At 35.0% G+C, this 60,948-nt stretch overlaps 6 protein-coding genes and 1 pseudogene across 11 annotated transcripts; all 7 read right to left on the bottom strand.

Moving 5' to 3' along the window:
- Positions 1-3,832: 3,832 nt before the first annotated feature.
- Positions 3,833-8,993, bottom strand: LOC141723454 (protein DETOXIFICATION 14-like; annotated as a pseudogene).
- Positions 4,055-5,233, bottom strand: LOC141659839 (protein DETOXIFICATION 8-like). Its single transcript, XM_074466765.1, has 5 exons — positions 5,133-5,233; positions 4,983-5,032; positions 4,641-4,883; positions 4,282-4,487; positions 4,055-4,114 (listed from the first exon to the last, which is right to left on the bottom strand). Exons 1-5 carry the CDS (start codon positions 5,231-5,233, stop codon positions 4,055-4,057), a joined length of 660 nt encoding a protein of 219 aa, XP_074322866.1.
- Positions 8,994-9,808: 815 nt separating the features above from the next.
- Positions 9,809-12,660, bottom strand: LOC141661548 (protein DETOXIFICATION 14-like). Its single transcript, XM_074468559.1, has 7 exons — positions 12,362-12,660; positions 11,202-11,746; positions 11,017-11,103; positions 10,867-10,923; positions 10,533-10,771; positions 10,183-10,388; positions 9,809-10,045 (listed from the first exon to the last, which is right to left on the bottom strand). Exons 1-7 carry the CDS (start codon positions 12,617-12,619, stop codon positions 10,001-10,003), a joined length of 1,437 nt encoding a protein of 478 aa, XP_074324660.1. The 5' UTR covers positions 12,620-12,660; the 3' UTR covers positions 9,809-10,000.
- Positions 12,661-13,046: 386 nt separating this feature from the next.
- LOC141661358 (protein DETOXIFICATION 14-like) lies at positions 13,047-15,722 on the bottom strand. Its single transcript, XM_074468349.1, has 7 exons — positions 15,282-15,722; positions 14,584-15,128; positions 14,401-14,487; positions 14,247-14,303; positions 13,914-14,152; positions 13,539-13,744; positions 13,047-13,410 (listed from the first exon to the last, which is right to left on the bottom strand). Exons 1-7 carry the CDS (start codon positions 15,579-15,581, stop codon positions 13,354-13,356), a joined length of 1,491 nt encoding a protein of 496 aa, XP_074324450.1. The 5' UTR covers positions 15,582-15,722; the 3' UTR covers positions 13,047-13,353.
- A 1,108-nt stretch (positions 15,723-16,830) lies between these two features.
- On the bottom strand, positions 16,831-20,155 carry LOC141723781 (protein DETOXIFICATION 14-like). The gene is made up of 7 exons (XM_074525670.1): positions 19,571-20,155; positions 18,346-18,890; positions 18,159-18,245; positions 17,998-18,054; positions 17,664-17,902; positions 17,282-17,487; positions 16,831-17,030 (listed from the first exon to the last, which is right to left on the bottom strand). Exons 1-7 carry the CDS (start codon positions 19,796-19,798, stop codon positions 16,974-16,976), a joined length of 1,419 nt encoding a protein of 472 aa, XP_074381771.1. The 5' UTR covers positions 19,799-20,155; the 3' UTR covers positions 16,831-16,973.
- Positions 20,156-23,542: 3,387 nt separating this feature from the next.
- On the bottom strand, positions 23,543-26,656 carry LOC141661451 (protein DETOXIFICATION 3-like). The gene is made up of 7 exons (XM_074468463.1): positions 26,184-26,656; positions 25,014-25,558; positions 24,807-24,893; positions 24,659-24,715; positions 24,300-24,538; positions 23,972-24,177; positions 23,543-23,882 (listed from the first exon to the last, which is right to left on the bottom strand). The coding sequence occupies exons 1-7, from the start codon at positions 26,442-26,444 to the stop codon at positions 23,799-23,801; spliced, it is 1,479 nt and encodes a 492-aa protein (XP_074324564.1). The 5' UTR covers positions 26,445-26,656; the 3' UTR covers positions 23,543-23,798.
- Positions 26,657-30,348: 3,692 nt separating this feature from the next.
- Positions 30,349-35,271, bottom strand: LOC141723453 (2-hydroxyacyl-CoA lyase). 6 transcript variants are annotated; one of them, XR_012576284.1, is made up of 4 exons: positions 33,643-35,271; positions 31,052-31,367; positions 30,571-30,734; positions 30,349-30,466 (listed from the first exon to the last, which is right to left on the bottom strand). XR_012576284.1 is itself a non-coding variant. In XM_074525264.1 (3 exons), exons 1-2 carry the CDS (start codon positions 35,044-35,046, stop codon positions 31,053-31,055), a joined length of 1,719 nt encoding a protein of 572 aa, XP_074381365.1. In that variant the 5' UTR covers positions 35,047-35,271; the 3' UTR covers positions 30,349-30,734; position 31,052. The 6 variants fall into 6 exon arrangements, 4 of the variants coding, with proteins under 4 accessions (XP_074381365.1, XP_074381368.1, XP_074381366.1 ...); XR_012576285.1 differs by having other exon boundaries at positions 30,571-30,668; XM_074525264.1 differs by having other exon boundaries at positions 30,349-30,734.
- Positions 35,272-60,948: the final 25,677 nt, after the last annotated feature.

Raw genomic sequence — 60,948 nt, 5'->3', positions numbered from 1 at the left:
AGACCCAGAAGCCGAAGGCCCATGGAGAGTCTCAGGCCAAAGCCCATTCTTCTTCCAGACCGTTGGAAAGGAGAAGAGGCGTAACGCCCCATTTTCACTCCAAATTGGATATAAAACTCTCTGGAAAGTAAGACAACACACATAGATTCTCACAAACACTGTGTTTTTCTTGAATTATTTACCTCGCATTTACAACCAGATTATTATTCTCATGCCGGAGGTGAATCGGGGTACAAACTCTCGCATTCTCTTCGTTTTCAGGTATCAGCCGAAGGCACCTTCAAGACAGTCGAAGTCTGTTACATTTCTCGAAGGAATCTGGGCGTAATAGTATGTATACAATACTTTATTTAATCATAATAAGTTGCAATATATTATAATATTTATTTTAGTTGAATATTACAGTATGTGTTGATATACTAATCTCCCTCATACAAACTTCCGAATCAGATTACCTATGACATACGACTGAGAATAAGTCAAATAAATATGCATGCATCAGCCATTTAGCGGTCAGGTAATAACAAAAATCAATGTACACAGCAACTATTATTGTGAAAATGATTTAACAAAAAAGAAGAGGCAAAAATGGATAAACTTCGAGACGATTTTATAGAGATCAATTGCAGATAAATGGAATGTATTCAATATTAAATAAATTTAACTTATTAACTCTAGCTTATTATTTTACTAAAAATATGTAACAAATAATTAGATTTTATAAATTAAATCGATAGAGTATCTTTACAAGTATTAGTGTGTGCAAATATTTTTTTACCGAAAATAAATAATTATTCTTAAATATAAATATGAAGATGGAGGAATAAGACAACCCAGATTCAAAATTATGTAGGCATCAGCATCACTCATCTCAGCTATATTACTTAGTCCATGGCTCCTTCCATGCAGGTGAAGCGGTAAAACGGCTGACAAACATGTTTTGATATTTACAAAACTTCTAAAAGTCAATCATAATTTTATGAACAACGCCGCATTTGTAAATTATGCAAAATAGTATTAATTAACTTTACTTATGAATTTTTCCGTTTTTAAATATGTGTTCATTATTAAAAATTATTTTTTTATTCATTTAGGGGCGGATTCAAAAATAAAAATGAGTGGGTTCCATACATAAAAATATTTAAAAAGTCAAAATTCACACACACATATATTTGAACAAACAAAATAGAATGCATTCATTGAAACATGGTAAGACAGTCGGACCTCCAAACTAATAATACAACATGATTGGTAAACAAATAAATAAACTAAACAAATAATCGTCTTGTTTTCAGATTGCTTAACAAATATAATAAAATTCTTTAAAATAAAAAGGATTATAATAACTTTTCCAACCCTCAAGATAGCAACATCAAAATTGACCTTCACATTAATGTCATTTGTAGCCTAATTTTTAATCTTTTGTTGTGAAAAGTAAGCACTTGTGATATTCACCCTGTCTGTCTTAGTTTCGATGCAAGAAATTCAGATCTGCCAAAAAACCATATAAATCCTTTACAACGGAACCAACACCAAAAAACACATATACTTTAAAAAAAACATACCCGCGACCAAAAAGATTTGGGATAAAATTGATAACAAAATACAAGAAAAATCTCAGCCAAAAAGATTAGATCCCACCATAAAAGATGTTTATTCGAAATTTTGAAAAAACAGTAAAAAAAAAGATGAAAGAGTGAAAATGATTAAACGGTGAAAGATGACCGTAAATATGCAAAATGAAGAATAAAACTGACGATTAAAATCCTAGATGTGAAAATGGAGGTTAGAGAAGAGGTATTTTATTTTTTTAGGTCATATTAATCAGTTAATGCATTACATTTGAAAGCTCTGAATCTAAGTTATTGTTAATTTGGTTTTCCTTCCGGCTTCTTTTATTCAATATGAACACTTTTTTCAACCTCTCAATATCTCTTGGATTTTTTTTTTTTTTTATCGTAAATAACCCGCAGCCGCTACCCAAAAAAATCATTATATAAAGTGATTAATAGTAGATTTTAGCTAAACTTATACTACAATCCCCTCTTGAATACAAACTTGATTGGGTTTTTTATCAATTAAAATAAGATAAATTCATTAAAATTAGCGTGTATTCACTAGATTGGCGTGAATTTTACCGTTAAACTTCGATCAAGTAATAATTAAAAAATAATAATTTTTTAAAATAATATATTATCTAATCCCAACACAAAAAATCACATATTTTTATATTTGATAAAATAATAAACTCTAACCTTAGTTTAAATAAAATACTAAAAAAATAAATGGTTTTTCTGTGGTGTGTCCATGACACATGCTAAATATAAAATTATATGAATTTAACTTATTTTGATTGGCTTACATTTTTTTTATAATAGTAATATACCCTGCATTCACAACAAATATATCAATCAAAATAAACCAATTACAAATTTTAATATTTAGCGTACACATGACCACGTACCAAACAAAACAAAGCCAAAAATAAAATAAAACACTCATGTTAGTTACTCACATGAGGGAGCCGACCTATTTATTATTCTGTCTCTAGATCGAAAGGTACTGCACGCCGACCCAATTATGAGAAAGTTAAAAAATTTGTACTTCCTAGATCTGACTTTTCTTAGATATGCTATTTTTCATTCATTAGCCAAAACCGCTTCTTTTGACTTGATCGAATGGTCTCAAATTGACCATCGACATTGCATGCTTCCCTATATAATAAACACACCTACATAACAACCCTGAATGTCCTGTAACTCTGCAACTTCTCTAAACTGCAAGTACAAACAAAACTAGAGAGATTCTCATCAACTTCTGTAAGAGAAAACTTCATGGGATTGAGAAAGGCAAGGGGATATAATGGCAACTACTATGATACTAACGGTTCAAGCAGTGGCGGTTCAACACCGTCAAGAAAGAACATTAAGACCGTCAAGTTAGGAGAAGCAAACAAGTATGATTCTCCATTTGAAGCTTTTAAGAGGAGTCCATCGATGTCGGATCACTCATCGCCATTGAAGATATGGAGGAAGGTTAAAGATAGTTGCTATAACATGATGCATAGTGACAAAAGTGTTCCTAAAGCACGTAAACCTTCTGCTACTTCAGAGTTTGACAACAGAATTGTTGTGGAGATCTATAAGTCAATGTCTGTAACTTCCTCCTGAAAATCTTAATGTTGTATCTAAGTAATACTATTGTTTTTAGTTTCAACTTTGTATTTGTGTACCATTAATTTGTTTTATGAAGAAAATGATATCGGAAAATTGATCGGGGAATTCATTATTCTTTATCTCATTATAGTATAGTTTTTCCAAAGTTTTTTTTATAGCTAAACTCAGGCACACGCACACAGTAGTAGAAGTCGAACTCGTAGAGATACGGGGAGCTCGATCATGCGACACCATCCTTCTGTTGGTAAAACTTAGTATAACTTAGGGTGTCATGAACATGGGAGATGAGAAAAGGCGCCAGAGGTTGAGCAGCAACACCTAATTTGGTGCATGTATGTTGTACATGCTGCATTTTCTAAACGTGCACACATTCAATTTCTGGATGAAAGTTGATTAAATAATTGCATATAGGGCCAAATGGTTTTATTAAAAATGTGAACACATTGTAGAATAATACAAAAGTCTTGGCAATACATGTGACCATTCTCAGGGATTTTTAATGCACTTGGTAACCTGGTCAGCACTTTGCAACTGCACGCTACTAGAATCCAACTTGTTTGCATATGTATAATGTATGCTCTATTTGTCAAAGTAATTAAAGATGGTGGAAGGGAGGCAGACGTATATTATAGCAAAATTATATCGTACTTGAAAATATGAGCCCCGTGTATTCACATAAAAAATTCTAGTTTACACATATTGCACAATAATACCCTGATGTATGGTATACTCCATACGTTTGTAGTAGATCAGTCCCATACCCATTAAGCAACAAATGGAATAATAAATTGATAAAAACATAGATAAGAGCTACAATCAAGATTCTAACACATTATTCAGATAGATATTTCATTAGAAACCTTATTGTAAATCCCTGATCATTCAATTGTACTTAGCTGAGATCTCCCCTCAAATATCCTCTTCCTTGTGTTTCTTGCCTGCAATAACCATTTGTTAAAACATTCAGTTCATTAGTTAAAGATAGAAAATCTACTAAGACTCTGATATATATACCATGTACACCAACTATTGGTACGGTATGGTCATAATTTCTGTTGTTTTGCATTTTTTACTATCAAAGCTAGTTATATGTAAATAGACAGACCTGTTTCTCCCAGTCAGTGAAGAATGTTATCATTATAAGCATAGAACTCTGCAGCAAGGAAGCAGTAGCTAAACCTATCCAAAGGCCCTTTCCCCTCCATTGGAAAACAAAAGCCAAAACACATGCCATCGGAATTCCACACAGATAAAATGCTCCCAGGTTCACATATGCTGCTAGACGCTGCCGTCCCACTCCTCTGGCAACCCCTGAGATGTTGCCATAAAATTTAGTTACCCCGAGGAAAATAACGTATTTCTACCAAATTTGGCAAATGTTCTTTGATTATCATTAATACCTTCTTATTATATTTACAAGTTACGATATTTTATGTTTAGAGCAGAGGGAACACAGATGTTAACTAGAAAACATATTTGCTAAGCTGTCCGCCATGATGGTAAAACATAGAAAAGGAGTCATTTCTTTGACATAATCCACCAGTTCTTTCTCATCGCCAAAAGCATATCCCAGTATAGACCTGCAGCTAAAGAGAGTTGTGCTTGCAATGACCGTCTCTATGACTGCAAGAAATGTTGCAACCCAAGCAGCCAGTCTAGCTGCCTCTGCATGCCCAGCATCTAATTCATTCGAGACTGACTCGAGTGCTATATCATTTTTAACATACACATTCAAGAATCAAGTAATCAGAATATGATCCATAGACAAGCCAATGTACAAATATTTAGTTCAGACGTACCTTGCACCAGTACTGAAAGAGTATGGTATGTTGTAGTGAAGTGAAGCGACTATAAAACTATTGGACAAAAGTCAATTAATTAGCAGCTTATTAGTATGGATTCATTCTACCAATTCAAGCTCATAATAATATATAAATTAGTATGAAAGGGACAAACCATATTGTCATAACTGAAGTCTCAAGTTGAGGATTTGGCAGAATGCCAGAGAGTAATACAACGAGCTCATATGACCACCACTGAAGACTATTCATAGCCATTACAAACAATTAGACCATAATGGTTTATGGCAAAGAAGAAATTATAACAATATAGATTGGAAATATTGGTGATTGTTACTCCCATATCATGACAGCGGAAGGGATGCCATATTTAAAGAATTCTCGGATGCTTGGATAGACATCCTTAGAGAATGAAATTCTAGTGTTTTCACATGTTGATGAGCACTTCACATAAATCCCAAGTATGATAACATTAAGCCAGTATGACAAACTGATGCTTAATGCTGTTCCGGCACTTCCAAATTTAAACTTGAATATTAACATCCAACACATAGGTAAGTGGAAAATTAGAGCTGCAACAGAACTTATAAGCATTGGATATAACAAACTTTGTGTCAGCAAGTAGCGAACCAACAACTGAAGATTTGCGTATGGAAACAGTGTTGGAATGAGATAAATTGAGTAAATGCCAGCTTCGTGTGAGATTAAAGGGTCTTGACCGATAATTACAAGAAGTTTTTCAGTGAAGGTCCATAGAAGAGATATTGGCAAACAAACTAAAAGCAGAGATAGTTAGGCTCCACAGGTATAGATTCCTATCAGCTGGTATTGTTTTGCTCCATAAGCTTGACCACAGAGTGTTTCCAGTGCACTTGCCATCCCATGCTGATTGACATACAAAGCAAGTCTTTATAAATTTCTCGTTATTAAGTTAGTTTTCACAAGATAATAAGATCCAAGGTTTACATATGCTCCTAGATATCGACAAACACTCGTCGATAAGTACTTACGGGCTTATAAGTTAATAAGTCCCTTATTTCGTGTACCCAAACAGGCCCTTAGTTTCATCAAAGTGCATTTCTGTCATATAAAGTGAAGATTTCATTGGAATTTCTAAGAAGTGAGGAATTTATTCATGCATTGCCAAGTATTGATCAGGTTCAGTCATATTCTTTTAAATAAAAATGTTGTCAATTTGTTGATGATTGAATATGATCATCATAAGCTCAATTCCTGATACCTTAAGATTTCAGGAGAGCTGGTTATCGAATATGGTATCAAGGTTGGCAGAGGACACGAGCCGATTCCCTGCCACCCCTAATGTTTTCACAATCTATTATGAATACCAAGGCACAGACTACAGATTATGTTAATGGTGCCTACCAGAAGACTGAAGCGGGTGACGTTGGTAAGAGAAGGGGCGATGGCAGCGCGGGAGACCATCATTGGCATTGCTATGTAAACCACCTTCTTCATCTCTCCCACTACCACCTCCCATCTTAATAACGATAACGATGACGATGACGATGACAATGATATCTCACCTTGATCTTTCTGCCAGTCTTCTGCTATAACAAGCAGTGGCTCTTCCATTATTAATCCCTTTTTTGTAGAAAGTCCCTCACAGCTTCTCTATATTTTTAAGTTTTATAGTCAAGACTCAAGACAATCAAAGAGAATGTCATATAAACGATGTGATGCACATGCCTTCCTTAATACTCCACTAGCTCCTTAAATCTTAATCAAACAATCTTATTTTACTAGTAGTGTGTGGGACTGGACTGAGTTAGGAGTCTGAGCCTAGTCCTTGCAGGAGCTACATGTACTACCACCGGTATATTATAATATGCTTACTGTTCATTTTCTGTAATATATCAACCATCAAAGAAGCTCTGAGAAAATAAAACTCCTTTCTAGCCATACATCATTGGCATGACCCTGTATGGACTAAAAATTTTAAACTTAACATCTGTGTTTTAGGCTTTTAGCTTAGATAGATCCCAAAAATATTACCATCTCAGTGTAATATTAGTATAGGTTGAAATTTCTTGGACTTAATAGGATGCAAGATGTACTACAGTTTAGTTTAATATCGGTCTAAATCGGATAGAATGTCCTGAGATATGAATGGAATAAAAAAATGTGAATGATATCAGACGTAGGTGAAGCCTTAATTAGTTGACATGAAAAACAAAATGTTGGGGTGCACACTCAATATACGAATGGAATCAAGGAAATATATATCACTTCTCTCTCTATTCAGCAGGAAAATATATTCCTTAATGATGGAAATGTGGGATGCCACACTGATCGTAATGAGTATAATTAAAACGCTTTTTATCTTTGCTAATAAGTCATCAAGTATTATTCTTGTAACTATAATTAAATTTGTTTCTGCTAATTTGTGTTCCGCGCGGGCATTAAGCTAGCAATAGCAGCACATACCTTGACAGCAAAACTGATGCGACACAAGATCAAGAAACTAAAGGCTTTAAACAGAAAATCTTCATTCTAATAACTCCGGCTCCAGAATGCTTTACACACACTCATGAAAGGACATAATATTCATATATATAAATCTCAGTCTCTAGTCTCTACAAAATCAAGTAGACCATGTGTTTATTTTAGTTAATACCAAGCTTATTCTACCATTAGACGACTACTGCATTGGCATTTAGTATTAGTCAGCAACAGTTGTCCGGAGGGGGAGAGAACTTTCAACTTTCTTACTTTCAGAGTTCCTTTCGGCAACGATTTTTGACATTCCAAACATCTAAAAAAAGATTCCAAAGATCATTCAACAAGTTAAATGACAAATTTTAATTGTGAAACTGTGTAGTGTAGCGAATCCGTAACTATGAAAGTTGAAGAGAGAACCTAACCTTTTTGACAGTTTTCTTAAAGCAAGTTGCATGTTCCTCCATTGAAGCATGAATGAACTCGTCAATATGATCCTTCACGTCTTCTAAGAATGTTGCTTCTTCAGATTTCTTCTTTCTACATGATGTGCTGACTGGTGTAGAAGCAGCAGCAGATGGTTGCTCTTTTTTCGCCTCCATTCTATGGAAAAATGAAAATAGTGACTGGAATGAATACAGCAATAAACAGAATAATATGATATTCAAAAACTTGCCAGTGCCACCCATGACAGCAATCTGAGCTTCTATGAACGCCAAACAAACACAAACTATCCATGTAAGCACCACTCTCAAACATAACAGTGAAAGCCAATTTCTGGCTAAATCCATCTCCTGAACTCCATACATAAAACCCTTGTGCCTTACCAATCAATCCTGACCCAAGTTCATCATGTCCCTCGGTAAGTTCTGTTGGAATAATCTTAAATTAAGTTGTTATTAATTATTAAGTTTAGTTATTTATTTTGATGTAATTTGATTATCTGTGTCGAGTCAGACACGTTAATTTTAAATCAGCAGCAAGTGACTGTATCTGGAGAAAAATAAGATGAATATGCAGTTCTTTATGCAAATTGCTACTTGGTTACTGGACAACGGGTAATTCATACTAATATAATGCAAATTAATCTAAGTTCGTTTATATTAGCTCAAATTAAACTAGGTTCGTTTATTTTAGCTCGAATCCATTGCTAGACAAAATCATCTAAGATGATCAGAGTACCTGACTCATACCTTCACCTTGACATTTATTCAAACAATACAGAAGCGATACAAACAGTTTGAATAAATAAGATACAAACACTTTGAATAAATAAGATACAAAAAATTCGAACAAATTGAATTAAACTACCTGAGATGCTTCGATGGGGTGGGCCGTGGAAGCTTCGACAGGGAGGAAGTGGGTTGGGGTGCTTGATTCCTCTGGAGCAGAGAGTCTAACGTGGTAGAGTTGTGTTGTATTGTACTTCAGTCATGTATGTATTTTTGTTGTATTTCAGTGATGAATGTATATATGATGTGGCGTGGCGTGTGGTTTATTGTCACTAATTTATTTAATATTTAATTGAAGTAATGAAAAAAATAAAACACTTATGGGAGGAACCAAGTAACAATTAAACCCCATTAACGAAAAAACAAAATACTCATGCTATAGTTACCGAGCAACAACTAACAATTAAACTCAATTCTGCTTATAATAATATAGTATAGATATAGGTAGATATAGATATTTTTGTTAAAATTATTAAATTTAAATATAGAAAAGTATATTAATGATTTGTAAATTCAATCTAATTTGACTCATTTTTAAACGAGTTGAGTTTCGTATAAAACAGAAGAGCAACTCCAATATTTGACACCCCTCAAACGATGCCAATTTCGCCACATAATAAAAAATGTAATATTTTTAATTCTCCCACTTCCATATCATTTTTAACACCCTTTTTTCAAAAAACACTCCAATGGTTGGCACCCCAAGATTTCAAATTCATTAATTCAATAAAAAAACGTTTAATTGAAATATATTAGAAAAATGATATTTTATGCACCATTAGGACTACATTTGAACCCCAAATGAAGTTGCACCATAGTTTATGGGATGCCAATTTTTGGCAACTCAAATTGATACCCCATGCCAACTCATTTGGCACCTCAGTGACATCTTTCAACTTCAATGGAGTGCTAACAAGGATGTAAAGGCACATCATGCCACATGACGTTGACACCCTCTTGGCACCCATCATTGGAGTCTTCAATAGAGTGCTAACAAGGATGTAAAGGCACGCATGCCACATGACGTTGACACTCTCTTGCACCCTTTATTGGAGTTGCTCCAAAATCGTAGATGCAATTGTTTAGAGAGCATCGCCAAGGTGCTAAACCAAATTTGCCAAAATTGACAATTCGTTAATAATACTAATATAACATTGTTTATTTGTTCGATTGTACTTCTGACACATTTTTTTATCAAAATTTACTCCAACAATTGACAATGTTTATCATTCCCGATTGCTGCTAAACTACAAATTGTTGCAAAAATCTATGAAAGAATCATTATCAAAACTAGAACAATTGATTCAATCGAAAACTTTTATTGCTCATTCGATGGTTAGCAGGATCTCTCCTCAAATACTCTGTCTGTTGCCTTTCTTGCCTGCAATAACCATGTCATAAAACATGCAGTTCAATCAGCTTCTGCATATTTTACTATAAAGAACAGAACATATTTCATAGAAACAATAGATTGTAAAGCTAACTGTAGATGAAATAGTTTACAAGCTAGTAATAAACCTGCTTTCTCCAGTCTGTGAAGAATGTAATCAGCATAAGCATGCAACTCTGCAGCAATGAACCGGTAGCTAAACCTATCCAAAGGCCCTTCCCTCTCCAATTTAAAACAAAAGCCAACACGCTTGCCACTGGAATTCCACACAGATAATATGCTCCAAGGTTTACATATGCTCCTAGATGCTGCCACCCTACTCCTCTAGCAACCCCTGATTCAATGAAGATACATTTGCATAATTAGTAGTTTTCTCTAGCAAAGTAAAACACTTTTCCAGAATTTAGTCAAGGCAATCATGAACAGTTGCTACAAAATACAAAGACATTTATGAAGTAGAGGGAAGACAGATGCAAACCAGAAAACAAGGTTGCTAAGCAGTCCACCATAATCGAAAGACATAGAGTAGGAATCATTTGTTCAACATAATCGGCCACTTCTTTCTCTTCCCCGAAAGCATATCCCAGTATAGACCTGCAGCTAAAGAGAATTATGCTTGCAATGACCACCTCCACAACTGCAAGAAATGCTGCAACCCAAGCAGCCAATCTAGCTGCCTCTGGATGCCCTGCACCTAATTCATTCGAGACTCGGGTGCTGTATCATGTTCAGTATACATATAAAAGAGATTACATGATCAGTATGTTATCCATAGACAAGCTAATGTACAAACATTAAGGCTTGAGACGTACCTTGCACCAGCAGCGAAAGAATTTGGTATGTTGAAGTGAAGTGAAAAGACTACAAAACTATTGGTTAAAAGTCAGTAATACTGATACAGCAGTTTGGTATAGATTCATTCTACCAATTCAACGCATGCTATAGTTTTGAAGGAGACATACCATATTGACAGTACTGAAGTTTCAAGTTGAGGATTTGGCAAACGCCCAGAGAGCAATATAGCAAGCTCATATGACCACCACTCAAGACTATTTTCAGTGCCAATACAAAAAAAATAATTAGACCCTGCGGTTAGCAAAGTAGAAACTAAACAATATCCAAAGGAAATAATGGCGATAGTTACTACCATAACATGACAGCAGAAGGGATGCCAAACCAGAAAAATTCTCGGATGCATGAGAAGACATTTTTCGAGAATGAGATCCTAGTCTTTTCACATGAAGACGTGTACTTCACATAAATTCCAAGCATGATCACATTAAACCAACATGACAGACCAAGGCTTAATGCTGCTCCAGCACTTCCAAAATCGAACTTGAATATTAACATCCAACACATAGGTATGTGGAAAATTAGAGCAGCAACAGAACTTAAAAGCATGGGATACAACAAACTTTGTGTCAGCAAGAAGCGAACCAACAATTGAAGAATAGCATATGGGAATAGTGCGGGAATAAGCCATCTTGTGTAAATGCCAGCTTCGTGCGAGATTAAAGGGTCTTGACCAACTACTGTAAGAAGCTTTTCAGTGAAGCACCATAGAATTGATACCGGTATACAGACGAAAAGCAGAGATATAATGGCTGCATAGGTATAGGTTCCTATCATATGGTACTGTTGTGCTCCATAAGCTTGACCACATAGTGTTTCCAGTGCACTTGCCATCCCTACCTGATTGGCATACAAATCAAGTTTTCATAAATCTATCAGTATTTGAGTTTTTGTGTTCATTTGACTAACGCTGTGCTCCGAGATTTTTTGCGAGAGAAGAGAAGAGAAGAAATGGGAGGAGAAGAGAAGAGAAATAATAGAAGAAAATAAATTAGTCTTGTACTCCCGAGTTTGTGCAAAAAGTAGAGAAAGTGACAAAAAAAGAAGGTAATGTGAGAGGATCTTTCCAAATCTTCCCATTTTAAGAAATTTTCTCTCCCGATCATTTCTCTTCTCTCGCCAAAAAAATGAGGAGCACGCCTCGGTTTCCTTCATCTTCTCTTCTCTCCGCTTTCAAACTCTGGAGCACAGCTTAAGGGCACAAGCCATCTTCAAATTTATCAAATTGCATTTCTTAAAATGTTAATTTGTATTTTATCCCAAAATAAGAGTTGAAATTGAGATATAAATATTTCATTGCTCCGTTCATTGGTAAGTGATAGACAATCCTTACTTTTGTTGAGCAGAGATTTTTTATTATATAATCCATTTAAGGGGCCTTCCTTTAATACCATTTGTCCGTAAATTAGAAAGACGGAATAGTAAGAATATGTAGATGATAATAATGGTACGTACCATGAGACTGAAGCCAGTAACGTTGGCAAGAGAAGTGGCTATAGCAGCGCTGGAGAGAGCGAGCTCACCGAGGTGACCAATCATCATCATGGATATCACAGCCAACAAGTTCTGGGAAACAGCTGTGACCACCATAGGCATTGTTATGTAACTCACCTTCTTTATCTCTCTCACTACCCCCTCCCATCTTAAAATCGATAACGATGATGACGACGACGACAATGTTTCATTTGTAGCAAGCAGTGGTTCTCCTTCCATTGCAAGTCCCTTCTCTCAGTTGTCTCTCTCCCGGTTTTCTTCTTCTATGACCTTCTACTTTAACTAACAAAAACAAATCGATTGATTATTGTTAGCTTCTCTTTTATTTTATAAATACAGTTGGTTTATTTAGTTTGGATCCTAAATATTCAATAAAAGGTGATATATTATGGTCAGATTGTTGTCAAATTTAAAAATCCAGCTGGTTTGCTCGATTTGAATCTTAAAAACTCATTAAAATGTTGCATTCCATAGGATTTTTGAAAAAGTATCTGGTTTATTCAATTTGTTAGTATTTTTTACACCTTTTTAATCCGACTAGAATGTATGAAATTTAAAAATCCAGCTGGTTTGCTCGATTTGAATCTTAAAAACTCATTAAAATGTTGCATTCCATAGGATCTTTAAAAAAGTAGTTGGTTTATTCAATTTGTTAGTATTTTTTATACCTTTTGAATCCGACTAGAATATATGAAATTTAAAAGATCTTCTCTAACTTAATTTGCAAGATTCTAGCTAAATCGATGATAGTAAAACCACTAAACGTGACATACAAACTGCATAGAGCTAAAAGAGGTCATAGAGCTGAACTGATACAAATTGCATCTTCAGTTTGTTTCATCCCAACAACTTGCATCTTTTAACCCTGAAGAGTCATGATCCAACTTTTAACAAATTGTTCCATAAAAACTGAGTCCATGAACCTCTCAGAAACCTTATTATAAAGCCTATGCTCATTCTATTGTTATCTGTGATCTTCTTTCATATATCCTCTCCCTTGCCTTTCTTACCTGCAATAACCATGTTGTAAAACATTCAGTTTTCCACGTATTTTCCAATCGGTGAAGAATGTTATTGCACACGTATTGCATGAAAAGATTGCGCTGCTACAGGTAGATGTAATCTTATTATGACAAACCTGCATTTTCCAATCCGTGAAGAGTGTTATTGTCATAAGCATAAGGCCTTGCAGCAATGCAGCAGTAGTTAAACCTATCCAAAGGCCCTTCCCTCTCCAATGTAAAACGAAAGCCAACACACATGCCACTGGAATTCCACACAGATAATATGCTCCAAGGTTTACATATGCTCCTAGACGCTGCCATCCGACTCCTCTAGCAACCCCTGATTTAAAAAGATACAATATCAGAACTTTCAGTCACTCCAGTTTAATGAAATAATTGGTAGAAAAATTAGAGAAGTGTTCTGTGAAAATCATCAATAAATTTACGAGTTGTTAACAAATGCAAAACGACATTAAAATATTTATTTTAGAGGGAAGACAGATGTCTACCAGAAAACAGGGCTGCTAAGCAGTCCACCATTATTGAAATACTCAGAAGAGGAATCATCTCTTCAACATAATCGACCACTTCTTTCTCTTCCCCGAAAGCATATCCTAATATAGACCTGCAGCTGAGAATAATTACGCTTGCAATGACCACCTCCACAACTGCAAGAAATGTTGCAACCCAAGCAGCAAGTCTAGCTGCCTCTGGATGCCCTGCACCTAATTCATTCGAGACTCGAGTGCTATATCATGTACAATATACACATGAAAGAATAACGTAATCAGATTATCAGAAATAAACAAATCAATGTACAAACATTAAGTTCTGAGACATACCTTGCACCTGCACTGAAAGAATAGGGTATGTAGTAGTGAAGTGAAGAGACCACGAGACTGTTCGAAAAAAAAGCCAATTAATTGAAAGCTGAGTGTAGATTCATTCTAACGGTTCAAGCTCATGTTATATGCTATAGTATGGAAAGCGACGTACCATATTGACAGGACTGAAGTCTCAAGTTGAGGATTTGGCAGTAGCCCAGAGAGCAATATGACAAGCTCATATGACCACCATTCAAGACTATTCATTGGCAGTACATATAATTAGACCCTGCTGGTCAAATCAAAGTGAAAAGGCAAAATATGAACTACAGGATACAATGGTGATTATTATTACCATATCATGACAGCAGAAGGGATGCCAAATCGAAAAAATTGTTTGATGTTTGGGAAGACATCTTTTGAGAATGAGATCCTAGACTTTTCACAGGATGATGCGTACTTCACATAAATCCCAAGCAAGATAACATTAAGCCAATATGACAAACCAATGCCTAGTGCTGCTCCAGCACTTCCAAATTCAAACTTGAAAATCAGAAGCCAAGATATAGGTATGTGGAAAACTAAAGCTGCAACCGAACTTAAAAGCATTGGATATATCAAACTTTGAGTCAGCAAGAAGCGAATTAACAATTGAAGAATTGCGTAAGGAAATAGTGTGGGAACAAGCCAAATTGAGTATATTCCAGCTTCGTGTGATATTAAAGGGTCTTGACCGATCAATACAAGAAGTTTTTCAGTGAAGATCCATAGAATAGATATCGGTATACAAACTAGAAGGAGAGATATAATGGCTGCATAGGTATAGGTTCCTATAATCTGGTATTGTTCTGCTCCATATGCTTGGCCACATAGTGTTTCCAGTGCACTTGCCATCCCAAACTGATTGCCATACAAAGTGCACAAGTTATTGCAAATTTATAGTATAAAGTATGTGTTACTCATGATACCGAAAACGTTTTCTTAATTTTTGTCCAAAAATCAACTAGACAGATATTATGAGACTGGAGGGAGTAGAAAAATGCTGAAGTCTACCAGAAAACTGAAGCCGGTGACGTTTGTAAGAGAAGTGGCAATGGAAGCCCCGGAAAGAGAGAGCTCACCAAGATGGCCAATCATCATCATGGAAATAACCCTTAACAGGTTCTGAGAAACAGTGGTGACCACCATAGGCATTGCTATGTAACTCACCATCTTCATCTCACTCACAATCACCTCCCATCTCCTCGGTAGTGATGATGACAATGACAATGTTTCTAGCTCAACCACAACCGTGGACACCCCTCCCTGTTTTTCCTGGCAGTTACGTGTCGTCTCAAGCAGGGGCTCTTCCATTTCCAGTGTCTCTTCTAGATCAATTCTCTCTTTGCAGCTTTCTTCTTATGTAAGTAGCTACTAAGGTAACTAAACAGAGACAACCCAAGAGAACGCTTAAGAATAATGAGTCGACGTTTCTTAGGTAAGATATAGCCAAAGAAGCTAATACTCACACTCACTCACATGGCCTACTTTAAGACCAAACCTCCCCAGTTGCTACTACTTGCACACAACATTTAATGTGCAGAACAGTATGTCAATGATACCGACAGTGTGGTGATCCCGTCATCTCGCTGAAGTTGTATATATTTATGATTTGCTTTAAAATAAAGATTTTGGTCCTATTTAAGCTCGATCTTACCTGAAGTACTAATAAAATTTGTTAATGTTGCATCCTCGATCCAACTTAACAAAAGTGTGATCGTTGTCGTGCTATTATCGTATGATGATAACGAGATAGGGTCCTGATCCATCGAAGAAAAATATGAATAAACATACGAACAAATCAAGAAGTTATTTTACTACAACTTGAATATTTTAACCCTGAAGGGTCCTGATCCATCGTAGGAGACATTTTTCAGCAAGTTCTATATTCAAATTTCTAACCAAGTCAACTCAAGTACTGAACCTCACCTGCTTGTGTGGAAGTTCAGGTTTTTCGGATGTGGATGTTTTGTTTTCAGAATCCATCCTTTTCTTTTGCTGGGGCCTGAAAGATGTTTGGTGAATAATGTGTCAGGTTAACTAGAATCTTGGGAACTTAAACGTAAGTGATAGTATTTGTATTAGCAATTTAGTAGTATGGGTCGTATGGCTTAGGAAACTCATTCTCGATTCTCATTCTCATGATACATTCAAAATGCCCCTTTGCCCAGCTTATACAATAAATTTTGATCGAAAAATCTTCTAATATGATCATATAAACTCAGGATCATCCAGAATAGAGTTGAGCCCTGTCATCATTGACTTTAATTTTACTTGAAATTGGCGTGCCACGAGGCCACGTACGAAATGGACTTAACTTTCCCCCAGTCTTCTTGAATGTAATTAAGAAACCTAACTGCAGGATATTGTTTTCTACCTACTTCGTCATTCTAATCACTAAAACACAGGAGTTGAGATGTCTGTAAACACGAAAATCTGTATTCATTAATTATTAATAACGAATAAGGATGTGTCGCGTGCTTCTTGTTCAGGTTAGTTAACACACAACTAAGTGATACAGTACATAATGCATCTTCAAATCATAGAAAAATTTAGAAAAGGCTCCTTAATCTCAACAACTTCATTCTTTAAACCTTACTGATAATGGTTTCAACTGATACAAACGTCTATTACAGAATTATAATCCAACATTTAGCAATTTGTTCCGTCATTACTTTCACCCAAAAACTTATTATAATTCTCTGCTTATTCGATTGTTTGCTGAGATCTCCCCTCAAATATCCTCTCCCTGGCCTCTCTTGCCTGCAATACCAGTGTTTTAGAAAATTTCAGTTCATCGGCTTCTGCATATTTTCATATCAAAACTATAACATTCTAAATTTCTAATAGGAAGAAAAGATTGAAAGCTGTAGGAAGATTAAAACATTTATTAACCAACAAATGGTTGATGCAGTGGTCGAGGTCTTAGACTCTTTAAGAGAGGTCAAGGATTCGACTCCTGGTGTGTGCGTGAGCTTAACTATAAAAAAAGATCAAATTATTTAATAAAGAACCTGCTTCTTCCAATCGGTGAAGAATGTGACCATCATAAGCATGCAAGTTTGCAGTAATGAACCAATAGTTAAACCTATCCAAAGGCCTTGTCCTCTCCAATGAAAAACAAAAGCCAACATGCATGCAATTGGAATTCCACCCACATAATATGCTGCAAGGTTCACATATGCTCCTAGATGCTGCCACCCGGTACCTCTGGCCACTCCTGATTCAAGAAGACATATGTTGGTAATAATTTAGTTACTCTCGAAAAAGAATACAGTGTTAGGATTGCAACCACAAGCAATCGATGTTGATAAAACAAATGGCGACATGAAGGTAAACAGCATTTCAAATTGTTCAAGTAAATAAATAAGGTGTCGAGGGAAGATAAATGACAACCACAAAACATTGCTTGGAAGCAATCCACCATCATTGAAAGACTTAGCAGAGGAGTCATTTCTCTGACATAATCCACCACTTCTTTCTCTCCTCCGAAAGCATATCCCAGTATAGACCTGCAGCTAAAGAGAATTGTGCTTGCAATGGCCACCTCTATAGCTGCAAGAAATGTTGCAACCCAAGCAGCCAGTTTTGCTGCCTCCGGATGCCCTGCACCTAATTCATTCGAGACCCGTGTGCTATAAAACATTCAACACACACAACCAACAACTTGCTATAATCAGAATATTAGCCACATTAAAACCAATGTACATGCATTGTTTTTAAGACATACCTTGCACCAGCACCGAAAGAATATGGTATGTAGTAGTGCAATGCAGCGATTGTAAGACTATTTGTCAAAAAATAAGTAAACAGCAACTGATTATAGATTCATTCTAAATAACTAATAACAAGTTTTTAACAATAAACATCACAGAATGAAAATAGGCATACCATATTGACAGAACTGAAGTCTCAAGTTGAGGATTTGGCAAAAGCCCGGCCAGCAATATAACAAGCTCATATGACCACCACTCAAGACTGTTCATTGCCAATATATTATTAGATTCTACAGGATAAAACATACGTAGAAACTTATACAATAATGATAGGAAATTATGGTGATTATTACTCAATGTACCATATCATGACAGCAGAAGGAATGCCAAATCGGAAGAATTCTCTGATGCTTGGAAAGACATCTTTTGAGAATGTGATCCTAGTCTTTTTACATGATGGTGTGAACTTCACATAAATCCCGAGCAAGATTACATTAAGCCAGTATGACAAACCAATGGCGAGTCCTGCTCCACCACTTCCAAATTTGAACTTGTATATTACCACCCAAGACAGAGGTATGTGAAATACTAGAGCTGCAACAGAACTTAATAGCATTGGATATAACAAACTTTGTGTCAGCAAGTAGCGGACCAACAATTGGAGAATTGCGTATGGAAACAGTGCAGGAATAAGCCAGATTGAGAAAATGCCAGCTTCATGTGAGATTGCAGGGTCTTGACCGATTAATAATAGAAATTTTTCAGTGAAGATCCATAGAACAGATATCGGTATACAAACTAAAAGGAGAGATATGATGGCTCCATAAGTATAGGTTCCTATCATATGGTATTGCTGTGCTCCATAAGCTTGACCGCATAGTGTTTCCAGGGCACTTGCCATCCCAAACTGATTGCCATACAAAGCAAGTTATTATAAATTATCAGTGCATTTCTCTTACAAAGTGCTACATTAAGTAACATTTCATTTGCATACTTGCATTAGAAATGTGAGAAACGTATTCATGCATAGGCCGCTTGGGCTTGTGGGAGTAAGCTAGTTCTACAGGACACCCGAATCACAAGAGAGGCCCAGTAAAATTCAAAAATATGAACCGAAGTAGGTAAAATTCTAAACTTATTTGGATGCTTTCTCTTTTTTGTTCTTAGATTTACTTTTTCTCACGTGAGCTTGAGAAGGAAAATTGCTGAACACGTACGGCCAAATGCCAATAATACGATAATAGAGGATTAGTTACCATCACAGAATTGAAGTAGGTAGAATAATGGCATCTTGTTAATCATATTAAAATTGAATTTGTCGTATAAATTTTGTCCTGGAATATCATGACTTTGCATATAGAAGATGCATACACTGTTACAGCCTAGCTAGACACTGCAATCTAGTTGAGCAAGTATAGTAAGCAATTAATTCTAAGATTATATGAACAGAATACTACAAGAAAACTGAGCATTTACGGCTGATTTTTAGGTCGATTCACAGGTATTCGGTCATAAATGTCGAGATTTGTTGCAGTGTTAAAAAAGTGAATAATAAAATGAAGTAGCTAATGTTGTTAAGAATGATACCAGAAGACTGAAGCCAGTGACATTGGTGAGAGAAGTGGCAATGGAAGCGCCCGAAAGAGAGAGTTCGCCGAGGTGGCCAATCATCATCAAAGAAATAACCCTGACCATGTTTTGAGAAACAGTGGTGACCACCATAGGCATTGCTATGTAACTCACCTTCTTCATCTCACTCACAATCACCGATGCCACCCTTTGATTATTGGCCGTCTGAAGCAGTGGCTCTTCCATTTCTACTCCGCTGATCCTCTCAGTTCTCTCCTTTTTCTGTATATAACTTGTTAGAAAGATACAATCCTCAAAACCTACTCAAGTACTATCTTTTATAAAGCTGCTAATAAATTAAATGCCTGATCACTCTTTTTAAGATCTAAATTGACACTTCAGCTGCAACTCGGATTTATTGGTGTATATATAAAATTATTGCATTACGTCGAAGAGTACAAAATCTTATTAGAATTGTCCCTCTATCTTAAAATTTTGGAGAAGTCGCTTATACATTTTCTCAGCTTTCGTCATGAGTTAATAAATATACCAACTCATCAACATCAACATGTGTTAATGGATTTATATATGAAAATGTAACTACCAGCGCCCATCCACACTATGGGTTCACTATGACCGTCACCAGAGGTATCAAGCCAAATATTATTTTCACAATTGATCATCGTCTTATCTTTGGTTTGAATCACTAATTATTAGAAAATTTAATACGTGCACCACCTAAAATTTTGCACCTCCAATATTTATAAATGGAATAAAATATAATTAATCATTGATAATATTTATTGTATCGGGGTGATGTTTTCATGACACTTCTGTATATTTGATCATGGTTTTAACTGGTAGAATAGTTTTATATTGTTGTTGTAATGCTCCGTTCATCTCATTTTATACTGCTCTCTACTAAAAAGATAAGTACATTCTGGCAATAAAAAAAGAAAAAAAAAATTAAGTACACGAAGTTAATGATAAAATATGAAATTTGGAACCTCAATTCCCTGTAATGATATTTGGATGTAAATCATACTTACGTATCATTCCAATCTACATTCATTCTGCCTTCCAAGTAATAGTTATAACTTATAAGTTGTGCAAGGTGTACCTAATCTTTTCTCAAATGATGGGAAAATGTTAAGCTAATTTTTTTTGTTAATGTTAGTTAAATATTAAAGTGGTCACGGCCATATATCAGTCTAATTATTAAATTTAATATTATTTGAATCATTAAAGTTATAGTCTATAATATTATATTAAAGACGAAATATTAAAAATTTGGTTGTTGGTGGTTGTTGATTATTGATCACTCAATCCATAATCGTCAAATCAAATCAATAAGAACTGTTAGATTTATTCATAAAAATTAGTATTATTTAAGAGTTATAAGGTTCGAATCCTTCCAACAACATATTAAAATTAAAATTTACAATATATGATGATAAAAACAACCGTGCATCACACGAGTTATATACTAGTAAATATAAAACAGATAACTCAAAATATGTGTTCGAGAATTAAAAATTATTTTATAGAGTTTTATATATTTTTCTTGAATTCTATTACAACCAAATGCAGATGTATGAATTCTAGTATTTTATATAATATAGTAAGATTTTTAAAATTTTATTACTATTTATTTTTTATTTTTGTAGTCATTTTCTTTATTTAAATAAAAATAATTAGTTGATAAATTTCTAAAAATCTCACTATATCATCTAAAATACTATGAATTCATAACTTTTCATTTGGTTGTAATAAGATTTAAGAAAAATGTTTAAAATTCTATAAAATAATTTTTGATACTCGAGAACATATTTTGAGGTATCTGTTTGATATTTATTATAATTTTAGTGATCCAAATAATTCCCATTAACTTTGATGATTAAATTATAGATAAGTTTCAGTTAGGAGACCATTTTGATATTTAACCCAATAATATTTAATGTTGATGAAATAAGTTACCGGTTGATGAATTAAGTTACCAGTTAGTCACATATCACATGAGCAATTGAAAATTGATTTTTTGAAATATGTTTCAGAGGTCTAGCATTTTCCAACAATTTATAGGGTTAAAAATTAAACACAGAATACAGTTTAATCATCAAATTTATCGGGATATCATTTTAATCACTAAAATTATAATAAATATTAAACAGATATATCAAAATATGTGCTCGAGAATCAAAAATTATTTTTGTGGAATTCTATACATTTTTCTTAAATTCTATTACAATCAAATGATAAGTTATGAATTTCTAGTATTTTATATGATAAAATGATATTTTTAAAAATTAATCTACTAATTAATTTATATTTAAATCAAAAAGTTACTTCAAAATTAAAAATAATAGTGGATAAAATTTTTAAAAATAACACTATATTGTCTAAAATATTAGAATTCGTATATTTTCATTTTGTCGTAGTAGGATTTAAGAAAAGTGTACAGAACTTCATAAAAAAATATTTTTTTGTTCTTAAGCACATATTAGATGTATATGTTTATTTTAAAGAGAAAAGTTCTATGGAGAACTCATTTTTATCGGAGACCATATTCTACAATCAAAACACTATGAAATATATTATTTTGTGAATTATGTTCTATGAATATCACTAATTCATTAAAATTGTCGAAGATCGTTTAAGTTTAATAAGTATAATATGTATGTTATGCTTAACAAATGTTCTGCAAACTACAAACATGTTTAGTAATATAAATTTTTTTGTGATGTTCTACCTACCTACTGTACATATATCTTTTTGTGATGTTCTACCTACCTACGGTCAGTGTTCTAAAAATCCCCGATTAATCCCCAATTAATCCTTAAAAAATATTTAGCCGATCTATTTTTTGAAATTCGATTAATATTTATAAATTATTTTTGAATTACATAATTCATAATAAATAAGGTAAATATATTAAATATTATTAAAATATTTAAATATATCCGATTTTTGTTCCGATTAATCCCTCCGATTAATCCCCGACTTGCCGATTAATCCCTAATCGGTATCTAAATCGATTAGTACCGATTACCGATTTTTACAACCATGCCTACAATACATATATGATATTCAAGATTTTGAATAAAATAATGATTTTTGTAGAACATTATTAGCAAAATAATACGTTTTGCAATGTTTTTATGCAAGATTTTAGTTGCAAAATATAAGTGGTCTTCATAGTCTCCAAAGTCTCAATAAAACTTGACTCTTATTTTAAATTTAATAATTCAAATGATACCCCAGATAAGTTTAATAATTAAATTGATTTATGATCATTTTGATATTTAACCCCCAATAATAAACAGAAAAGTGATTATCAAAATTTGGTTCTAGAAAGGCAAATCCAATAATACACAGAAAATCTTATTAACAGATGGCAGAAGTAAATACTGGTAATAGTATTATCATTTCCCGTGCACGGCTTGTAGAGTTTAAAATGGAACGAATAGATGGACAGATGACACAGTGAATTGACAAGGCAATATATACACATCCCATCTACTTGGCTTTCATTTTATTGAGAATCATTAGCATTTGTTTTATAGTTTAACAATATCACCCTAAATTTTCTGAAACAAATATTATAGCTACTCATAATTCAGCATGCAGCATGACATGTAACAAGAGGTGGTAACATATTGTAGAAAAAAGTCTGAATACACCATAAAATATCTCCCTGATATTCATAAATGCTGGACCATCAATTGTTAAACTTTGATCTTAAAAGAAAAGAAACCTTAATTATACAGATTTCTTCTGAGTTTCTGTTTGGCACAAAATGAAATTTATGTTCAGAATTGTAGCTTGTACTGCAATATACAGACAAACCAGTTAGCTGGAACTATGTTATAAGGGCACAATAGTATTTACACAAGGTGTTAGGTTTGTAGCATTGTAACAGGATCAAGGACACACACGGGTGAAGACTGTGGTTTATAATGTAGTATGCAAGTTTCTTTGAATTGCAGAGTTGCTCACATTTACTCATCACTTTTTTTTTCTATACTTTATTTATTATTGGGCATCTCGCATTTGTGACAAATGGAACGGAGTGTTCGAAAACTGTACATACAAGGGGACTAATGAGCTACCAATGGAGCAACATTTTACAAGTGCAGTTCACTTGAGTAATCCGTCGCTCTAAAACCTTAAGATGTTAAAGGAAGATCATAGATGGATCTTATATTATATTCTAGCACGTAGCATATCTAAGGCATACAACTAACTACTACTGATGATCATTTCTGGTGCTCTCCTCTTCGTTCTCAACTGCGGATCCTACTTTAGACATCCTCTCCTTTGCCTTCGTTGCCTGAAAATTTTAGATTATAGAGATTTAGAATCCTGATTAATAGATTGAGAGTTCAATTCTAGCTTAGATAGTCATAGTAAAATTTAGACCTGCTTTTGCCAGTTTGTGAAGCTTGTTACCAGAAACAGGACAGTGGACTGTATAACTGACCCAACCACTATTCCAATCCAAAGCCCTTTTGCATTCATATGTTTGGTGAAGCCCAAAACCACAGCTATAGGAATACCAAACAGATAAAATGCACCAATGTTCACATATGCTCCAATATGTTGCCAGCCACTCCCCCTAGCAATACCTGATCATGCATACCATTTTATCAGTTAGTATCATGTCTTCAAAGTAGCAGTCACAATTTTTATGTACTTATGAATTGGGTATATGCACTTGTAAAAATTCTAAGGGGTGTCGGTGACTAACCAGAAATAACAGCTTGTATGCTGTCAGTGATGACAGACAGACATATTAGGGGAGTCATCACAGCAATATAACTCACAACTGCCTTGTCATTGCTGTAAGCATGCCCCAAAACATTGCGGCAGAAGAAGAGTGTTGTGCTTACTATTACTGCCTCCACGGCTGCAAGAAATATCACAGTCCATACAGCCACTCTAGCTGCCTGTGGATTTCCAGCTCCTAGTTCATTCGAAACACGAGTACTGCATAATATAGTAAGTACTCTAATATGAAAGCATCCAAAACAAATTGTGCAAGATGATCTGGCAATGATTTTTTAAGTTATTAAGTAAATAAATTCAGAAAATTTTAACAGAACGTACCTTGCTGCAGCCCCTATTCCATATGGTACAGTGAAGTGCAATGTCGATATTGTTAGGCTGACCAACAATTGGTGGTAGAAGGTTAGGCTGATTTGGTAGCATACTACAGTATAATATCATGATAATAATTAAAAAGAAGGATGCATACCATATTGAAAGAACTGAAGTTTCAAGCTTTGGATTAGGCAAAACGCCAGATAGCAAAACAAGAACCTCAAGCGACCACCATTTCAGACTATATAATGAAGCATTGTCATAATACAGACAACAATTTTTGTTAGTTAATACAAAAAAAAATTATATTAACATTTTAGTCTTCTTGATTATATAAGAAGAGAAATAGTAGAATATTTACCAGACCATTACTGCAGATGGGACAGCGAACCGGAAGAATTGCCCGATAACAAGGAAGGCCTCACTGGTGAAAGAAATGCGGGTGGTCTCACAAGAGGCCGAGTATTTTATATATAACACTAGCAAAACTAGATACAACCAAGTGGACATACTAAATGCTACAGCTGCACCAACAGTTCCGAGCTTGAACTTGAATATCAAAGCCCAACACAGAGAAACATGAAAACATAAAACAGCGAAAGAACTTGCGAGCAGGGGTCGAGTCAAACTCTGAGACTGCAGATATCTAACTACTGGCTTAAGAATTGCACCACCAAATAATGCAGGGATCACCCAAATGGCATACTTGCGGGCTTCAACTGAGACTGAATGATCTTGGCCGATTAAAATCAAGAATTTGTCCATAAAAATCCAGAATACACATATTGGTAGGCAAACTAGAAGCAGAGATATTATGGCACTGCAAGTATATACACCAACTTTATGATATTGCCTTGCTCCATAAGCTTGGCCGCATAAAGTTTCCAGTCCACCAACCAGTCCTGACTGTTTAACATCGTACAAATGTTACATTGTCAGAATCCTAATTGGTTGCTAGTCAATAATAACTTAAATTTCATTAGATACTAAAATTTTTATAGCAAAATGATGATTTTTGTACTACAGTGAGGCTCTTTTTATAGATAACCTTAAGCTAGTAACTTGCTACCGGAATGCTATCTTTTTTGTTTGCATTATTGATACAGCGCTATCTTTTACATTATTGATAAGCTTTTAGTCTTTCTTCTTTCATCTTATATACTTTACATCTTTTCTTTGTCTTGCCATGTTGCACGGAGGTAATAACTTATATGTCATTAGATTTATAGATTTAGCAGGAGACAGAAACAAGTATTTTATGTCATATTATGTCATTCTATGAACAGCTTGAGGTCTTTCCTGAGTAATGTATGATGTGTTCATATCATACTGTACGTGAAAAATACAAATACATTTGTCTAGTGCAAGTAAAAAAATTATACCAAAGACAACAAGAAATGAGGGGAAATGCCTAACATGTGTGTAGTGTCATACTAAGGAAATTTAAATTTTTTAAAAGACTTTTCATACCATAAGAAAAATTAAAAATGTACTGAAAGACAAGAACTAGAAGAAGAGCTAGACAACTTACCAGAAGACTGAAGCCGGTGACATTAGTCAAAGAGGTAGCAATGGCGACGCTAGCAAGTGTAAGCTGATTTACATGACCAACCATCATCACAGATATAACTTGAAGGAGGTACTGCAGCACTGAAACTGCAACCATCGGCGCTGCAATGCGACTCGTTTTCTTTAACTCCTCACCATATTTCAACAATGTCTTCTTCCTCCAGTCCGTAATCTCATCCTTCTCTGATAACTCTGCATCCACGTCTCTCACCGGCATAACCATATTTTCCTTATCTGTAATTGATCACTCTGCAGAAGAATATCTGCTTGATATCTAATCTACAAGCCTCAAGTTCCCTGTCCTAATATAACTGCCTAGGGGTGGTCCTAGGGCAGCATGGCACTAGTCAATAGTCATGGCGTTATAAAAAAAAAACAATATTTCTGTCAAGCACCGTAGTGTAGACGATTTATGCATGAATCAACTCCGTTAATCAAAGCATATGATCTCCTAATTGTTGTTTTGTGAATTAGAATACTGTTGTATAAAGAGTGGTTTGCCAATATAATAATTGGAAACAAGGCATGATATTCAAATTGTTCAGATTTTTAAAATGCACGTGCATGCTTACAAGGAAGTAAATCCCGTTATAAAAATATGGTCAAAGTTTTAATAATGTCATTAATGCATGAATCCCGCAACTTTAAAGACATCCACTGTACAGGGGGGCTACTTGTTTAACCCCACTGGTTTACAAATGGACACTGCAGGGGTCAATTCATATCTTCTGCGACAAATCGAGTTTAGTTTTCAAGAGCAAGATATACTAAATTATCTCCACCTGTTTATTATTTTCAATTTTTCTAATGTATAACGGCCTTTTCATCTATGCGTTGTTCCCTTATTTAAAATCAAAAGTTTGTTGCTATAAATCCTTAACGAGAGATGTTATAATTTTCAAAATTGTTTTTCGCATATTGAGTTATCTCATCATATTATTGGCTATTCTTTCGTAAATACAAAGATAGATAATGTGTTACTCTTTTGAGAATATTTTCAAGATCAGTTTGAGGTTATGTAGCATTACTCGTACTTAATTCGGGTCTTTGATATTTTTTTAAAAAAATTAATAATATTTGACCAGAATAACATATTTAAAGTGATCCTCGTAGTAAAAATGGGTGTTATCTGATGCAGGGCAGCAGGTATAAAAAACAAGTTAAAGAACAAATATTTGTGGATTAAAATTCACGCCTAAAGACGATCCAACAAAAGAAAAATCACAACCATAAAATTTCTCAACCGCACAAATAGAGGTTTGTTAAGATCGCAACTCGTAACAAGAGAAAAAAATAATTCTCAATTCAATAATAATCAATCAATTTTATCCTTATATCATAAGAGTAAAACCCTAAATTTTGTGATCAAATAACATTTTTTCAATAAAGTAAACAAATCTTTTCTTATTTTCTATCATAATCTAGAATATTTCTATATATATTATAATATTAAACCAAATAATATTAAATCTAATACTAACTGATGTCATAAAATATAGACAAACTAATATTTTAATTATTCGTTTGACATCATTCTCCTCACTTTTGAAAAAACCCGTCCTCGAATTTTATAATATTTGAGAGTGAATGAACAAAGTGAAGACTTATCATTAAGACATTTAATTCCAACTCTGTAAGTAAGATCTTCAAAAACAACACGCACAAGTGTTAATCGTTGCCAATATATTGTCAAGGCCTAGAAAATTAACATATTTCACCTTGACGATGTTGTTCTCGTGGTTTTGCAACTTATTCACTTTTAACAACCTTAAATTTCAAGAATATCAACATCTGGATTTTCTTCGAAAATTAAGATACGATCACTATTTTACTTAATATTAACGTGTGGTTGAATATGCTCTCTTGAACTTTTTCCCCATTAACAACTTCAAGTTTCACATTACTTTCAACATAACAGAGATGGAGGTCGTACATGTGAAGGATTATGTTGTATGTCAAGTTTATCTATAATTTATTTCAATGTTGCTCGTACATCTTACATTTGCAAACCCAAATCATCAAGTTTGTTCTCAGGTCCTATGTTAGCTCCTATGTTAGTTGACAATCATGTGTTAGGGGAGTTTATCCAACACATCACTCCGTAACACATCATCCCCTGGCCATATCCAACGGTCAGGATTAAAAAAATTAGCATTTCCGCGCATAATATCCGCGAAAAATAAGTCTTCCGCAATTGTGTCGCCGTCTAAGATGAGTTTGATTAGAAGGGAGTAACATTTAACCGCCGCCGAACAGAATTTAATCAAGAGCTTTAATGTTTTGGGCATCCAACCTAGACAACAAATAAATATATTTGAAAAATTACATGGAGGAGCGGCAAGGAGGTTTTCGTGCCCAACATTTGAGAAATGTGGTGTGTGATTTTAGAAAGAACAATTTTAGAAATTCTATCAATAAACTGCTAAATGGGTCGTCTGAACCCGTTTAATTTGTTTCCCAGGACTTCCGCGTTTATTATACGCAGAAGGGAAGGGAATTCAGGGTAAAAAAGTAATTACTCGTTCCGCGGATATTATACGCGGAAAGGCCGATTTTTTTTTGCTTTTCACGGATATTATGCGCGAAAAGGACAATTTTTTTAAATCCTAACTGTTGGATCAATAGGAAGCGGTGTGTTCGTTAATTGTTCCCTGACACATGATTCTCAGGGAACAGGACCCTTTATTCTCCAGATTTCTTAAATTCAGGTTTTTTGTTCAAGATACGTCCTAAACCGATTGTTTACTTCGCTAGCAGTAACCATTATGTCAAAATAAGAATTCAAGGGATGTTTTGCAAGTTTTGGAATATTCAGGGGCTGTTGGTGGCTTGATGGTGGTTGTAGGCGCCTGCTGGGCAGTTTCTAGTGGCTGCTTGGACTGCCGGTAGATTTTTTTTTCTTTTTCCGTAAGGAAGGTGTTTGATAAACAGTGGCTCTTGATACCATTTTGATGCAGGACATGTATAAAAACAAGTTAAAGGATAGATATTTATGAATTGACTGCAGAACATTCACGCATAAAGGTAATCCAACCAAAAAAGAATCACAACCGGATTTTTGAACCGCAGAAGAGAGGTTTGTTAAGATCACAACTCATAACGAGAGAGAGAGAAATAATTCTCAATTCAATAATAATCAATCAATTCTATCCTTATAATTAAAGATTACATAAGCTTATATACATAATAGTAAAACCCTAAACTTAGTGATCAAGTAATCTTCTAATAAAGAAAACAAATCCTTTCTTATTTTCTATGATAATCTAGAATATTCTTATCTATACTATATTATTATAAGCGAAACATGATTTCGTTTGGTCAGTTGGTTAACCCCTTCCTAAAAAAGTATATTAACATCTTCCAAAAAAATAAAGTTTAAACAAATATAATTTAATTAAAAAATTAAATTATGTATACAATATAATTACAAACTTTATGAATATTATCCAACTTAATTTCTAACCGCACATAACTTCTTTCTTACCTCTTTGTAAGGAACCAAACGCCTCTAAAATTAAATTTAGCAATTTAAATTCTAAAATAAAAAAAATCAAGAAAAAATTAAAAAAATAATATTAAAAAAATAATACCAAATCATCCACGTACATCAGTGTTATTCAAAACTCTCACTTTCTTATCCGCTTTGCACCGGCGCAACAAAGCATTTTTTTAAAATTTTAATTATTTAAATTTTGAATCATTCAATAAAACAATACAAACAAAATAAATATTTTAATTTTGTTAATCTTAATAATATTTAATTGTTATTTTTATAATTTATTTTAATAAAAAAATAATAAAATTACAACTGTTATAATCAGTTCGTACATCGTACGAGTTATATGCTAGTATTTTATATAATATTAAACCAAGTAACATTAAATCTAATCCTAACTAATGACATAAAATATACACAAACTAATATTTTAATTCTTCATTTGGCATCATTACCTGTGAAACGCCGTTAATTTTGCCGCATCGATGACTTAAAGTTTACTTCATTCATGAGTAATAATACTATAATACAGAGATCTGATATTGCAACTGCATTTGCCTGCATGAGAACTAAAAAATATGACATTCTTAGCTTACTGGAGACCTCAACAAAACTTGGCACTAGGAGTAAGTACATCAAATAATTTTCAGGGTATCCATTACTGTAACATAGTGTAAACTCCTCTTATCGTCCTAATGACATAGTAGGTACATGAATGTCTACACAAGTCTATCGCAACTCCACCTTCCCTATTATTTGGGAAATAAAAAGCATAGAATGTCAACTTATTACATATAACCCCATATTTGATCACAACATATTCATATTTAAGAAGCTAGGATATTTACTTTACCAGAGAGAAATTTTGGAATAAACTCTAATCATCTGAAGAAACGTCTTTGTCCGACTGGCAGGTTGTACCCAACGCATTGTATCTCCATAATTCCATAGCTGAACAAAAATGGGCCTTGCAAACTAATTATTTTCCTGTCTGATCAGTGATCAAACCCTCATCTACTGTTAGCCAGAACAACAAATAGGATGGACAAAATTACATGTATCTCGTTAAAAAGGACAACATAGTTAAGTATACAATAGAAAAATAGTAATTCAGATGCTTATGCCAATCATACATCTAGAATTGGTAAAGATGACACTTGGTATAGTTTATCACTTTTATGAAAACATGCGGATCCCTCCACTTACTAGTTAACTACAAAACATATTCAACATAATGTACTTATAATATCTCAGAAGTGGGGCACAGAAGCCCATTTTGAAAACAAGCTAACTAACAATACAGCGTCACACTCCCTAATTGCCGTGCAACATACCTCAGTTTTTGTGTTGCAGCCTGCCACTCTCTGCACCTGCATATGGATCAATAGTGACATTTATGACAGCAGGCTTCCGTGCAGAAAAAGATTCAGTAAGGGCTGATTTAAGTTCATCAGGTGTCCCAACCAGATAACCTTTCCCCCCAAAAGCTTCAATTAAAACATGATATGCAGCACCAGGTACAAAAGAAGTGGGAGCTGGATCATCTTTAAAAGGCCCAGTGATCTCCTCAGGGTTTCTCCGATCACCACCGTATACACCACCATTGTTAAAGACTATCACGACTACAGGTAATTGATATCGAACCAGAGTCTGCACAAGTGTACAACACATTTCATTATTTTAGCTTGCATAAACTAATTATATTAATAGGTAATGAAAAGAAGAAAATAGTCAATGGAACTAGTACGATGTAACTGTACAAAAAATATACCTAGCAGCTGCCAAGTACTACGAAATAATCTAAGTAGCAGAAAACTATCTAAGATAGGAGAGAGATAAGGGAGGTGGCTAAAGATAATAAGTAATATTCTTCTGAAGTTCAATGTATCGTGGTAAATCTTGGGATAAAGTTTAGAAAGTAGCATAAAAAAGGTAAATATCATCACATATCCAAGTTCTATATAAATTGAAAAGATATAAATTGAAAAGAGCAATCTACTAACAATGATGATCATTCCAGTAGAAACTGACCATTATTTAAGATATCTAAGTACTCCGATGACTGCTATCAATACTATTTTCCTTTCTTCTGTTGCTGGAAATATTAGGTTAGTGGTCTCTGTGTGTTTGATCGACCGTAAAAGTCTTTTATACTTCCTCGATATCTTTCAGTAACTTGTTTCTTTTATCTATAATAGTCATATTTATAATCACCAAGCTTTTGTAGTATGATATATTTTGCCAAGCAAAGTAGAATTAGATGTATTATCTTTAGCACTGAGTTTTAATTGAAACATAATGGTTATACAGATATTTAATAAAGAATCCATAATTTATTGCTGGACACCTAAAGTAATTTACTTCTTTTGATGCTCTAGTGTCAGTGGGATGGCAATATCATGTTCGAATTAGGTCAATTTTGAGTCGGTCTAAAATTTGTTAAAATATTACATGACTTTATAAGCTTAAAGGAACAAAATTTTAATAAAAGTTATTTACAATTTAGCCATTAAACTATTCATCTTTGTACATATAAACCCTGTAAAAATAAAATATAAGTATATTTACTCGATGTTTGTCAAATATACACATCGTCCCCTTTCCTATTTTTCCCCGACAATATGTAACTTAAACAAAAATTTCCAACTAGTACTAGTTTTTAAAATTTAAAATTAAAAAACAAGAATATAATAGACCAGTAAATCCGAATTATTACTAGATTTAGAAAACTTAGGGCGTGTTCGGGAAATCTATTAAGTGGGCTTAATAACTTATAAGCCCGCAACAACTTATCGATGAGTGTTTGTCTACCCAACTTATAAGTTGAATTTACAACTTATAAGCTGATAAGTTCAATGTTAGCAATGGCGTACTTTTTCTCAACTTATTTTGATTTTTTGTTTTGTTTATTAACTTTAGTTTTTAAAAATATTTTTTAAAATGTTAACCTAACTTAAAATTCAAGAATTAAGATAATTATATTTAAAAATTATTTATTTTAGTTTATTTAAATAAAAAAAATTCTGACTTATAAGTTAAATTAGCCAAACACTTGTATAACTTATAAGCATTTATCAACTTATCACTTATCGTCACTTATTCGATTTATTTAAGTCATAAGTTACTTATTTTAAGATTTCCCAAACGGGCACTTAATGTTCTCTACCTAGACTTAATTTAATTATTTAAATGATAATTACACCATATCTTTTCCCCCAAACAACCATGTAGGACTTCCTATTTATTTACTGAAAGCTAGTGTATTTATATGAAAAAATGAGGCGAATAACAATTCAAATTACTGGTATTAAGACTTACGAGTCAGTTAATGGATCAATAAAAAATATATTTTTCCTAGATACAATCAATGGGCTACATTTTTTTTTGAGAAATCTATATAACTGACACTAGAATAGCTACTATTTGGGAGGATAAAACAGATAATATATGAGTAATATACACATAAATTTTCATCTTGGCCTGAAAACAAAGAAATTGAAACCGAATCGCAAAAACTGAGACGAGACAAATTAAATGGAGGAATTGAATGAGAGAAAATGAGTATGCTGACATAAGGGTATTTGTGGTACAAGAACGGAAAATGGGGCCATTGGGTATATTTGACAAACATTAAGGGTGAGGATGTACATAGTTTTTATACATTAAGGATTTATGTGTATATACTTTTAGGGCTAAAAGGTGAATAACCCTTTTAATGAAGGTGTCATATTCAGCTTGTTTTGTGTCATTTGCGAGTTTTATCTCTGTAAATTGTGCGGTAAATAGGCTACGGTCTGGGATTCGCAAGATAAGATTTCAGTATGAGCAGCAGTGATATATTGCAAGGTCAATGAAAATAATGCACCAGTTATAAGGTAGATACAATTATTATTAAATTGTAATACTTTGACGAAAGGAAACAAACCTCAACTTCCATGGCACTGAATCCAAATCCAGAATCCCCTTCAACTGCAACCACAAGCCGATCAGGTGAAGCTACTGCTGCGGCAATGCAATAACCAAGACCAACCCCCATAGTTCCCCAAGTCCCTGCATCAAGCCTAGTCCTTGGCTCCGTCTGAATCAATACACCACGACCAACATCCATGGTATTTGCCCCTTCAGAAACCAATATCGGGGCAGGACTCCCAACCCCGAGAATTGCATCCCTAATAATCCTCATAGGTGTCATAAAATTAAATGGTACCACGTCCTTTGCCAGCTGAACCTCCATTTTTGCGACATTATCTTTAGCCTTCTTCGAAATCCCTTCAATCCAAGGATGCGACTTTCCCAAACAAAAAGGATCGTCCTTAATCTCCTTGCTAAGAATCTCCAATACCCTCTTAGCATCACCAACTAATCCCAAAGCCGGTTTCCTCAGCTCAATCTCTTCCTTACAAATATCAACAAGTATAAACTTCACATCCTTATCCCACTTAGGAGGCTCCCCAAAATGCAACAACCAATTAAGTCGTGCACCAACGACAAGCGCAACATCACATTTCCCAATCGCAAGCGACCTAGCAGCAGTAGCAGCAAGCTCATGAGTATCCGGTAACAAACCCTTTCCCATAGGAGTAGGCAAAAAAGGAATCCCAGTAGCTTCCACAAGCTTCTTCAACACACCTTCCGCTTTCGATATAGCAGCCCCTTTACCAAACACAATCAAAGGCCTCTCAGCTTTCCTCAACAACTCAACAGCTTTCGAAATATCAGAACTCTTAACCTCCTCAATTACCTCCTCACTGACTAATTTCTCAGCAGCATCCAACAACTCATCAGCTTCTGACTCACTCAAACTCTGATGAAGCACATCAGCTGGAATATCCAAGTAACATCCACCGGGTCGACCCGACCCGGCCCGATCAAGAACCCGAAAAACCGACCCGGGTATTTCTCTAACATCCTTAACTTTTATCGATAATTTCGAAAAGGGTTTAACCGCAGCCACCTGATCAAGCTCCTGAAAGTCCCCTCTTCCGACGTCGTTTTGATCACACGAACCGGAGATCATCACCATAGGCCAGCAATTAGCGGCGGCGTTTGACATTCCAGCGAGTCCGTGAACACAACCGGGACCGGAGACGGTGAGAAGAACTCCCGGACGGCCGGTGAGGTAACCGTAAGCTGACGCGGCGTAACCGGCGGATTGTTCGTTGTGAAAAGCGATGAAACGAATTCCGATAGCTAAAGCACGATTGGCGAGTGAAGTGACCGGAATTCCGACGACGCCGAACATGCGATCGATGCCGGCGCGTGAGAGAGATTTTGCTACTAGTTGGTTGCAATCGATTAAAGATGAAGTCTTTTCATCAGATTGAGCCATTTTTGATTAATCAAGAACGAGAGAGAGAGAGAGAGAGATTATAAAGGGAGATTTTATAGTGAAGGGAAAGAGCCTGTCCAGATGATGAATAAGAGAGAATTGAAGAATCAAAATTTGTTACGACGAAACTCGAAAAGTGATGCCCTTGCCCCTACATAACACCAGCTGGTCTGTTACTGTACAACAAGTGTGTTGTTTTTGTTATCCTCTGAAATAACTAACCAACTGCATTTTTTTTTTATTTGACAACAACACTTTATTGTTTCTATAAATTGATTTACCCTTATCATGTGTTGTTGATTGTTGATAGGGTTTATCGAATTTGATTGCTTCGATGTCGAAGTTTCTTGAATATTTACAACTTTTGTTTTTGTAGTAAAAATATCTTGGACGGTGGGGTTTGTTTGGTGACCAGGATTATCATTTTGGTGTTTATTCCAGGTAGGGGTGTACACGGTTTGGCCAACCCGACCAATCCAAACCGAACCGACCCTATTTCGGCCGAACCGACCCTATTTCGGCCGAACCAAACCGATTTTTTTCAACCCGATATATAGTTGGGTTGAAAAAATGTCAACCCGATTTAATTAGTTTGGATATGGTTTTCGATAATTTTAAACCAATCTAACCCAACCCGATTAAAATATATATGTACATGCTAATAAGTTAATCCAAAATTATGTTTAGGCCATTTACATAGATCCATATATCTCTAACTCTAAATGTAACTTATAACCTCCGTGTTCATAGTTCATTTCGTAACAACAATAGATGTTTGATTAGTGTTATATTTTTTGCATTTATGATTCATTCTAATATTTAAAGCGTAAGCAATATTATTAGTACTTTTGATGTCGAAAATTAGATGCTTAAGACTATTTAATATGGAGGATTGTAATATTGTTTTGAACTATTTTCAAGTGTTTTAAACTTTGAAACCTTATGTTTTATTATAAATTTTTATATTAATTTTGTATATTTAATAAACCGATCAAACCGATCCAAACCGAACCAAACCGAACAATACAAATTGGTTTGGGTTACAAATTTAAATGGTTTGGGTTGGTTTGAAATTTTGAAAACCCGAACTAATTGGGTTGGGTTGCTAAATTCTCCCAACCTGCCCAACCCGATCTGTGTACACCCCTAATTCCAGGGATTAATCGTCCAGCTCTTCACGGCTTCACTGGGGGAGGGATTAAGCGAAGAATTAAAAATCAAATTTTAATACTATCATCTCATGTATACTTTTATTGAGTAATAATTTAGATAATATAATTTTATATTAAATTTATCTTTCCCATTTCAAAATTCAGTTTTTCTTTTAATATATTAAAACTCACCAATTTGATGACTCCTAAATTTTCTGTTCTAGCCAGGTTAAATAGTGTTTTGGCTGCGGTTGGCTTATTCACTCTTAAAAAACTTTCGGTCACATCATTTTACTCTTTAATATTTTCATTCAGTTCATACATATTTCAGTTAAAAACTTGACGGAATGCCGATTAAACTTGATGATGGCTTAAACAAATTCATTGTGGCATGTACAGTCAGATGAAGCGCCATTTTGATCATTCAACTGACTCAAAACTTGAATCTGGTCATCAAACTAAAGAAATTTTCATTCAGGTCACTCACCATTACGTCTTTTAAAAACTGAAAAGAAAACGAACCAAGAGCTCTCCTACAACCTCTTTTTCTCTCTTAAAAAATTTTGAAACATATAAATGCAATAGACCCTTAAAAATTATTTTTACTTTTGTCAGTAGAAAACATATTTTACTACGAATAACTCTAACAGCTTAATATATAGTAACGCTATATGCACCCGAAAAATATCTCAAAAATGTTCAAATGACACCTAACGTGATTTTATTTTTGGAATCATATGTTTGCACGGTAGCCTCTTATCATAAATATAAATTTTTTAACAACTCATTCAACTTAACCCAAATCGAGTCAAACTGACGAATAAATGATATCTCAACATTGCTATAAAATTAATGAGACATTTTATTCTCGTGAAATGATAAATTTACTTGTGTATTTACTATATTTAAAAAAATGTCTTCAATAGGGATTGAACCCGGGTCTACTCATTCACCAATACATCTATATACCACTACACCAAATTGCAACATACGTTTTTAAAAATACATATAATATGTGAGTGTCTTTTAATACTGAGACATTTTATTTAATTTTAAATATAATTATTGGATTATTTATGGAGTTAATTTTAACAAATTAAACTTAAATATAAATTTAAACATAATATATTAACAAATTATTAGCTTATTTATTAATCATTTTTCAAGTTTAAAAATTTGTTTTAAACCTTTTTACAAAAATTGAATTCAACGAATTCCTATATTTTTAAAAAATTTACTAAAAATAGAATCACATACATATAGGCTAGCGATTATATATACAGTAAAGCCTCTATACAGTAATATTGTTGGGACCGATAAAAAAATTATTATAAAGATGTTATTTTTTAGTATAGGTTAACATATAAATTTTAAATTTTAAAAATTAATTAAAAAATATTCATTATATATCTTGAATACATGAATTTAAAAGATAAATCATAAATTTTTAAAACAAATTACTTAACATAATATCAAAAGCATGAATTTGAAACAAATTAATAAGAAGATGACCGTGTTAACTAGTGATCGTGGACGCGCAAGCTAAACGTTGTAAGACACTATATATTATTGGATATATATATTGTTGTACAAAAACATGCTTGTACTATAATAAGACTAAGTCAAATTGACAGCCCTAAGTAAGTTGTATGATAATCTAAGTTTGCTCTTTGTATTTTATCACTTAAGTTTGTAAAAATGTGAATAGATTAGACTGAAGTATTTTTCTGTAAACAGTCTCAAGCCTAAGAATAAACTCTGGAAGAAGATCATGAAGATCATGCCACAAAGACATTGTGAAGAAGTTTGGAGTTGAATAAATCTGTTTTGAGAAAAACATTCTAAGTCAAGAAATCTACAAGTCACAGATTAAGCCTTATAGAGAAGTCATTCGAGAACTCCAGAATGACTTATCGAGAAGTCAAGAAACAGCTTATAGAGAAGTCTCAGAGATATCGACAAGCCAAAATGAAGATATGAAGATTGAAGATATCGACAAGTCATTTATGTATTAGAGAACTCATAGATATCGATAGCTAAAATAAAGATATGAAGATTAGAGATATCGAGAAGTTAATTCTACATGCAAAGACTTGGAGACCTCGACAAGTCAAGTTCATATTCTAGAACTCAGAGATCTCGATAAGTCAAGTTCACATTTGAGAACTCAGAGACCTCGATAAGTCAAAACACTTGTACAGAACTAAGAGATCTCGATAAGTCATTATACTTATCGAGATGTCAGTTCTCTATAGTTCAAACTGGAGATCTCGATGTACAACTCAAAGTACAAAATGCATACCAGTTAAAGATCTAAGATTATCAATCAACAAACAAATCAATTACTGATTTGAAAAGTCTACAAAAAGCGGCTTGAAGAGTACAAGATCAAAGGCCAAGGTTAACTGACAAAGTAAATCCACAGACATGCACGATTTGCAAAGATACACTAAACCAGAAATAGAAAGTTTTAGTTAACTTAAAGTAGGGTTTAGTACATGTTATTGCATGATGTGTAAAATATATGTTTACTGTTCAATAAAGTAAACACTGGATGCTTTGTTTTAAGTGGTAACAAATAATCTAAAAATCTTGTAACTCTCTAAATAAAGAAGTTGAGTTCTTTATCAACAAAGAACCTAGAAATTATAGCAAGACATACTTGATTTTAATATAAAATTAAGTGAGTTTTGAAGATAGTGTGTTCATGTGCATGTTTTATTATTTCTGTTGAAATACTTTATCTCTATAACTTAGATTACTTTGTTCACCACATCCATAATAGTTTAAAAAGATTAAAAATAATCCAAAACACATTCACCACCCCTGTGTTGTATTCATTACCTAACAAGTGGTATCAGAGCAAAATCTGAAAGCAGACAGATTAAAGATCTTGGAAGAATGAATACACAAAAGCTCAGCAGTATCAAAATCCCTACCTTTGACAGATCTAACTACACAATATGGAAAAAGAAAATGATGTTGTTCATAAGGATGACCAACCCACTATATATTCAGATCCTCAAGATTGGGCTTTTCACTCTCATGGTAAGAGTTGAGTAATCTACATATGGAGACATGGTCATTCCAGCACATTATACTCCTAAAGATCCTTCATAATACACTTAACCTGAAAAGGAAAAAGTCTCTCTGGATAGTGGCTTGCAGCTAATTTTAATAGAGTCTCTTGACAATGTAATGTACAATAACATTGTCAACTATGACACAGTCAAACAGATCTGGGAGAATATAGAGATCATGTGTGAAGGAATAGAGGAAGTTAGGTCAAACCAAAGGAGGATTCTGATTTCTCAGTATGAGGGGTTTATGGCTAAACCAAAAGAAGGAATTACTGAAGTTTTTGAGAGGTTCAATAAATTGATAAATGACTTGCAGCTACATGATAAATATTATGAAGCTGGGGAGGTTAACTTAAAGTTTCTACTAGCTCTTTATGACCATCTTGAACAGAAAATATCAGATATTAGAGAAGGAAGAGATCTAAGCAGAATGACTTTGGAAGTTTTTTATGGAATCTTGAAAACTTATGAACTTGAGATGCTGCAAAGGAAGTCATTAAAAGCACATCATGGACATATTGTTGATGGTTCCAGTGCTTTGATTGTGAATGACAAAGAAGAAAGTGAAGATGAGCAAGATGATCAAGTTCCTGTTGTTCAAGCTATGGAATAAAAGAACAAAGGACCTCAGAAGCAAGTTGTATTGGAGCTGGAGGAAGATGAATATTACACCTTGGATGAGCTAGATGAAATGGATTAATCCATGGCTTACTTGGCTAGGAAATTTTCTAACATAAGAGTCAAGAAGTCAAGGTTTTTCAAAGGCAAATGACAATCTTCCAACAGTAATAATTGAAAACCAAAAGCTCAGTACAATTCAGCTAACAAAGGTGGCTACAAAATAGGATATGTGGATAGATCAAAGATAAGGTGCTTCAACTGTGATGAGTGGGGTCACTTTGTTACTGAATGCAGAAAGCCCAAAAAGGTGAAGAAGGATAAAGCTTACTTGGAATTGGAAGCAAAGTATGAATCTCTCTTGAAGAAACAGTCTGGAAAAGCCTATATTACAGAAGGAAAGAGTTGGGATGATACTGATAATGATGATGAGGATGAAGAAGTTGGAAACTATGCACTAATGGCTTTTGAGCATGGAGAAGCATCCATTTCAAAATAAAAGGTACCAACTCTAACCACTATTGATTTAAATGCTAGTCAATATAAGGAGACTGTGGAAAAGATGAGTGTAAAGATGTTCCATATATACACTAGCTTGGTAGCAGCTACTGAGGAAGTCAGTAGGCTAACAAAAGCCAATGAGAAACTTGAGAGTGAGAAACAAAAGTTGGATCTACGGCTTGTGGAGCTTGAGTCAGTCAAGCAAAAAAATGAATATCTGAAAAACAAGCTGAAGTGTGCTGCTGAAATTGAAGCTGTGTTGAGGGAGAAACTGGAAAAGAATGAAGTAAAGTTGAAGTCTTTTAGGAATGCATCTGAGTTGGTTGGTCGGTATCATGAGAAGAACAAGCCATGCGCTAACATAGCTATTGGCCTTGATTATGATGCCTTGAATAGCAACAAGAAAATTGTAGGTGGTAAAGGAAAAGCAACTGAAAATGAAGATGTCACAGCTATGCTGAGAAAGGTTGGTTCACCTATGTTCAAGGCATGTGAAGTAGACTTCAGTGAAGAAGAGTTGATCATAAAGCAAGAAATTGTTGATGAAGACAATGTAAAGAAAAATGCAGAAACAACTCCATCTTCCAAAGTTGAAAAGAAGCCCATGGTCAACCAAGATTCCAAGACACCTGTCAAGGAAGTAAAAACTGAAGATGCAAGAAAGAAGAAGAAGAATAGAAATGGGAAGATTGGGATAAACAAAAGTAACAACTTTGCATTTATAGAAGATGCTCCAAGAAAATAATGCCAAAGATGTGACTCTGTGAATCATCTAACTCACCTTTGTTAAAAGGTTGTTAGCAAGCCAGTAGAAGGAGCATGCAAGTACAATGAAGCAAATGCAAATGATCCCTACTCATTTTGTGACCAGTTTGATTGCATCCCTTGCAACTTGAAAGTGATGAAAAGTTGCCACAAGCTGAGAGTAGATCTCAAAGAAGTAAAAATTGGGTCTACATCAAAAAGATAAAATGCACAACAGTCAATGAACATTATTCTTTCTGAAACAACTCATTCTAGTTCTGCTCATTCTGTTAACAAGAAGAAAGTACCCAACACTACTTGGGTTGCTAAACACACTTAATCTTCATTGTGCGCAGGGAAAAGAGAAGAAAGTCATATGGATCATAGACAGTGGATGCTCAAGACATATGACAGGTGATATGGCCATGCTATCACAGTTTGAGGAGAAGGCTGGCCCATTAGTGACTTTTGAAGACAACAATAAAGGTTTCACAATGGGATATTGTAAATTGATTTCTGAAAATGTTTTCATTGAAGATGTAGCACTGGTAGCTGGTCTTGAAGTGAATCTTCTTAGTGTTAGTCAATTTTCAGAAAAAGGATTCAAGGTCTCATTTGATAAAGGAGAATGCATTTTTATCAGCAAAAAGACTGTTGAAGTTACTCTGAAAGGAGCAAGAAAAGGAAGCTTATTTGTTGCAGACTTGGACTCAGCAAATGAGGATGGAATTTGTTGCTTCTACACCAAGGCATCTATAGAGCAAAACAAGCTATGACATAAGAGGCTATCTCACTTGAATTTCAAGGCAATCAAAACTCTGATAAAAAAGGAGTTAGTAAGAGACATGCCTAATCTAGAGTTTGCTCAAGATGAAGTCTGTGATGCTTGTCAAAAGGGAAAAATGAAAAGATCAAGTCACAAGAGTAAAAATGTGAATTCTATAATTGCACATTTGCAACTTATTCACATGGACTTATTTGAACCAGTTAATGTCTTGTCAATTTCAAGAAAGAGATATGCACTTGTGATGGTGGATGACTACTCAAGATACACATGGGTAGAATTTGTGCACTCCAAAGATGAGACTCCACACATCATAATTGAGCACATCAAGAAGATTGAGAAGCAGGCGGAAGATCAGAATTGTGTAAAAAGATTGAGGAGTGATACTGAATTCTGAAAAGACAAGGGCATTGTTCAAGAATTATCAACTGCTAGAACACCTCAGCAAAATGGGGTAGTTGATAGAAAGAATTAAACACTGGTAGAGGCTGCTAGAACAATGCTGCAAGACTCAAAGTTGCCAACAAGTTTTTGGGAAGAAGCTGTGAACACTGCATGCTACACTCAAAACAAATATCTCATTAACAAGAATCTTGGCAAGTCACCCTACTCAATCTTGTCTAAAAGAAAGCCTTATGTGAAGCATCTTCATGTGTTTGGAAGCAAGTGCTATGTTTTGAAGGACAACTCTGAATATGTGGGAAAATTTGACTCTAAAGTTTTTGAGGCAATTTTTCTAGGATATTCATTGGAGAGAAATGCATACAAAGTCTATGTGATTGAACAGAAGAAGATTATGGAAAGCACAGATGTTACTTTTGATGATGAAAAATGTCCAGGCTTGGAATGCCTTAGTGAAAATGAAGCTGAAGCCCTAAAGTTTGAAAATCTCAACATTGATAGTGATTATGATGATGAAGCTGAAGTCAACACAAACCACAGAATTGATGAAGAGTCTACTGATCAAGTGAATCATATGAATGGAATCTCACCTCAAACATCTGAATTTGACAGCACAAACTCAGGGGGAGAAAGAGAAGAAAGCTCTGGAAGTCATACCAATAATGAAGAAGAAGCAGAAAACACAAGTCAGCAAACTCACACAAGGAAATGGGATAGAAGTCACAAAGCAGATGCAATTATTGGTGATCCCAATGCTGGAGTGAGGACTAGAAGTGCAACTGAAAATGAATGCCTTCAGGTATGTTTTCTTTCACAAGTTGAGACAAAGAAAACTGAAGAAGCTCTATTTGATCCTGATTGGATATCTGCTATGCAAGAAGAGCTAAATCAGTTTGAAAGGAACAAAGTTTGGAAATTGGTTCTTGCACCAAAGAACAAGAGTATAATTGGAACAAAATGGGTGTTCAGGAACAAAATAGATGAAAATGGAATTGTTACCAGAAATAAAGCAAGGTTGGCTGTAAATGGCTACTCACAGGAGGAAGTAATTGATTATGATGAGACCTTTGTTCCAGTTGCAAGACTTGAAGCAATAAGGATCTTTCTTGCATTTGTTGCACACTCCAACTTCAAGGTGTATCAAATGGATGTGAAGTGTGCATTCCTTAATGGTGAGTTGGAATAAGAAGTTTATTTGCAACATCCACGTGGTTTTGAAGATCCAGAATTTCCAAATTTTATATACAAGTTACTCAAGGCTCTCTGTGGACTAAAAAAATCACCTAGAGCTTGGTATGACACACTGTCAATTTTTTTAATCAAACATAGATTCACTAGAGGAATAATAGACAAGAAGCATGGTGATGATATGATCCTAGTTCAGATTTAGGTGGATGATATTATCTTTGGTTCTACAAATGAAATTTTTTGTCAAAGATTCTCCAAGCTTATGCAGAGTGAATATGAAATGAGTATGATGGGGGAATTGAGTTACTTTCTTGGACTTCAAGTCAGTCAAAGAAGTGATGGAATCTTCATCAGCCTAACCAAGTATGTCAAGGATTTATTGAAAAAGTTTGGCATGGTTGATTGTTCACCTGCATCTACACCTATGTCTACAGCTACAAAGTTGGATGAAGATAAAAAGGGCAAGAGTGTAGATATCTCAAGCTATAGAGGAATGATTGGATCTTTGATGTACTTAACTGAAAGTAGACAAGACATCATGTTTGCTACATGTCTGTGTGCAAGATTTCAAGCCAATCCAAAGGAATCACATTGATTACTGTGAAGAGGATTTTCAGATACTTGAAGGGGACTCCAAACTTGGGACTATGGTATCCTAAGGGAACTGGTTTTGAAACCGTTGGATACAAAGATACAGATTTTGCTGGATGCAGGGTTGACAAAAATAGCACTAGTAGAAGCTGTCAGTTTCTTGGACAAAGACTTGTATCCTGGTATAGCAAGAAACAACAATCTGTGTCAACTTCCACAACTGAGGCTGAATACATAGCTGCTGGAAGTTGTTGTGTTCAAGTGCTTTAGATTAGAAATCAACTAATGGATTATGGCCTAGCGTTACACAAAATTCCAATTATGTGTGACAATACAAGTGCTATATTTATTGTGGCTAATCCAGTTAATTATTCTAGAACAAAGCACATTTATGTAAGGAACCATTTTATTAGAGAACATGCTGTAATGGTACCATTGAGTTCATTTTTGTTCCAACTGAAAAATAATTAGCTGACAATATTAGATTTTTGGTACCATTGAGTTCATTTTTCTTACTCAACAACAATGGTACTCAACAATGTTAGAGCTGATATCCCAAATAATGGAACTAAATACCTTGCTTTTACTGATGCTAATCAGGCCCCTAATTCTTTCAAGGGGTTTGTCAAGTTTTTGTCTGAATCATATCTTGCGGGTGCTTTAACTGCTAACCCAATCCTGTACTTGGATGTCTTGCATGAGTTTTGGACAACAACTGTAGTAAGGATAATTATGCATGATAATTCTGTATCTATAGTGGTGACTTATTCAATTGGAGGCCAATAAATTGAGTTCAATGTGTTAGATGTGAATGCAGCTTTGGGTCTTCCAACTGAAAATCTGGCGGAGGTGCCAACACAGGATGAGCTAGCCGAGTTCATGGATTTTATTAACTATGGTGGAAGAATCGACCTAGCAAGTCTGAATAGAACAAACCCAAGGAAAGAATGGTCCTTCCTGTTTGATTCTCTATTGAGGGTCTTCACCAGCAAAAAGACAGGATATGACAACATATCAAGTGTGGTGCAGAAGCTGGTGTTCTCCATAGCCCACAACAGACACTTGAATGTTAGTCTATTGATCTTGGAAGAACTTGCCATCAGGCTCACAATGCCCCTAGCTGCAAGAGATAAGGAAATTTTCTTTCATAGATTTACCCTGTCTAGTTTAAATCATAAAGTATCATACATTCATTTACTTAATGGTATAGATAGCACAAAAATAGGCAATTGAAAGCAAGTGTCCAAAATTATATTTGGCTCACTTACTACAAAGAACAAGGTAACTGTAAGTCTCAAAATTACTCCATTCATGATGGACAGGTTTAAGACTTACCATTACCCTGTGCCTGAAATGAGGTCAAATATTGAATCTAGTACAACTATGGCTCCTGTCTCTGTGGAAGTACAAACACAGGACAACCAACAGGGACCTTCCCAAGCTGAGACCACTTCTTCAGCACCACTAGAAGCTAGGAAGCCAACCACTTCATCCTCTCAAAAGGGTAAAGTGAGTAAAAAGAAGAGAAAGCAGGCAAACCTAAAAATCATAAATGACAGTGGTGAGGAACAAACAGAAACTGAGTCACCTTGGTCAAAAAGAAACCAAAGAAGGCTAAAAACTTAGAGCTGGCCACTCAAGCCACCTCAACATCCTCTCAAAAGGATGTAGTTGTAAAACAGGGATAAAACAGACTCTAGGGGCATCCTCTCAACAGGGTGTCTCTATTGAAAAGAGCACTCTCCCTAATGCACCCTGTAATGAGTCTGCACAAACATCAATTGAACAAATTCAAGTGTATGAAAGGAGACATAAGGATTACACACACAAGGAGAGCACATCACTTGAAGCTCCTTCTTCAATCCAGGAGGAGCTGCCAACACTCCAATCTGAGATTCAAAATCTAATTTCTAAAATTTCTTCATCTAATAGTCAAACACTTGAATCTAATCCTCGAGTGTTGCCAATTTCAAGTGACATGGTTCAAGAAACTGTAATCACCACCCAGACACCAAATCTAGATGGGGAGAGGCTACTAGCTGGGGTAGACCTTGATGACACCATCACAAACATGGGGGATCTATCAGTTCTTATTGAAGACCCCATAATAGTTATAGATGCACATTTATATGTAAATCAGCCTTCACAGGCTGTAAGGTTTGAGGATAGTACTCCTGAGGGAGATATCTAAATCCTCTCCAATTTAATTGAAGGTACCTGTTACAGGAACAACTCCCCTCACAACTCTAGCTGAAATTGCACTCATAATTGAAGCTAGGAGTACAATTGCCAATGATCCTGCTATAGGGGAGGCAAGTTTAGCACATTCAAGTGCAAGCTCACTGCAAAATGAGCAAGGGTTTGAGGCTAGAGTACATGACAGTAACCTAGCTAACTTCCCTCCAATTCAACTGGAGGTTCCCACCACAAGTGAGGAACAACAAACCGTCAAAACCACAGAGCAATCTGTGAGTCAAACTGTGACCTTAGTCACAGCTGGTTCTAATCCATTAGATCAACCATCCACTTCTCAACAACAATAACCACACCTCATCTCACAATGGTTACAGGTAGCTGAAGCTCAACCAACCACCGTAGATGATCTTCTAGTTGATCAGTTGTCTAGACTTGCTCAAATCTCTCAACAGCTGTTAACTTCGGATATGTCTAATCAGGATTATCAAGCCATCATGCTCTCATATCAGATAGAGGTCCAAGAACAACAAGCTAAAATTGTTAATGAAGATGAACAGGAAGGAAACTGTGATGTTTGGTTGAACAAAGACTACAGTCTTAAGATGGAAGCTGTTTTAGCAAGATTCAGGGAAGATTATTTGACCATACTGGGAAGCAATGCAAAGGCCTTAACTCCTGGAGAAGTCTATGATGCAGTTAATGAATTTCACAAGGCTCAACTCAAAGCTTTTCACTTGTTTGGTAAAGCTCTGGAACTAAAGTTGATTGGTCATGAAGACAAGATCAGGAGGATGGTGAGAGAGAAGATGGATGAAATTATACCTTCTCAAGTCAAGATCACTTCAAAATTTCAACACTTCGCTGACCAAATGACAAGATTTGATCTGACTTCTGTGGAAAAGGATGTCAAAATCTCAGAAAGTCTTTCATAGCTTTACATGAGGTGGTTCAACAACATATTGTCAATTTAAATGATACAAAACTCAAATTGAACCAGCTTCATCAAAGCAGGTATGAGCCTTATGCATTATGGAAGGAATCAAGCAAGTTGTCCAAGACACCTTTTAGTGCCTCTCTTCCCTCAAGTTCTCAACAACCTGCTTCTACATCCATAAATTTACAAATTCAAGCTCTCCAAGAACAAGTTTCAACTTTACAGTCCTCCAATGACTCACTCACAGCTCAAGTGCAAGCTCTCACTACTCTAGTGCAGAGTCAACATGCAGACATACAGACCCTGGTGGACTCCCACAAGCATTTACAAATGCAAAATTCTGTGGCTTTGGGAGCTATCATGGGAAAGCTTAATATTCCATTGCCTGCACTTCATGAGACTATGAGGCCAGAAATACCAACTTCCCTACTCATGCATGTTTCCAAGACTAAGAGGGAGATAGAAGCTAGAATTCAACAATCTGGGGATGCTGGGAAGTCAAAGGAGCCTAGCAAGTTGACATCAACTACTCAGACCGGTCAAAGCTCTTCAAAAGCTCAATTATCAAAAGATGCGGGGAAAGACAGACTTCTCAAGGCTGCAGAAGGACCCTATCAAGATAAAGAATTCAATGAACTCCTGTCAGTTTTAAGGTTGTCTCTCCAAAATAACTACATCACTTATAAAAGAGCATTGACCAACAATATCAACTTTGTTAGAGTAGTGATTGTCAAATTTGATAACTTTCTGGAGAAAAGGATCATAGCAAATTTGAATGATTGTGGACTGGACAGATGTCTACAGGTATCTCTCTCCAACATTCAAAATTTGAGATCATCTGAGCTGGATGTGGTGATTGAAAAAGTACATACAGTCATTCCAGAGGACACACAATTGCTACATGAACTCAAGAAGGCTCAGATAGATGCTTTTCCTGAAGCCTATATCTATCCAAACAAATGTGTGGCCTACATTTGTTCTCATTCTAAGAAATACAAAATCTTCAATGTTCCTAAGAATTGTGTAAGAGGAAATATGAGGCTGATTATGATACTTCAAGCTGATCTGAAACGCAAAAAGCACAAGAAAACTGAAATGAAGAGATGATAAGAATCCTAAAAAGGTACCTTGTGAATGCTGATACCATGTTGCCAAACCTACAATAAAACTTAAAGGATGACAAGGATGATGATGAGTAGAAGCAAGATGATAAACCACCTTTTGGCTCAAATCCAAGTCAATCCTCTAAAGCAACTGGTAGCAAAGAGAAGAAGCAGGATGAGAAGAAAGGAGATGAGAAGAAAGGGGATGAAAGAAGGAAAAAGAGAAAGGAAGATGGCTCAGAACCACAACAACAAACCCTAAATATCTAAATCAACCAAGCTCAACTTTCTAAGCCAACAAGCTCAAATATCAAAACACCTCAAACCTCAAAGCCAGAGTTCTTGTACAACTAAACTGCTAACTCCTTACTGAAAATACCAATCACCTCAAGCCAAACATCTCTAAAGAAAATCTCAAACGTACCTTCTGTCAAGACACCAACCAAAGTTCACTATAAATCTGTTGTGAGAAAACCAAAGAAAATGCAAGTTACTGAGAGGGCCATCTGGAACTGTTTCAATCAAAGTGATTTTCTACCTCTAAACTGGTGCATCTCAGATGAAGACTACTTTCAACAATTGGCTGAAGAAATGGTCAGAGTTTGGGTTATAATATTGGGGGAAGTAAGAATCTACCATCAGGATGGAACCTTAACATTTCTTGGCGGTAAATTAATGGACACATTTTCACCTACAGAACTCAAAAGGGTGATAAGCTTACTGAAGGACAAGGACACTACAACTAAAGCATGGAGATCTATTTTGGCTGAATGGATGGTACAAAGGGAAGAAAGAAGAGCAAGAGAAAAGGCTGAAAGTGAGAAGAGAAAAAGAAAGTATGTTGAGGAGATAAACATGTATATACAAAAATCTTAAGATCTCAAGACAAAGACGGACAATATCTAAACATCAAGGCTGGCAGATTCTCAAGAATTAGGGTTGGTTTCTTGGACAGTTATCCATTAGCTGATAAACTCAGACTTGTAGAAGCTCTAAGAGGGACACCCATCACAGAGGAACTGATGATACTTATAAAGTTAAAGGACCTCATTAGAAAAGAAACAAGAGATGAGAAGTTTGATTAATGAATATATCTGTTAAACTCAAGAAACCCTTTATGTATAAATGTTGTATTTCTGTCAATTTGTATGTAAAGTTTTATTGTTCATTGTAGCTTGGGGTTAGTCTTGTTACCAGGCATGAATTTGTGATAAGCAATCTTCTCACTGTTAGGTCACACAATACTATAGAAAGGTTATCAACACAAGTATGTAATAGTAATCAAGTAAATTCAATATAATAAACTCTGTTACAATAGAACAGTTGTTCTCTCTCAGTGATGAACAATATCACTAAGAGCTGCTAGGTTACAATGTATAATCTTTCTCGTGAATGATAACACATATAATGTAAACCCTAAGCTGTGTTTATATAGTACACAGTTACAAGATATCTTCTAATCGATATGGAATATAATTATGTCTCCTAAAATATATCAATCAGATATTATCTTCTATAGGTCTTCTAGTATCTAACTTTTCATGCATATCTTCTAATGTTTTAGTCACGATCATTTCCTGTAAATCAGCTGTTTTCCTTATCTGAAGTATCCGCACTTAAGTCCTGATATAAATCCTGACGGCCTTAAGTTCTGATATAAGTTCTGACTTCAGTAAGTTCTGATTTCCAGTAAGTCCTGATATTAAGTTCTGAAACTAAACACAACATATTAGACATGACACCACAAATATATCTAACAATCTCCCCCAACTTGTAAATTATGAAAAATATACAAGTTAATAAATTTGATGATGTCAAAACATTTAACTACAAATGCAATGAGAGTTTATTTAGACAACTAACTACAATTTACAGTCCTTGTAGCTTTTACCAATTTTACTGAGTCAATCTGAATCCAAAGTGATTCTTGACAAAGTTTGATATTAGCTTCTCTTCTGCATTCCTCAGGACTAGAGCTAGTGTAGCTTTGACTTGCTTCAATTCTTCACCCTGACTTGCAATCTGGTAGATTGCAGTCCTAAGTGCTGAGATATGATTTCTTTTTAAACCATCACCAAGTTTGATTACTCTTGGATGAGTTGAATCTTCATTATAGCACAAACATTTCTCTTTCAGAATGACCTCAAGTTTAGCAGAATCCTTCTTCATTGGAATTTCACTTCCATCATCTTCAACTATATTTGGAATGAATTATGTAACTCTTGATCCAGAAATTCTTGCTTTATCTCTTATGGTCTTCGTGATGAATTTTGACCATCTTCTAGTAATCTCAGACTTTATCTCCAAAAGATAATGAAATAATTGAAGTTCTTTCAGAGATTTGTTCAGCACATCTGATTCTGACATCCTGTATGTTCTTCATCTTCAAAAAACAGAATCAGCTTTTCTTTGACATTACTTTTATCATGAGCATCCAGTACCACTTGAACAGATATAACCTTATCAAGGTGTTTCTGTTAGGTCACACACACTGTAGAGGGGGTGAATACAGTGTAAATTACAATCAAATCGAACTTTAATATCTCAAGTAACAGAAAACAAACTTTATTGAAACAATAAACTCTGTTACAGTATGGAACTGTTACCTCTCAGTGATGAACAAATATCACGAGAGCTGCTAGGGTTATAATGAATAATCTTCTCGAATATGATAAAACTTATAGTGTAAACCCTATGTCTGTGTTTATATATTACACAGTTACAAGATAATCGCTAATTGATATAGAATATAATTCCGCTTCCTAAAATATATCAATCAGATATCTTTTCTTCCAAGTATTCCATTCTTCACGGAACTCCTTCTTCATGCATATCTCTTCTTATGTTTATCTTGATCTTCTTTCATTTAATCAGCTACTTTCCTTATCTGAACGTCCTTCAGCACTTAAGTTCTGATATCCAACTTCTGATGATTATCTCCTCATAATATAAGTACTGATATCCTTAAGTCCTGACTTCCAGTATAAGTACTGATTCCCAGTTAAGTACTGATTTGTCCTGTTAAGTAAGATCTGAAAACTAAACATAAATCATATTAGCTATGACATTATCAAATATATCTAACAATCTCCCCCAACTTGTAAATTAGCATAATATACAAGTTTAACAGATATTTGATGATGTCAAAAACATTAAGTACAAATGCATGAGAATTAGACTAGATAGCTACAACTTACAGTCCTTAAAGCTTTACCAATATTTAACTTCTGATAACAACTTTAGTCTGTACAAATATCAGAATTTAAGCAGTTGTAGATCTTTGACTTGGCTTCATCTTCTGATCTCTCTGATGTCAGGAGTTGTTCTGAGATAGTTCTTCAACAAACATCTCTCAGCATATATAAGTTCATAAATCATTCTCCTTTTAGCATCTTTAAGCTCTGCAGTATCTTCACCAATTTGAAAGATTGCAGCCCTGAGATCATTAATCTTTGCTTTTCTTATATCCTGATCCAGTCTGATCAAATAAGCTGTATCAGACTCAAGATTGAATTCCACAGCCCTGTAACCTAGAAAGGTAGTTATAATTTTAGCAGTGTTGGGCTTCATTTCAACTATATCATCCTTGTGATCTCTGTACTTTGGAACATATGTGCTCTCAGACTTAACAGAGTAAAGGCTTTTCTGTCTCTGAATCTGATCCTTCAAATAGTTTGCAGCAGTTCCTGTTATTCTGTCATCCACTTGAAGTAAGAATAGTACATGCTCCAATTCTTCAAAATACTTCAATGGAATGGCATTTTGTCTTATATGATAAATCATACCATCTGTCATGAAGTACAACAAAATGTATTCTTTCCAGTAGGTATGGTAAACCATTTGTACAGATTCCAGTTGATTCAATCTCTCAGGAGTTGCTCCAATACCTGGTTCACTCAAGGAAGTTGGATCATTGGTAGTGTTCAATATTCTTCTTTCATCAGCACTTCCCAATCCAGTTTTATCTCTTGCTTCCTTTCCAGTAACTACTCTTGCTTCAAAACCACTTGCAGCAGTCTTTAAAGGTTGAGTCTGTTTTGCTTTAGTGAATCCTGGTAGGAGTGTTTTTGGTCTAACTTCTGATATCAAGTTAACTTGAGCTGTGTCAGAGGTTACTTGCTTCTTTAAAATATCAGAACTTACAGTTTCTTGACTCTGAACAACTTGAGCCATGTCAGAGGTTGTTTTAAGAACTTTTCTTGAAGTCAGAGCAAGATCATCCTTTTCATCAGTAATTTCTTCATCCTCAGGAGGCACATAAACCTTGATAGGTTCACCAACCTTTTCTTTACCCTTGGATCTTGGATCTATCTGTGGTTGCGATCTATCCAATGTTGCTTCAGAATGTGTACTTTCTTTGATCACAATGCCTTTGAGTTTTGGAAGTGGCTTTTTACCAGAAGCTTCAGATTTAGATGTGACTTTCTCTGATTTAAGCCTGGCTTCTTCTTCCATTAGACTCTCCAAGTCCATTCCTGGATTTTCCTGAAGAAATAACTGTCTTGACATTTCCTTATCAAGATCTAAAAGTTCATCAGAACTTATTCTTTTACCAGTAGCAGAACTTATTCTTTTCCCAGTATCAGAACTTGTCCTGTGACTTGTGATTTCAGCTTTTCTTGATGTGAATCCTCTACCTTGACTATGACCTCTACCCATTCCAGATCTTCCTTGATCATCTTTTCCATCATCCTTCCCTTTCAGTGTCTTGTCAGTCTTGCATTTAGACTTAATTACTTTCTCCCCCTTTTTGGCATCAGCGGGTAATAGGAGAGAGACAAGCAATTCCACTGAGGATTGGATTTCAGTAAGTTGAGATTGCTGAGAAGCTTGAGTTGTCAAAATATCATTAATCTGAGCTTGTTGTTTTTCTTGAGTCTTCTCAATAGCAGCAATCCTGTCAAAGGTAGGTTGGAAGAACCTTTTCTTGTCAAGTTTCCAAACTTCTCCTTGCTTAATAAATTCTTCCTGAATCTTGTGTAGCTCTGCATGAGTAGTTGAATGAAGACCTTGTAGATGTCTAGTACTCAATGCAGTGACTCTAAGCTGGGTTTTGAAATCATCATAATTTAACATTTCATCAGCTTTAGTCAAGTGCTCAGCAAGATGAATCTCATTTGGAACACAGGAAACTGAGTTCCATTCCTTAGTCCACTCCCGTCCTGCAGGAGTTTCACTCCAAGGCGCTGGTGCTTATCTGGTAACAAACTTCTTAACCAGTTCAGACTTAAGAATAGTCTGTTGAGGAGCATGTCCTGAAGGACCTGCTTCTTCAGCATCTGCAGTTGGAGCAGCATCACCAGTATCTCCAGCCTTTGCAGCATCAGAACTTACAGAATCAGTATCCTCTGATAAAACAACAGTGTGAGTAGCAATGGAGGCTTCAGCATCCTCTAATTGTTGATCTGGTTCTAAGTTCTGATCAACAGCCATATCCTAATACTCACCTAAAGTCTGATCATCAGCATCTGGATGCAGAGAAGGTGTTGTGGATAACTCTGGAGTTTGAACAACATCAGTAACAGGTGTTGTTGAAGGATTAGTTATTGTTGGAGTTTCTAAGAGAATTACTTCAGGCACAACCAAGTCTTGAACATCAATATCAGCACTTGTGCCTGGATCAACAGGAGATACAGAGGATGTGTTGACCTTTTCAGAAACAGCTTCCTTAGATGGAGTTGATGGAGAAGAAGTGACTTTAGCAAATTCCTTTTCTTGTGAGATCAGAGATTCCTGATCCCCTTCCTTAGCTGCTTCCTCTTCATCATCTGAAACTGGCCTATTTGCCCTCTATTTCTTGTATCTCTTTGAAGATTTGGATTCCTTGGGAGTTTCAGAAACTGTCATTCTTCTAAGCCTCTTGAGAAGCCTAGATCCCCCAATTCCAGAATTCTTCTGAGAAGTCACTTTCTCAGCTTCTTTTACAACAGGTTCTGGAGAAGGAACCTGGTCCTCAGTATCAGATTCATCTCTCAAGGCAATCCTTCTTCTCTTTTGAGGTGTTTGAGGAACAGTCTTTGTCCTCTTAGGTTTGGAAGATGAAGACTTCACAGTAGATACTGAGGGATGAGGTTCTGATGCTTGAACATCAGGATAAAGTGCAGTGTACTTATAACACCCCCAAATCCGGGGTCGGGGATCCGGGTTGTCACGAGTTCCATTTCCCTTAATAACACCCAATCTTAATAATTAATCAACTACTCTGTACTGTGACCCCACAATAAACACACACACCACAAGTTATAGTCTCAGAGATGAACATCCAAAAATAATCACAAGTCATTTTATTCCACAATTATCTGCCAATACACCTTAAAAGGTTTTCTGGATAAATTTACATTTTCTTTGCCATTATTACAATTCATATTATACATGAGTCTGGTACATCAAAAGTTGAAAGCCTAGCCTATTGGTAGTTCCTACCTCAGCTACAGCGGCATCAACGCTTCCCGAAGACTGCAGAACGTTTTCTAACCGCTTGCGAATTGGGAGTTTGGTCCTGTTCATCTTGTCTATCTGATGTTGTGTGATGAAAGAAGAAGGCAAGGGTGAGCAACAAGCCCACCAAAATAATATATAATATGATTAACAATATATGAGCCTTCTCATAGTACTCATGAAAGTCTTGGTCAAAAGAAATGAACCAAGTTTGATATCTTAATGCGATGAAGTCGCAAAATATTCAGTATATATACATATATACTTTTCAAAATCTTGGAAGTCCTCTTCCATGCATAATATACACAAAGTTCCAGTTTATAACTGTATATAAAAAAAATATCGTTGCAAGGTGATCTCATATATCTAACCTTGTCTCAACGTTTTTCTGAAAGTCTCTGTCATTCATAAGACGGCCATTAACTAGATATAAGTTTAAAACGATGAAGTTACAAGATACTCCAATATACTTATATCTTTTTCAGATACTACTTGAACTACCACCGTTCAAGTTATAATTAGTTTCAAAAGTTCATCACATAGATGAGACTACAAGACCAGATTTGAATAGATTAAATCTTTTAAAATATCATCAAAATACAATGAAGTTACGAGATACTTCATTTGATGCAAACATCATTTTGAAAACTTGACCCTGCCAACACTCAACAATCGCCCAACTGTAGCCTTTCTATCGAAGTGCTCTGGGTAGTGTTGCAGAAATATCCAATTGGATGATGAACTCATTACGGGAGTTTGCCGTGCCAGGAAGACCACTTACGATGATCAGTCGTAGTAGTGCAACCCCACCATTTTCTACATGTAGAGGAGAACCTGTCGGATTTACTTGTCAACCGAACACTGAACTCCTAAGGAATGGACCGCCTTAGCGGAACTTCCAGGCCATTTGGGCCAATATAATAAGGCTAGGCCGGCGCTACTCGACCACTTACGCCACTCCTAGTTCAGATGAAATCCATGACTCTGAAACGTAAAGCTCGTCCCCACTTTCCCCAAGTAGAAACTTGTTGATACGGCTCCACTAAGAAGTCGTATCTAGTTGGAAAGGAAAACTCACCGATATTTCCCAGGCGATGCCTGTTAATGGATTAACTTGTTCCAAGAATTTTACTTCCCGAGTGTTGGGTAAGTAATCAAAAACTCTTTTATCAAGACAACAACCTTGTTGCGAATATAAAATACACCACAGAGCCGGATCCCTCCGGTTTTGAGCGAGTATTTAAATCCCCTTTTTTTAAAAGGAAGATCTTAAATATAAAAATGAGTTTTGGGATCCACTCTAACTTTTGAAAATCATTTTAAAGACTTGAAAACATTTTAAAGAGTGTTTGGAATAATGCCGATTTAATAAAGTAAATCAGTCTCAATATAAAGAAATATCTGAATATTATTATTTAAATAATATTTCCATAAAGAATAATTGAGGTAGAAGTGGAAAACTTATACTTGAAATGAATAGTAAATAATCAAAGATATACTTATACGAAAGTAATATCTTTATTTGAATATCAAAAGTAAGTTTGATTATCGAACATTATTCTTTAATAAATAAAGAATATTAATAAATAATAAGCGGAGTCATAATACCTCGAATGAATATTATAAATAATATTCATTAAATAAAATAAAAGAGTCATACATCCTCAAATGAATATCCAAGTAATATTCAATAAATAATATAAAGGAGTCATAAGTGCTCGAATGAATATTCAAGATAATATTCATTAAATAAAATAAACGGAGTCATAAGTCCTCGAATGAATATTCAACTAATATTCATTAAATAAAATAAAAATAAAGTTATCGAATAAACCTTATTCGATTAATAGTTTTGAAAACTATAACCATATATATATAAAAATATATATATTATACTCAGGAACATCGACTCCCGGTTTAGAAAAATGTTCACCTTTGGATACCCTATACTAAGGGTATACACAACTACTGCTTATCTCTAGCATAGGTATTATGCAGTTTATAAGCATTTGAATCAACAATTTGATATCAAGATTACGAAACAGACATGCATATATACCATATCAGCATGCTCCAATATATCGCAAGATTTGATAATAACAATCATGCACTTATCACATGATAATGCATATACATATATTTACATCACAACAACAGTATAACGGGTAGAAAACTTGCCTGAGCGACTGGGGGTTACAAATGGCTCGGGACGAGTCTGGTAACCTATAAACAACAAGTAAGTTGGAATTAAACCAAAGTCACTTGTAAATCTATACTTTAACCAACTTAGACTTTAACGCTCGTTTTGCGCTTACTGATTCCCTTAAGTCACTCGAGTACCCTCGGCTCCACCATTTTTAATAAATTAACCATTACGAGTTTTAAGGCGATTCTTTCGCGAGTACCTTACCAACTGCCTAATCCACTTAACACAATTGTTTCATACTCCAATTAGTCCTTTAAGGTCTTTAACCAAGGTTTCAAAGTAAGGCGAGGGGAAATGTTTCATTCGCGAAACGCCGTTACTTAAAACGGTCGTTTCTCCTAAACCGTACATCGGAATCAAACGAACTACATATCAAAACGAAGCTCGTAACATGAACTATCTAAACATGGCAATGGTCAAAATCTAGCAGGGAGTTCTCGGGTCCTAATGTTATGAACAAAAGCAGTCTAAAGTAAATCGGACATTACGACGGCTATGTTTACGTGATTACCCAATTTTATATCACTCCAATTCATCACCAAACAACCCCAATCCATTCATACAACCAAAGTCCATCCTTATCACATCATAACATCCCCAATAAATTCAATATTAACATTTATACTTATGCTTAAGCTTGAATTTAACTATACTTAAGTTCTTTTAACCAAAACAACAAGATTCACCATTCCATTTCACTACCACTCCAACCCAAACTCTAAACCACAAACATTAAGCTACTATATCACCATAACAATCAAAATCATCTTATTATACAAAGGAATCTAGGGTTTGGAGATGATATACCTTCCTTGAAGTGGTGGGAGTAGCTAGGAAGCCTTAAGAAGCCTTGAGAAGTCTTAGGGATGCTTGGATCTTAAAGGAAAACAAGAAAAAATCAAGTTAAAAACTTTGAAATCACTATTCATTGTCTTCTTCATTGATTTCTTGAAGAAGATTGAGAAATAATTGAAGGCTTAAACTCATAAGATAGCCATAACTATGCATAAGGATGACTAGGGAATTATCTTACCAATTTAGGAAGCCTTGATCTTGAGTTTTGAAATTTCTTTCTCTTGAAAATGGCAAAAGCCGAGAGCAATGAAGAAATAAGAGGTTTTGTGTTTTTTGTTTTGATGAAATGAAATGTTTGGCTTGGTTGATTGAATTAGATTTGTTTTATTTTAGGTTAATTACCAATTTAACCTTGGTTTTGTGTGGTTAACAATCCACCACATTTCCTTCCTTCTTATGCCATGCTTGCATCACTTTGTGATGTCATCATCCCTCCTTTGTCCTCTTTCTATTGGTTGGATGACATCATCCCCACTAATCTCTTTGATTAACTTCTAATTGTTTGCCTAATGACCGCTGATCTGTTATACGGTTCGCTTAACTTTCGTTTTTGTTTATCGTTTGAGGGATCATACCCGAGATCTTATTACTTAGGTTCCCTTAACCTATCTCAATACATTATATTACTTTTTATGATCCTCTATTATAATCCTTTAATTTAAATCCTTTTTATCCTGTTACCTTATACTCAATTCTTTCCGTATCTAGTAGATTTTCGGGAAAAATCAAAGTGTTCGGAATTGGATTCTGACGATCTTTACATACACTTATATACCATATAGAGTACTAATAAAATCTCAGAATATCCATAACAGAACCCCTACATAGTGTGGCATGAAAAATTTTCTCATTCAGCAAAACACTATTCATAAGGGTTTCAAAAATTTCCAAAAATTGGGGTTATTACAGTCTTCCCTCCTTAAAAGGATTCCGTCCCGGAATCAAATAGAAAATGAATAGGGATACTTTCTTAGCATTACACTTTCTAACTCTCAAGTAAATTTTCCCACATTGTGGTTCTTCAATCAAACTCTGAATAGTTTGATAACCCTTCTCCTAAGCACTTGTTCCTTTTTCAATCTATAACCCTTCCTGGTTGCTCCATATAGGTTACGTCTGGTTGCATGTCTATGCGCTTATATGCCCCTATTTATCTGGCATCCGAATTACACTTCCTTAACATTGATACGTGAAACACGTTATGACTTGCTACATGTTCTGGGGTAAGGCTAGCTCATATGCTAACTTCCCAATACTTCTTAATATATCCAAGGGTCCGACAAATTATGGACTTAGCTTTCCTTTCTTTCCGAATCTCATCAATCCTTTCCAAGGGTTTCCAAGGGGATACCTTTAACAACACTAGGTCCCCTACTTCCTATTCTTTGTCCTTTCGTGTCAAATCAACATACTTCTTATGTCCATCTTGGGTTACTACCAGCCGTCCTCTGATTAAATCTATTAAATCCTTGGTCCTTTGGACCACTGCTGGTCCGAGTATCTTGCGCTCTACAACTTCATCCTAACATAAGGGAGATCGACATTGTCTTCCCTCAAGGATCTCATAAGGCGATATCTCGATAATGACATATGATCTATTGTCGTAAGATAACTCAATCCGCGTTAAGTGATCATTCCAAATTCTTTCAAGTCTATTGCATGGAATTTTATCACAGCTTCTAGCACTATAGCTTTGGCATCTCAATACCCATTCTTTTCCAGTTCGTAATCGCTACTACCTTCCGTTCCTAATATTATACTGGTTATACTTTTGCTCGTTAGCGTTCTATAGCCTTTTAATAACCACGTCAACCTTTGTATCACGAATGTGTTTCCATTCCGAATACTACCACAACTTTATTACTCCTTTTTCAGCTGTGTCTATTTCCCAAAGTTTGATCAATCATATAGAAGTAAATGAATTTGTTGAGAGATCACTATGATCATGAACACTTGTTATATCGCATAGTTAGTACAGAAGGTGGCCAACCTTTAGTACTTGACAAGCAATTAAACAATAGCTGGTATCCTACTCAGCTTCTATCACACAGATAGATAGTCATTCGGCAATACCTCCCCTTCTGGAAGGGTTGTTCTTCTCAGTTTATATGAAATGAAAAGAAGAGAAAAGAACGAACTGAAGAGAATTGTATATATGAAAAAAATATTGCCAAAAAATATCTGGCTTGGAATCTATCTCTGAACTATAGAGGTTTGTCATAGGAGAACAAAACATATATGTACTTATATCAACATCAAGTATTATAGCATCGTATTTCACATGCCTAAATATTTTTGCTATTCCGTTCATCATTCTATGGACCCATGCTCTTCCTCGAGCTTATACACAATCACCTTTGAAACTCCCTCGATATCGAAAATCGAATCTGGGATCTCATTCTAGACTTCATCGTTACTAGAATTCTATGCTTGCACTACAACCTTCCTCATATAGTAATACGACTCTCTTTTCATAAGAGGGAATAAATATTCAATAGGTAGATACTCTACTTAATTAGTCTATCAATGATAACTTATACTCTACCACGACCCGATTAGTGGTACTCAATCTCAACATCCACTCCAATACAACTCTCACGGTTGTAATTAGCTCATTACTTGCAGAATCATTGCTGCATTACTATGGTCCACCACTGACCTACTGTCGTCATTCACTTTCCATGAAATCTTAATATCTAACCATACGGAGTCCATACATGTCGTATAGAATACTTCTAAGGAGTTAACATAATCACCAATCATAATTCATGAAGAACAATCCAAACTCTGACATACTTTCATGACATGAAGTAGATAAAATTGCAGAAGAGTTTCAGTCAAAGCAACGATAGCAGGTGAATACCATTCTTAATCGTATGCCTTAAATAGAAGACTTAACTCAAGGTTCGTTTAGTCCTTTTTGAAATATTGTCCTGGATTATTCTCAAGATAGTACCTTCTGAGATAGATAGCCCGCTCATGGTGATTACACGAATTAAACCTTTACCAACTACTATTACGGTTGGGTATTGCACAGTCATCAGAAGGAATGTCAATCTTCCAAACCATAATACAACCTGCATAGCTTTAACCATCATCACTGTATTCCTT

This window comes from Apium graveolens, chromosome 5 (assembly GCF_009905375.1).
Source record: "Apium graveolens cultivar Ventura chromosome 5, ASM990537v1, whole genome shotgun sequence".
Taxonomy (NCBI): domain Eukaryota; kingdom Viridiplantae; phylum Streptophyta; class Magnoliopsida; order Apiales; family Apiaceae; genus Apium; species Apium graveolens.
Note: the sequence above shows the minus strand (reverse complement) of the source record. Positions and strands in the feature narration are given on the sequence as shown.

Bases quoted from the DNA above. Each gene is read 5' to 3' on its own strand.
- LOC141659839 (XM_074466765.1), bottom strand. From the start codon at position 5,233: ATGGCTATGAATAGTCTTCAGTGGTGGTCATATGAGCTCGTTGTATTA. The intron at 4,884-4,982 runs GTGCAAGGTACG...AAAATGATATAG, and splicing joins ACCATACTCTTTCAGTACTG to CACTCGAGTCAGTCTCGAAT. The intron at 4,488-4,640 runs GTTAACATCTGT...GCAACATCTCAG, and splicing joins CTTAGCAAATATGTTTTCTA to GGGTTGCCAGAGGAGTGGGA.
- LOC141661548 (XM_074468559.1), bottom strand. From the start codon at position 12,619: ATGGAAGGAGAACCACTGCTTGCTACAAATGAAACATTGTCGTCGTCG. The intron at 10,924-11,016 runs GTATGTCTCCTT...TTTAACCAATAG, and splicing joins ACTTCAGTACTGTCAATATG to TTTTGTAGTCTTTTCACTTC. The intron at 10,772-10,866 runs GTACGTCTCAAG...AACATGATACAG, and splicing joins TCTTTCGCTGCTGGTGCAAG to CACCCGAGTCTCGAATGAAT.
- LOC141661358 (XM_074468349.1), bottom strand. From the start codon at position 15,581: ATGGAAGAGCCCCTGCTTGAGACGACACGTAACTGCCAGGAAAAACAG. The intron at 15,129-15,281 runs GTAGACTTCAGC...TATGGCAATCAG, and splicing joins TCACCGGCTTCAGTTTTCTG to TTTGGGATGGCAAGTGCACT. The intron at 14,488-14,583 runs GTAATAATAATC...GCCAATGAATAG, and splicing joins CCTTCTGCTGTCATGATATG to TCTTGAATGGTGGTCATATG.
- LOC141723781 (XM_074525670.1), bottom strand. From the start codon at position 19,798: ATGGAAGAGCCACTGCTTCAGACGGCCAATAATCAAAGGGTGGCATCG. The intron at 18,891-19,570 runs GTATCATTCTTA...TATGGCAATCAG, and splicing joins TCACTGGCTTCAGTCTTCTG to TTTGGGATGGCAAGTGCCCT. The intron at 17,031-17,281 runs GTTCTTTATTAA...CTGGTATTGCAG, and splicing joins TCACCGATTGGAAGAAGCAG to GCAAGAGAGGCCAGGGAGAG.
- LOC141661451 (XM_074468463.1), bottom strand. From the start codon at position 26,444: ATGGTTATGCCGGTGAGAGACGTGGATGCAGAGTTATCAGAGAAGGAT. The intron at 25,559-26,183 runs GTAAGTTGTCTA...GATGTTAAACAG, and splicing joins TCACCGGCTTCAGTCTTCTG to TCAGGACTGGTTGGTGGACT. The intron at 23,883-23,971 runs GTCTAAATTTTA...TAAAATTTTCAG, and splicing joins TCACAAACTGGCAAAAGCAG to GCAACGAAGGCAAAGGAGAG.
- LOC141723453 (XM_074525264.1), bottom strand. From the start codon at position 35,046: ATGGCTCAATCTGATGAAAAGACTTCATCTTTAATCGATTGCAACCAA. The intron at 31,368-33,642 runs GTTTGTTTCCTT...ACACTTGTGCAG, and splicing joins TCAGTGCCATGGAAGTTGAG to ACTCTGGTTCGATATCAATT.